Below are 71,619 nucleotides of genomic sequence, written 5' to 3'. Positions count from 1 at the left end.
GTGTTGACTGAGCCTTTTTTGTCTTGTTGTCGACTTGTCGTGCAACCTATTCACTAATTAAGTTACGGACAGAAGGAATGTGATGGGATTCTTGCCTAACATTAAACATACTACCATAAACCATGTTCAGGAGCTTCTTTGGTATATATCTATAATATATATATATATAACTTTTTAGTTGCGAAGCCATCTTCAGCAGGGTTGCTACTTTAACTGAAATGGTTAAATTTAACTATTTTGCTCTTTTCTCTTTTCCAACATAATAGCGAAAGTAAACTTTTTTATTTAATATTGAACAATGAATAGGCAGAGTTGCCTATTAATAATTTTTTTTTGGCTCTGTCCCTATTTATGGGTGCTATTTTAAATGCCATAAAATGCTTTAACTTTTCTCTCTTGACACCAAATATTATTTTTTAAATAAGATGGTCAAAGACCCGATTCAATAAGTATTTTATAAGTATTTGAAGAAACTTTACTTAATCATTTTAATTTGTCATCGTTTTTGTCATTACTCTCTTAAACTTTAAAAACTTTAAATTTAGTGTCTTTGTCTTTCAATTTTTTATTTTTTGTTTTTTGTTTTTTTTTTTCAATTTTACCCCACTATTATGATTTTTTTATCAACTCTTATCAAAATTTAAAAAATATATATATATATTTTTTTTTATTTTTCCAAATATTCAGACTTTTGTATTTTTGCATCCCTAAGTCGCTGTCCAATTAAGATCATCCCGGCCCTACCCAATATATTTTCGTATGAGTAAGCTGTGTCTAGTCGGTTAGGTGCTTTTGAAGTGGCAGCTGTGATTATTAAATGACCTGTCTCATCTTTGGCTTGAAGAACTTCCAGCCAGCTTCTCTATCGGGGAAGGCTGCCAATGTTACGTTGTTTATCAGAGATGAGAAGATGACGGTTTGACTGTCGTAGTATCAATAAATGATGAGTAGCTAGAGGTTGGAACAGTGGGTACGAATGGCTACCGGCAAGTCTTGAACACTATGTAGTGAAAATTGCTTGGAAATTACTGCGGCTTTGTTTGGTAATGGAAGGAAAATTGATAGATGTTATTTTTTAATTCAAGGCCGTAGGCTCCAAAGACTCCAAACCAAGAAGCACGTAAAAGTAGTTCAAAACGGAGACTTCGCTTTCGAGTAGTCAAATTAGAGAGGAACTGACACAGATTGGTTAGACCTATTCCTATTGCATTGAATTTGAGTGTGGAAAATTCCACTGCATTTAAACCTATTCCTTAATTTCCAAGCAATTTCCAATACAGATTGCTCTCCAAGAAACGTGTGGTTGGGCATAATCGACGGATCGGATTTAAGCATTTCAAATGAGTAATTTTATATGTTATATTTATGTTTTTTTTTATTATTATTTTAAAAATGATATGACTTTTAAAATTATAATTTAATCAATTATAAATTCAATGATAATTTTAATAATCACCTCAGTTTTAAAAAAATACATAAAAAATATGATAATAATATCTAAAATTACTCATTTCAAATAAACATGGAAAAGATTCTTTCAATTTAATTTAATATAAAAATGACGTGTCCTTTTTTAGTAGGATATAAAATGCATTTTTTTAAAAAAAATAAAATAAAATTCATTCCAACTTTATTATTGCTAAAAAAAAAAAAAAAGTGAAATTTTTTTTTACATGTTCAACGGATACGTATAAGTTTTTATAGACAGGATCAGTTGATCCTCTTAACGCTCCCAGATATATTGGCAAACTTGTTTAATTTCTAAATTTATATATCTATCACCTCCACTTTATCAAAGGTATAGAGGTACGCGTGTATGTAGGCAAATTTCTTCTTATGCTCCATTTGTTTCGACGTAAAATGATTTCGACGAAATCATTTTCAGAAAAAATGATTTTCTCGAAAATATTTTTCGGTATTTGGTTCGTACGAAAAAATTACGAAATGCAAAAATAAGAGTTTGATAATTGTCGCCGGAATTCGGCAACGTTCGGTCGCCGCTGCCGGATTTCGGCGAGAAAGTTTGACTGAATCCGGCCAAAATGGCCGGATTCAGGCTGGAATCTTCCGGATCCGGCCAGATCTTGGCCTTTTTGGCCAGATCCGGCCGGATCAATGGCCGGATCCGTCCAGATCCGGCTGGATCCCGGCCGTTTTGGCCAGATCCGACCTGCTTGGCCGGAATCCGGCGATATCCTGGCCGGAATTTGGTCTGCCGGTGCCGAATTTCGGTAACGGCGGAATTCCGGCCGCCTGATTCCTGCACCGGCAGAATTCCGGTGGCCTGATTCCGGCGCCGGCAGGTTTCCGGCGACTGGTTGTTGTCGGACTCCGGCGCTGACTGGATCCCGATGACCGACAATTGCTAAATTTTAACGATTGGATATCAAACATGTGTGTAAGGACGAAGAGCTTAATTTCGGAAAACGATTTACGGTTTTAAAAATCGTAAATCGTTTTCCGAAAATTAAAGAAGCTTTTACGGTCAAACCGAAAATGATTTTCGTTGACTATTATTTTTGCTCCAACTAAATATCGAAAAATGTCGAAATCATTTTCTAAAAATTATTTTACACCGAAATAAACGGAGCATTAATTCTAATTATCCATCTTCTTGTACGTTCACGTAAAAGCTCACATGCATCATTTCAAGACTTGAAAGCAATGGTCGTCGTCTGGACTCGGATAGTGGGGACACTCTTTTCATGACGCCTGTGATTTATGCCGTGAATCCACGAGAAATAATTATGGCCCATCACACTTAGCGGTATAGAGGTACGTGTCTACGAAGGCAAATTTCTTGTCAATTCCCATTATCCATCTTCCTGCACGTTGACGTAAAAGCTCACATCATTTCAAGACTTGAAAGCAATGGTCGTCTTCGGGACATTTGATTGGTTAATGGCTCCTTTGAGTGTATGATTTTCTTTACGGAAAAGATATTGTTGGCAAGTCTTGAATAATCCAAGCGCAGAAGCCCTCATTTTCTGGAGAGCAGTGTGTGTATAGGAAATAGCTTCAAAATTTCAACTACTTTTGGTTTCCTTTTCTTTTTCTTTCTTTTTAAACTTCAAATTATCACCCAAGACCCCAAATCAAGAAGCACGTAAAAGCTTTAGCCAAAACTAGTATATTTAAATGTCCAGGTGGGGGAAGCACTACTTTAACTAGTAATATTTAAGTAGTTCACATATATATATATATATATTAAGTCTCCGTTTTGTCCGAACCAAGAAGCACGTAAAGTAGACCAAAAGTATTGAGTTATAATGCCTACACAAATTCTTTTAAATAGGCTTTTGTATGATGGTAGAAACAATATTAGATTTTCTTTTCAAAGGACGTAGACCATGCGTTCTCGATTTCAAAGGGAGTTGGGTACAGTTCACTTTTATATTATGTAATGGTCATATTTTTTTGGAAACTTCTCTCCTCCTCCCTAAACCCTAATTTTCTATGAAAAAACCTACCGTCCATACACCCACTAGCCACTACAACAACAATAACAATAAAAAAAAATCTCCAATATCGCAAATTAGCACGTCACTAAATTAATAACGTGTCAAAAAATGGCATGTCAAGAATTAGTGACATTCCAACGAGTAATGATTCAACATCACCCAAACATACAACTTTTCACCACTTTGTCTATATGGCAAGGCGGCCCCCAACTACTTTTTGAGTTTTTTATTTTATTTTTTAAAAATAAATTAAGGTGAAGGACCACATTACCACATAGGTAAGGTGGTGAAAAGTTGTATGTTTGGGAGGCGTTGAATAATTACTCCATTCCAATTTGGCACGTCACCAATTCTTGACGTGCCATTTTGACATGTATCATGTATGTATACATACATATGTATAGATATAAGATACATATATTAGTAATAATTAATATTGCAGCAATCAAAATTGTTACTTTCGGCTATTTCAAAAATTCTCAAAACTTAATTTAGATTCTTCTTTGTTTAAATTTTGAAATTAAATTTAACATATATTTATAAAATATTTTTTCAAGATAAACAATGCTATATTAATTAAACTAACATGTTCAAAATACTTATAGTCGAAATCCGCATCTCCTAGGCTATTAGGGCCAATTGATTTTGGTTGATCTGCTTCTTGCATGTTGGACGATGAAAAACGTATTATATTTAATATGATGTACAACCAAAAGATTTTTCAATCTTGTGCATGAAACACCAGAAATTTTAAATTTGTTCTTTGAAAACGAATTTTATGTTTTTCCATTTAAAGATAGAGCATTAGAGTAAATTCTATGTGTAATAACGAAAAAAAATAATTTGTAAATCAATAACATATATTGGATAAAAAATTAAGTGATAAGAGGGACACATTATTTTCGATTGTTAACGAAAATAGAAAAGTACGCAGTTTTCTTCGTGGCCTTTTTCTTTTTCTCCTAGGCCTAATCCTTTATGGTCCTTTTTTTTTTCATAAGTAATCCTTAGCTAATGAAAAAAAAAAAAAACACTTAGAATATATCACTTCAACCGATATAGATGTTATAAATGAATTTAAAGAAGAGCATCATTCGATCCTTTGTATGTGCAACCCATTTGATGGGGTTATCCCATTCCATAACTTGAACTTCAGGGTTTTGTTTTAGCTTGTTAGGGATGAAAATTATCTTATTTTTTGGGCAAATTCTAATCCCTTTTTAACTCCATCCTCTAACATTTGATTGTGTTTGATTTTTCAAAGTCTACGGGACAGAGCTCACAGAAAATTGCGTAGCTCTCATAATTTATTTGGATTGATATTTGTGGGCCATAATATGGTAGCAGTATATTTAATCTATTAAATGAGACAATGTAGTGACTGGGTGGGGAGACAATGTCAGTGTTTGGATGACTTTTTTTCCACTTTGTGTCGTTCCTATCTCTACGTGTTGTGGCTTGTTTGTCTTGTGCTTTTCTGTATTTGTAATGCAAGTGCAACCACGTTCTAAAGACGAAACTTGAAGTCTTTTTTCTGGTAGTTTCTTGGAAAGTTCCCTCTTGCTCGATCTGGTCCAATCTGCAAGGCCATGGAAGCATATGCTTTCTATTCAACTCTTTATTCTAACTTGTCATGTGCTTCTCTGGTCCAATCTCTATTCACGTTGTTATATTAAATGGAGGTGTTAAACTCGTGAGATAATTAGAATTCTAAATGTAGTACTAGGAGGGTATTGATATGGAAACTAAACGCATATAATTTTCAACATTTGAGAACACATTGTAATTAATCTTTGAGGTTAATATGTTTTGCAAGTGATTGTATAACCGGGTTTTAATTTAAGTATCAAAGTCAATTTCATATAATTGTGAGGAAAATGTTGGGGAATTCGAATGTTTTGGATCTTACAAAGCTGCTTTTTGAAGTTTGAAATTATGACCCAAGACTCCAAACCAAGAAGCACGTATGTGTCTATGAAATCTATATATCTATCACATCCAATTGATCAAAGCTATAGAGGCCAGTATGTGTCTATGAACGCAAGTTTCTTCTCAATTCCAATTATCCATCTTCCTGTACGTTGACGTAAAAGCTCACATCATTTCAAGAATTGAAAGCAATGGTCGTCTTCGGGACATTTGATTGGTTAATGGCTCCTTTGAGTGTATGATTTTCTTTACGGAAAAGATATTGTTGGCAAGTCTTGAATAATCCAAGCGAAGAAGCGCTCATTTTCTGGGGAGCAGTAGTTTGTATTGGAAATAGCTTCAAAATTACAACTACTTTTGGTTTCCTTTTCTTTTTCTTTCTTTTTAAACTTCAAATTATGATCCAAGACCCCAAATCAAGAAGCACGTAGAAGCTTTAGCCACAACTAGTATATTTAAATGCATAGGTAGGGAAAGTACTACTATACTAGTAATAATTAAGGTACGTTCGAATTTGTAATTTTAAAAAATACAATTTAAAATGTGTGATTTAAAAAAGTAATATTTAAAAATACAATTAAGCGTTTGGCAAAATCTCAGTTTAGCCTTTAAAATTACAAATTAACCTTTAAAATTTCGTATTTTCAAAAAAAATCATCTTACTTAGCGATTTGAAAAGACATTTTATGCATTTTAAAATCTCAATTTTTAAAAACTTAGTTACCAACCGATTTAGTTTTGCAATTTGGTTTAAAATCGCACTTATTGTCTCCGAAATCGCAATTATAAACGCACCCTTAGTATTGCAACAATCCAAATTGTTACTTTCGGCTATTTAAAAAAGGGAAAAATTATACCTAGGTTTTCACCTGATTTGGATTTAGTCATTAAGTTTCTAATTGCAATAATACAATCCTTAAGTTTTGCCAAAGTCTAAAATAGGTCATTCTGTCACTTTATTGTCAAAGTTAACGTGTCACACATATCTCATTTAACAAGCTAGCATCCATGTTAACCCTCAAATGCAATGCCATGTTAGCAAGTAGCAAGTTTCAAATCATTCATGAAAAAAAAAAATGTTACTGAGGGGTTGCTCTTTAGGTTATTAGATTTTGTGTTTTTTTTTTAAGTTTCACTATTAGATCGATTAGTTTTTGTGGGGTTTTTTTTATTTTTTTTTATATGAATGACAACTTTGTACTTGCTGATGTGGCATTGCATTGGAGGTGTTGATGTGTGGACAAACTATTAACTTTGACACTAAGAGCATCCTCATCAAGCTCTCCAAAATTTTCTCTAAATTTAACCTAAACAATCTACTTTTTTGATTTTATCTCTTACTTTTGAAACCCTTTTTACATCAAACTCTTTAAATATTTCTCTATTTTAATTATATATTATTTTTTATTACTTTTGACACCAACTAATTTAACTATATGAACATCAAATTTTCCTACCAAAAACAGCCCCTTTTACAATCATCTTCGCACATAACTACAATCTCAAAATTACACTGCACCACTAAACCGGCCTATTTACAAAAAAAAAAAAAAAAAAAAACACTAAACCGACCTCCAGCTGTAAAACACAAACTGCTCAGCTCCATCCAAAAGCCGCCACCTATACTGAAGATGACGCAATGACCTTATCTCCAAAACCTTCTCAAGACTTCCTGAACTTCTTCTCTTGCTTAGTCTTCATTTCAGTTTGTTTCTTCCCTTCACTCTAGTTTTAACTTCCTTCCACAATAACAGCATTCCTTGCCTTCTGAGGAATCAACCCGTGACAAGTTCTTTCTTCCTACTCATTCTCCAAGCAACAACGCCGTCTGCCACAGAGTCCTTTGTTTCAGCAACTGTCCTCCATGGAATTAAAAGACATCACGCCAGAGAGAGTTGATATTGCGGAAGCTTGAAGGCGCGGAGGAAAAGTGAAGACGCGCGGGAACCAATACCATGTCAGCACCACATCGAACCAATAAGATAGCGACACAAGTCCATTTGAATAAAAAAATATAAATTTCTTAAAAATAATAATAAAAAAAAACAGAAAAGGGAAGGGGTGGCTGGGCCACCCCAGTGGCCTGGGGGTGGCCTTCAAGCCACCCCTTCCTTTTTTGTTTTTGTTTTTGTTTTTTTTTTTCTTTTTTCCTTTTTTTTTTTTTAAAAAAAGTTTATTTATTTATTTTTTAATAATTTTTTTTTATTTTTTATTAAGATAGACACGTGTTGCCATCTTATTGGTTTGATGTGGTGCTGACTTGACATTTAACAGAATCTGTCAAAATTTTTAACAGAATTTGATTCCAGTGATCGATTTGTAATTATAGTTTAACATAAGGACCTCCCATGAACTTTTTAAATCATAGGGAGTGATTGGTAATTATGGCATACCTCAGGGACCAATAGTGAAATTATCTCAACCTTTAAATTCTTTGATTTTCAATATGTGTTTAAATTTTGAAATTAAATTATAATGAAGAATCTTGCTCATAATTCGGGTTATGAGCTAGTATATATAAATATGAACTACTTTTGGGTAAATTAATTAAGCTTAGGCGTGTTTCATGGTTTGAAAAAAAGAAGAAGGGGGACTTACTTAATTGCAAGTATTCAAATGAAAAAGGTGATACCATAAGCTTCCATTGGGTTCTACTGTCTACATTAACTTTAGTCAACTACACATAATTTGAGCATTTTTCTTCTTTTCTTTTTCTTTCTTTCTTGAAAATTGTAACTACATTTTAAACTTGAAATTATGCCTCAAGAACCAATTTCACAATTGGCAATTAAGCCCTTTTTTTTTTAACATGTCCACACCAGAGGAGAAGGAGAATTCGAACTAGTGACCTCCGCTACATGAGACGTGGTCCCTAACCGATTGATTTACTCCTTGGAGACAAAAGTCTCCATTATGTGCAAATCAAGAAGCACGTAAAACATTATTCAAAAGTAGTTTATATATATATATATATATGTCTAGGTTGGGGAAGCACTAACACTCACCAAAAATTCAATTAGAAAATTTGTCCAAACGTAGTTCATATCTAAATTGCATAGTCGTTTAATCCCTTTTCATGACTCCCGTGATTTATGTCGTGAATCCGGGAGAAGTACTGATGCTGATGTGTGACGAAAGAAATGGAGGAAGCCCACGGATTAAGATCCTCTCAAATCTTATTTGTGTAACGACTCTCCCCAACAACACAATATTGTTCGTTTTTTACTTTTCTGGACCAGACTTTTTAGGAGGTCACCCGTCTTGATATATATATATCGCAAAAGCACGCTTAACTGCAGAGTTTTAATGAATTCATGGCTATCATGACTTTAAAATATGTTGTGTCAAAAATGGTGCGAATATAAATATAAACTTTAAGTTATTCCTCAAGACCCAATTTGATAACTGGCAATCAAGTCTCTGTTTTGTCCAAACCAATAACTTAGTAAAGCATTATTCTAAAGTAGTTTATATATATATATATATTAAGTCTCCGTTTTGTCCAAACCAAGCAGCACGTAAAGTAGACCAGAAGTATGAGTTATAATGCTTTCACAAATTCTTTTAAATAGGCTTTTGTATGATAGTAGAAACAATTCATATTAGATTTTCTTTTCAAAGTACGTAGGGATGTAAATAAATCAGTCTGTTCGACAACCAGCCCGATACTCGCTCGATTTAGCTCAATTTGAACTCGAGCTCAATACTGTAGAAACTCGCTCGTTACTGTAGAAGCCCGCTCGATTAGTAAGTGAAACATATCCGATTCGCTCGACAAAACTCGATAAGGGCTCGCAAGCTCAGCTCGTTTAAAGCTCAATTAGATCGCTCGCTCGGCTCGTTAGTTCGTTCATATCTCTTATATATTACTAAAAATGAGTTATATAAATTTAAGTATGTATATTAGTAATTAAGTAATATATGTTATATTTGTTACTTAATATATATATATATATATATATATATATATATATATATATATATATATATATATATATATATATATATATATGTTTGTGTATATTAGTTAACATACTAAGTAATTAGTTCATAAACTAACATATTATCTAATTTATTAAAATATACTAAGTAAATGTAATTAACTATATGTTATTCGATATTTTATATATATATACATATATATATATAGAGAGAGAGAGAGACACACACACACACACACACACTAAATAAGCATATAGTACACTATCTAAGTAAATATTGTATTATATATTAAATATAATATTTTGATAATAGTATTTACTATGTTAAACTAACATATTGAGTTATTAATAGTTATTTGGAGATTGTTCACAAACTCGGGCTTGAACTCCGCTTTGATCACACATTAAAAAATTTAATAACCTATCTTGAGCTCTAGTTGAGCTAAGCTTGTCGAGTAACTTGGCTAGACTCGACTTGGCTCGAATATCATTCTCAACGAGCTCAAGCTCGAGCTGACCCGAGTTTTAAATGAGCCGAGCTTGAACATACATTTTATAGCTCGACTCATAAACGAGCTAGTCTTGAAATCTTCAAACTCGATTCAGCTCGGCTCGATTACATCCTTAAAAGCACGCACACCATGCGTTCTCGATTTTAAAGGAAGTTGGGTACAGTTCACTTTTATATTTTGTAATGGTTATATTTTTTGGAAACTTCTCTCCTCCTTCTCTCTAAACCATCACTTTATCTGGAAAAAACCTACCGTTCGTACACCCACTAAAATAAAAATAAAAATAAAATAAATAAAATAAAATAAAATTAGTGATAGAGTTTTAGTGACTTGTCTGGTGGTCTGGCACGTCACTAAATTTTAGTGACTTGTTACTAATCACCTCGTCACCAATGGGGATTTAGTGATGTGCCATTTTTGACACGTCAAAAACTTTATATTTTTTATATTTTTATTTTTTTAAAAAAAATGACTTACAAATTTAGCCAAAAAGAACTTAAAACCTGAAAATTGCACGAGATTAAGCATTTTAAATCCCCAATATCGTGAATTAGCACGTCACTAAATTAGTGATGTGCCATTCAAGAATTAGTGACATTCCAATTTGGCACGGCACTAATTCTTGACATGCTATTTTGACAATTAGTGACATGTTATTTTGACACATCAATAATTAGTAGCATATCAAATGACACGTCACTAATTAGTGACGTATTAAATTTTGTTTTATCACTAAAAATTTAAATTTAAATTTAAATTTAATATATATATATATATATATATATATAGACACACACACACACACACACACACACAAACATACATACACACACTTAAAATTTCGCAACATGTCAATCTTTGACACGTCACTATTTAGTAACAGGGCAAAAATTTGGGATACTATAGACACGTCACTAAATGCTTTTTTTTTTTTTTTTTTTTGGGTGGGGGGGGGGAGGGGATAGTGCACATCATTAATTAGTGACGTGTCAAAAAGTTGATTACTGTAGACACATCACTAAATGCAAATTTTTTTGTAGTGACCATGGGAGGGAGAAGCTTTATGCTTCCCTCCCCATCCTCTCCTTTTTCTCCTTCTCTCCCCCCCCTTGCTTCCTTTTTTTAACGCCTCGGCTGAGGCCTTTATCTTTTTAGAGCTTGCTCTAGCCCTATCCACCTCCTTCAAGGTATTTAATATGCTTTCCTTCCCATCAACACAGCTATCACCAAACATGCCCTTCCTCCACCGTGTCTACTGCGATTTTTGGCTCGATTCTTGGATCGAAATTTTTGGATTTAGATTTACGTTCCTCCGTCAATTTTTGCACGACACGTGCCTCTCCACTGGGTTCGCTGGTGTCTTCCGCTTCCACTAACACTCGCCGCATTTTCTCCCGACTTCCACTTATTATAGTGTGACATGCACGCGCTAAGGAGTTTGTCTCCCTTTCCGGGGCATGGTGGTTACACTTCTCCCTCCAACTTTCCCTCGGCCCTGTAGTCAGCGGTTCACGGCAGCCCCTTGTGATCACAGCTGGAGAGAGGTCTTCCAGTGATGGCGTGTCGTCTTCACACACCCCCATTGGTGACCCCAGCCCCTCCCTTCAATCGGATTTGTGGTGTTGTTTTTGCCGCTGTGGTTTTTTTTTTTTTTTTTTTTGTTACTTGGGTTATCTTTCCTTTATGAGAAGCTACTGTATTTGAAATTGTGTTGGTATCTTTCTTTCCTGCAGTCCTATTTTCAAATTCTAACAGCATTTTTACTGTTCCAGCCATCTTTTGGTGGTTGTTGCAGGTCTCAAGTGGGGATACAGATAGGCTTGTCTTAATCTGTTTTCTTTTCACTTTTAAAACCATCTTGTGCGACCCTCTGAAAAGACTGGATCATTTGTTTGACCAATTTCCTAAAATTTTTTTAAATATTTTAGCGATATTTTAGTTTGGTTTGGGTCTACTACTGGGAGCTCACTCCTGTTTCATTAATAGGATCGTCCACTTCTTCTTCCTTTGGGATCAAATGTAGAAATGATTCACCATTATAATCCTTTCCTCATTCAATTAGAAAAAATAAAAAATGTAATGGTTATAAGTAGATGATCGGATTATGATGACATATGTGGTTAGATTTATTTATTTTTTTTCAAAAATAAAAATACATAACCCAAATTTTTGCTGCATAAACTCGTGTTTAAGATATATATAGTAGTAACATTCATCTCAACAAAAATAAAAATAAAAATTGGTAGTAACACTTTAAATTAATTGTTAATTAATTAACTTGAGGCATTAGGTCAGTCCTCTCAACTCATCCGTGGCATCATTACCTTGTAGCCTTTGATTCTTCATAAAAAAAAAGAAAAAAAGAAAAAAAAGGTCGATAATATTTCAGCTGTGGTTAGAGATCATAATGGAAAAGTGGTGCCTAGCAAAGCTTGAAAATCATGCTAATTAACTTGGTCTAAGGGGCAGAAGCATTAACGATTTGTTTTTCTACTAAACTCTTTGCGGTGCTAGTCAAGCAATCCTTGAAGAAGGCCATGAAACTAAATGCATTTAAAGCTTCCATTTGTTTCGACATAAAAAATGTGTTATTGGTTGGCTTGTACGAAAATTTGGTGACCGCAAAAAGTGGTTGGCAATTTTTAGCGAACACCATGCAAATTTCAGCAATCTCCGGTGGTGGCGATTGGCGACCGACGATGGATTCCGGTGGATGTCGGTAGCAAATTATGGCAAAATCCGGTGGCCATAGAGAATGAACTGCAAAAAATAGTACATGCAAGAATGAAAATTTCAAATTTGAGAAATTGTTTACTATCTTAAAAAAGAAAAACTATTTTAAGAAAAAAAAAATCCTATTCAACCAAAGAGGCGAAAATTAATCCATATCTTAAATTAAAGAAATGAGTATAGAAATAAAAAATAATAATAAAAAAAAAAAAACCAAAAATCATTTAAATTCATCATATCTTAGATCAACTTCTTAAAAATGAAGGAGGCGAATACTAATTGGGTGGCATTTCAATACGAAAAATTGCCCAAGTTTTGTTTCCTTCGGCAGAATCTGGAAGTCATGCAGTTGGGGGGAAGGCTGTTTCCTCAAAAGAGTGGAGGACCTAATGTATCTGATATATTCAAATGAAGTCCTTTCGGGGCTTGGTTTCTCAAAGGCCCGGGGAAAATGGGCCGGGTTTCAGCTGAGCCCATTATGCGGGACAGCCCAATTAGTGCAATCAAAGTGGTGCAGGTTAGCCCAGTGGCACAAGTCTGGCTCGGAGGGCCTGGTTGACATCCCGATCATACAGGATGTCAAATGCGCACGCGTCTGTGGCCTCCACACGACTTTCCAGAATCTACCTTTCTCGTTGGGATTCTCTCTGGTCGACTTTCGGGTAATTTTCTCTCGCACCAAACACCCCCAGTCTTCGTTTTCTATTCATTTTTCTCCCTTAAATTCCCTCATTTCCATCTTTAATTCCCTTTTCAAGAAATGTGTTTTCGAGTTTGCTGTTGATTTGATTCTTTACACTCCCAAAATTGCCGACTTTTGGGAATTGTTTCATAGTCTTTTTTCTTTTTGTCGTGGCATTATGTTGACGATGATTTTTTCATGTGAATTCTCTAAGATGCTTGATTTTTGCTTGAATTTGTATGAATTGGTTTATTATGTATCTGCATGAGCGTTTGATTTCCAACTTTGTCGTTCATTTTCTTTAGTTTTTTATCCTATTGATATTCGGTATCTCACAGTCACAGTCTAAATTGGTGTTGAGTTAATAATTCTTTCGATTTTTTTTTTTTTACATAATTCAGATTATTATTATATGCATGAAAATTTTCTCTTGGTCCTGAAAATCGCTTATTTCAAGCTTGTAATGATCGAGTTCTTACTATCAGTACTTCAGAGCCTTTCTGCTTTAGTAAATACTTGAGGATTTTGCATTCGTGGTGGTCTGTTTGCTGCAAAAGTTTTAGGTTGTATGGATATTGTGAATACTTAAGTGATTGGCACTCTTTCGTGCTAGACAGTTTTGCAAGCTTATGTTGTTTAACGTGAATACTTGATGATTAATTCATCCAAAATAAATTACAATTGATAAGTACAGCAATTTTATAAAAAAAGGCTGACGGACGCAGCCCAACTACAAAAAGTCTACAAGAGCAACTCAAATTAGGGTTAATCAAATTGTGACTTTAAAAGCCATGTCACATTTGGGAGGATAAGAGGGAGATAGGAGTCTTGCATATAGCATTACTCATATGTGTGTGTGTGTTTGAGTTTATCTAGGTTATAACCAAAATAATTATTTTGGCTGGCTGAGACTTTTTATTATTTTCAAGGATTAGGATGTAGTTTTTATTAGATTTTCGAGGCTAGAAGAGTGTGCTTTAATTGTTGTAGTTAATTATTACTCAGCTTTGATAATACTTATTTTCTTTCATTTCCACTTGTTGTATAGCCTAGAAGACCAGCCTGTTGGCGGTGATTTTGATCTGTATTACTCTCTCTTTGATCTTGAAATATCTCTAGCACAAACAGATCTATTTTCATGGGTTTCTCCTACATCACATCCACACACACCCCCTATTGAGTCTAGAACCCATGACCTCAGCGTTCACCTTATTCTTAGATGAAAAAGAGATGTTATTTGGTTTAAAGCTCATTGACATCAAAAAATATGTATGTTATTTTAAGTTGTACATCTACATGTTTTTGACAAATATATGGCTGTTTTTTTTTGTGTGTATACTGCACCCTGTTCTCTGTGTTGAAACATAAGTTGGCAATTGGCCAAATCATAGTAATTTATTGATGGAGGCATTGAGCTGTTTGATTAGTAAGTCATTGGATACAGGGCTTCAAGAAGTTTCTGAGATTGGGATAACCATAATGCTGACATTGTTGCCTTTTGGAAACTTTATGAAACAGTTATTCTTGTTATTATGAGTTTTGAGCTGTGTCCAGAATGATGCAAATAATCAGATTTTTGAAAGGGTTGATCCTTGTGGTTTTGTTTGGGTTTTTCCTTTTGTGGGCTGGCTTTGGTTGTTCGTGTGTATACTCCTAGTGTATTTATGGGTGTCTTACGCTTTTTAATACAATTTTCTTACTTATAAAAAAAAAAATCAGGTTTTTAAATTTTATTTTATTTATTTATTATTTTTTTTGCCCTTTTTATCTGGCTAGCAGAACTCAGGTGTTTGTTGCTCCCTGGTTTGCTGGTTTATGAATCTTTGTTACAAGAAGTTGCACTGGTTTGTGTCATTGACATACCATTTGGAAACCCATGAATTGGACAAAATTAATTAAATTGGAATTTGTTTAGCCCAATTCATGTGCTTGGAACAAGAAAAAAAGGGTGAATTCAAATTCAATTCAGACCCATGAATTGAATTGAATTAGAATTTTTGTGAACTGGTCAACAAAAGATCATATCAAATCTAATTTGAGAAGAATCAAACACTACTGCTTCCATATTTAGGATAGCAATTAGGCTTTAATGATATTTTTAACTTATATTATTTTTTCATGTGAGTGTAACCAGTAAGTCTTCTTCTGTTATTTATATAGCATAGAACTTAGTTTTGTCGATTTGTGCTTGACCTGCAAAGTTTTTGTTGTCTCAAAAGTAAATTTTCACTGGAACTATTGGTTTCACCCAGAAGTCCATTTTCGCTAACAACATTTACTATTCTTTTTGTCATATTTCATCTTCTTTGCAGGTAAATTGATTCGGAAGAGGAGTAGATGGATTTTTTTTTTAAGGGGATGGAAGAGGAGGCATCTGAATGCCCCTTTGATGCGAAGGACATTCAGAGATGTCCATTTTTGAGGAACATCAACAAACCCACTTGCTTTTCCTTCTCTTCAGCGAGTTTCCCCATTCCTGTAAGTTCTATTTGTTTTCTCCTTTATTTCAGTTTACCATTTGTTTAGTTTCTTATTAATCTTTATTAATAGATGATGATTTATCAATATGCTTTGATGTTGAGATTGATTGTGTTTTATTTTCTTCAGGTACGGGAAGCCAGAGGCCCAATATTTGAAGACGGTCCCAATTTTGACATGGCGTTTAGCCTCTTTCATGGGAAGGATGGGGTCGTTCCACTATCAGGGAGATCTAATGTTCATAGTAACATTCCAGAACCTGAGCCTTCACCTCAGTTCAACCCTTTAGCAGCAAAAGCAGCCACCATAAGTTTGTCAGCATTTGGACTGGGAGGGCCATTTGGCTTTGGTAACTTCTCTGAGAAGTGGAAGAAGCAGAAGAAGTCTGAGCCGTCCAGCAAGAGGGAACTCTCTTCTGAGGTAGATTTACATCCTTTTGCCTAGGCTAACATTTTATTCTGAAGGAAGTGATTTTGGGAAAAATTGCACAAGGGTTTGTTAACCAATGCATGGGTGCTGTGGGATAATAAAATCTGTTATGGGATTTCGAATATCCAGTTTAGGAAATTAATTCATAATTTCATCTTATACAAATAATTGTTTGAGAATGTTGCATTAGTGTCATTCTATAAATCTCACTTGAAAATTGTGATGAGCATCAATGTAGAGGAAATAATTTGACAGGCAACGGTCCAATCCAGCAATGCACCGAAGAATATTTAAAAATGCTTATTGAATCATGCCCTATGCTCTCAATTTCAAATTAATAATTAAGTACTTGTTGCAAACCTGACCGAGACTGCTTTTTGTTTCTGATCAACCATGCAGAAAGGAAATTCATCAAAACACGAGGCACTGGGAAATGATTGGTTAAAGACAGGAAACTGCCCAATTGCCAAGACCTACAGAGCAGTGAGCCATGTCCTCCCTCTTGTGGCAACAGCTCTTCAGCCACCACCTGGTATGAAGTTTAGATGCCCTCCAGCAGTAGTTGCTGCAAGGGCAGCCCTGGCCAGGACTGCCCTTGTTAAAAACTTACGCCCTCAGCCTCTACCTGAAAAAATGCTCGTAATAGCAGCCTTAGGCATGGCGGTTAACGTGCCCTTGGGCGTATGGAGGGAGCATACTCAGAAGTTTTCCCTATCATGGTTTACAGCGGTGCATGCGGCTGTGCCCTTCATAGCCATGCTTAGGAAGTCAGTCTTGATGCCGAAAACAGCTATGGCATTGACTATTGCTGCTTCTATCCTGGGGCAGGTTATTGGCTCACGAGCTGAGCGGCTCCGACTGAAAGGAGTGGCTGAGAGGGGAAGGACAGCAGATCAAATAGCAACTGCAAGTAACATTCTAGGTTTTGAGTCTTTTGACCCAAGCCAGGTCGATGGCATCAGAGGTGGTCATTGTGGTGCAGAAGGAATAAAGTTCAACCCACTTCCTATCAGAAGTGATGGGCCTAGTTCTTCGTCAGCGAATATATGTTTCTGATGTACCCTTAAGTAATACATGCATGCTATTTGACAGTTATTTGATGTGCTTAATTATGTGATATGATGAATGGTAATTCAGTTGTATGATCATACAAATATCTATGCAAAGAAGCAGTTTGACTTGCCAGAAATAAATATATGAGATGTTTATGAATTCTATTTGTCTTCTCCACATCAAAAGTGATCTGTAGCTTGTCTGTCCAAAATTCAGGGCCTGATAATCTGCTGTATTTTAGCTCTGCATAATGATCTGAGCCAGTTTGTGTCTTCGCTTGGCTTAGTTTTGGAGGAAGCTTTCAATAGTTTGGTTAATATTCAGTGTTAGGTTCAGTTTTCAGAACAGCTTTTCGATGGGTTATTTCGCACGGATAGTCTTATAAAATCTTTTGTTTACCATTGATAAATCTTTTAAGTGCATCATGGGTAATAATTTATTCCTTTGTCTTTGTAATCTAGAATCCAACCGGCCTTTCTTTGCCATTTCCTACCAAGAATAGTTTCCTATCCTCAGCAAGACAAGATTGCTAGTGATGGCAGTTTGCACAGGAACCTAGCATGAATGCCTTTGTACACATCTAAGTCTCCTCTTCTAAGCTTCGGCCACAGATAGAATCATGGATCTACCGCCACTCAAATAACGTTAAAGATTAACTTTGATGTGACTGTTAAGGTGTCTTTCTCAATGTTAGTAGTCATTTGTCAAGACTCAAACATGTTAGGTTTTTAGTATTAGCATATTTTGGAGATCAAAACAAGGGCCGTAAGTCTCAGAACATTAAAATCTTTTTGATGGTTGTAGTTTGAAGTTGAAATTGTGAAATTAATATTGGCATTAGCAAGCCATCCTGACGCGGTTGATCTAGTAGAACCACCGAGAGTCTCGTTAGCAAGTTGTCTTGACGCGATGTGTTCCAAAGAGTGTCATGAGTTAATTAGGTCGTCAATAAGGCATCCTGACGTCTTTGTTATTTGGTTGAAGATATTGTTAAAACCTTAAGAGGCATCTTGATGGAATCATTTATGCATCCTGACGCCGCTTAAGAATTTGCACGCGTTGGAAGGTTTTTCACATGCAGAAGTTAGGGGTTTTATCATCTTCTCTATATTCGGATGTCTTTGGTCAATTGGAGACCATAAGCATTCGGTGCAGTTGATATACATAGCTTAGCTTCACTCAATCTTGTGCAAAGAGATTATTTGTGTTAGTGCTTCCATTGGCTTAAATTTCTTGGAGTGTTAATCAAACCACAACCTTTCATTTATCAATCGTTTGAAGTCTACCTGTGGGTCAGTTAGGAAACCAAGGAGAAAGATTGTCCATTAAGGAGTTGGCGCTGCTGGGGCAAAAGGCAAGCAGATGTGTTTGTTTGCATAGAAAAGTTTAAATATTTACAAAGGATTCTAAGTTTACATGTTCTTGTGCTTTAATCTTTTTTAGTATATTGGTTTCCTGAGTTTGACTATCCCAAAGTGGTTTTACCTTTGATGTGTTACCTTAAGATCCCAATAGGCATAGCAAAGGCAACCCTTCTAACATCAAATAAGCCTTGGTCCTAAACCCTAAACCCTCTTTTTTTTTTTCTTTTTTTTCTTTTTTTTTTTAAAAAAAAAAAAAGAAAATGAAAGTGGGGGGAAAAAAAAATCATACCACTAGCCTTTGGTTGCACTTTAGGCAGCTCGCTAAGGGCTCATTATTCCCCAAACTACCTAAACTTTGCATGAGACAAATTCCTTTTAATTTGGGTGGGCATTGCTTTAATCAAAAGTTCGAGAACATTGAGGAGGATATTTGTATTTATTTTTTCAAAATAAAACCTAATTTTTTTTTTGAAATATCCAACAAATGGCAAATTCCAATCCTAGTTATCATTCCCATCAGCAAGTGATAATGGCTTTAACAGTGCACATTTTCCTTATTAATAGGAAGCATTATTCTAACTATTTTGTACTAATTCAATTCTTACATTTTATAGTTAGTTTTGAAATACTGTCTAATTATTAAACTTGAGCTTAAATGATGTATTAATGCAAGAAATTATATTTTGTATGAATTGGTTGAATGTGTAGCAACAAAAGTTGTTATAAAAGCAAATAAAAAAAGGAAAAACTTTACTTCATTACTTTTGCAATCATACCCTTAAATTTCATTACTTTTGCAATCATACCCTTAAATTTTAAAATATGTTAATTTAGTGTATTCATTTTTTAATTTTTTTCTTCAATTTCAATTGTCTATTAAATTTTTTCGTTAAATCTTAACGGAGAGGTGGAGGACATGTGTGGGACCTACAAAGAAAGGAAGGAAGAAGAAAAGAAAGAAGAGAAGAAATTAAAGGAGCCGAACTGCACTGCAGAAAAAAAGAAACAAAAAAACGGCGTGGAAAAATTCCTTTCTTCATAAAGAAGAAAGGTCGAAATTTTATGCCATATATTCTTCAGACGCAGCAGGCGGCAGGCAGGCAGTAGGGAATTTTTCATTTTTCTTCAGTTTCTCTCTCGCACGAAGAAGACACGGCAGAGGAGAAAAAGAGAGAGCAGATGGTTTTTATGCAGGGATTTGTTCTTAATATTCAATTTCTTTTACTTTTTTTTTTTTTTTTTTTTTTGTCTTTTTATTTATACTTTGTAATGAATTTTAATACTATGAGTTTAGGTAAATCCATGGAACCTTAGTGTTTTTCATTAATTTTCTCAAATCTCACTTTTATTAGCTTATTTTACTAATTTAATTTTAGTTCACCTTCAATTTTTTTTTTTTAATTTTTTTTTTATTTATCTTGGTAGTTTATTGCTTTTATAATTTATTTTGTTTAAACTAATTGCATATTTAATTTCATTTTTATTTCTGAACAACTATATTTTTATTAATCTAGATTAGGATTAATTTAGTTTTAGATTTCGCTAGTTCTCCTACTATACTTTGGTACGGTTTGTATGCTTGCGAGTACAACTAAAATTCACAAGAAGTTTTTAGAGCGGGGAAGACTATCAAGAAAACCAAAATGGTTCCATTTTTCCCAATGGTTTATGAGTTTCAAACAATTTCGAAGTACCGACCCAAGTCTGAATGTCCAAAATGCACACAATTCAATGAAATTTGGACAGCCAGAACTATAATACAATCAACTCCAAATAATTAAGCCATATTCTCAACCGCATTGGTAATAATAGTCATGACTGCTACTATTTTCAAAAGTCCAGAATCAAACATCACAGATTTGGCTGAAAGTTCCAGGTTTGTGGTCGAATTTTCTTCTTATTCGATTCGAGTTTGAGTTTGGAGGTCTTAACCAAATCCCAGAATGGCCGAAGTCCTACTCATGGCAACCTGGTCAAATTGGGAGAAGCTGTAGGTATTATTGCAGGTCAATCTATTGGAGAACATCGACACTCAGGCATGAACATGAACATGAAGACGAAACAGAAAGAAAGCAAATCTTTCACAACCGCAATAACTCAAAAGCAGAGATGAAGAGTCAAAGTAGTTATAAACCCACAGGAAATATATTACAGGAAAAAGAAAGATGCTTCCCATACCTTGCTCTCTAGGTTTCACTACCGACAGATACAACTCTAAAGCTGGAACCCATAACCATGCTTACAATGTGACCTCCAATGGACACCAAGACACTAACCATCGTCTCAGCTCTCCGCTGTACAGTAAAAACTCAGCAATCCAAACCCCAAGAGAGCGTCAAAATGCCAAGTCTGTTATTCAACATGAGGAAAACCTGCACCATGCTTTACAAACCATCTACTATCTCAATTTTCCAGGTGATTTCAAAAGCCACCAAGTTCTTGCTTTGGAACACTCCCATATCTCCCACTGCTTCCATAAGCCGGAGGAACAGAGCTCGACCCTGGACATTCTCTTGCCCAATGCCCAGTTTGATGGCATTTGAAGCATTCACCAGACGCTCCGCCAACACCCGGCCCGGAAGAAGCTCTGTTGGCATAGCCCTGTCCCAAGGACTGTCCTGGACCATTCATGATACTCGGGCAATTTGAGGAGCTATGACCAGTACCCCCACAACTGTTGCAGAGTAGATATGAACCAGGAGTGCCAGTTGCAGCAGCCATAGAACTATTATACTGGTTTCCATACTGACCAACGTGATGTGATGATGCACTAAATACATTGCCAGCACTGTTACTGTTCCCAGTGTAGTTCACCATCGGTGGTGTTGGTTGCCTATTTCCAATATTCCCAATGTAATTATTCCCAGCTATAGTATTATTCATTCCAGTGTTACTAGGCTCTGCTTTAGGGTAAGAAGGCACATTTGATGCAAAAGAACTGTAATCCCCTGCTTTGATCTTTTCCACCAAATCCAAAAGAAATCTGGATTCAGATGCAAAATTTACCTTATCTGCTTTGACCACTGTTGACTTTACACGCTGTTCATCACTAAATGTCTCCTCCTTTATTTTCAACTTGAATATATATTTAGTAAATAGAACCTTACGAATGATTTCTCCAAATTTATCATCATCTTGCTCTTCATACTTCAAAAAATACAAAGTTTTTGCAGGTACACCTATGATCTCCTCACCAGATTCCTGAAACACAGTTACCCATGTTAAGCCAGTGTGGTCCTGTATCTGGAGCTGAAGTATATACCTGTAGTCACATTCCTCAATGGACTGATCACACCTCTCACACCGCCATTTTCCATCCCCATTATTTGTAACCTTCTTGCTGCACTGCCGATCACCAATCATAATAGGGCATGCGGTGTAGCAGAAATTGTCAACCTTTATGAATGAAATGGTTGCACTGACAGTGATCCAATCTGGCTTCTCTGACGTCCCCAGCCTCTCATCTTTAATTTGAGATATAGTTTTTCGAATATCTGTCCTACCCACACTTGTTTCCCTGGAAATAGACACAGATGGGATGTTCCTTCCTTCCTTGTCAAACCATTCTTTCAGCCTGTGAGTCTCAGGAAAATTTGGCTCTATAAGTAATTGAGATGTAGAGATAGTCCCCACTGCCTTCCCGTTGAATTCATTGACTCTACCAGATTTCACCGCTAGAACAGGGAAAACTCCCGAATCACACATATTTTGAAGTCTCTGTCCTTCTGCATTGTAAAGGTTTCCCCAAATAGTTAATTCTACACTTCGGCCAGACATGTCCTTCAGGTGTAGGGTTCTCCTCTGAGTCTCAGTACCATCTTTTCTCATTATTGAAGCAGGTGGGCTAATAAAAGACACAATGCCAATTATATCCACAACACTGTTCTTCTCCATGCCTTCAATATCACTAATGGGTCGGAAGTGAAATTGCTGCTGTGGAATTGAGCTGTCATCATCAAAGCAAGGCTGTATTGTTGACGTGCTCTCTAAGAAAATTTCCTGATCATTTGGGAGGTGGTTGTAAGCTTTTTGAGCAGGTCTTAAACTTCCCTTGGAAATCAGATAAATCTTACCAGCTTCAATCTGGTTGTAGAATTGATCAGCCACAGCATTAAAACAAGTTGCCCGAATTTCTCCACCATCAGCATCAAGAAGATCAAAAGAGAATACTTTACCATCACCACGGGGATTATTGTAGTGCTTAAGTTCTCCTTTTGCTGTAACTCTAACCTTGATTGTCCACCTGCCTTGGTATGGATTCAGTGCAGCAATGGGAATTATCCTAGGGGGAGCCTCATTTCTAGCTACTGGTCCTCTGTTAGTATACATTGGAGGTGGTTGTTGATATGCAGGTTGAGGTTGACGGTAAGAGGCATTTAGAGGCGGCCGCAAAGCTTCTGGCCTAGGACTGCGGAAACTCATGTTCTGACCACTATATGACCCACTCGGAGACACTGATCCAGGAAACCCAGCACTAGGCTCTGCTTTAGGGTAAGGCATATTTGATGCAGCATATCCTCCTGCGCCGGAATTATTAGAATAAGCATTGCCATGTGATTGCATTATTCTAGGATGGTCCATAGATACACCGGACATGTTTGGTTTATTAACCACGCCATCGGCATGTGAACTTCCGGGAAAAGATTGGGGATTCCCAGTTCCTGTCCCTGGTTGACCAGTGGAGGGATGTACGGCCACAGTCCTTGGTGCTGATACAGGTTCTCCAATAAGATCACTTCTTTCAAGTATCAAATCCAAATCGACAATGATAATAATCCTGCTTGCAGTCAGAAGAATCAACATATCACCACCAAAACCATAATATAACGTAAAAATCAACTATAAGGACCAGACTAGATTAAGTAAGAAAAGAAAGAGAACCATATTTCATGTTACCAACAATAACCATATTATCCCTGAACAAGAAGTATCTAAATTTTGTCATATCCGTAGCTGCTACAGGCTAACAAATTCAACCATCTCCCACCAAAAATACACAATTCTCATGTGGCACTTCTGGTGGGACCCATTGTTCAATTGATGGATCCCTACATGAGATCTCCCTTCTCCTTAAAAAATAAGCAGTATTGACCAATGTATAGGAGCATTCTCTCACCAAATATGGTAATCATATGTTCTATAGAAGTACAAAATCCACGGTGTAAAAAAAATCAGAGATAAAAAAAAAATTCCATAATCTTACGACTGAAAGCTTCTTAATTTACTCAACCCAAATGAAGACAATTTTGGAAGATCAAGAGTGAAGACTAGTAAAATAAACTTTTTTTTTAATAAGTAATCGAAAATTTTATTAAAAGCGTATTGTACATAAGAAGTTTACAACATCAAACACATAACTAGAGCAACAACCCCACCCCCCCCCACCCCCCCCCCCCCCCCCAAAAAAAAAAAAAAAACCCAAAACCCAAACAGGAAACAACCAAAAGAAGACCCCCACAAACACGACTAACTTCTCCACTCCCACAAACAATTATTTATAAACAAAAAAAAAAAAAAAACAACAACAACAACAACAAATTGGGTCCTTCCAAATTTTCAAACATCATAAAGGCTACTTCTTTGACAAGTGAATCAATTTAACAAAAGCATCAGAAAGTGATTAGAGAAATGACAAGCTGTCTGTTCAAACATACAAATTCTTTTTCTCCAGAAAAAGCTCTCAAATCACCCATCAAGAAAATTTCAACCAATTTTCAAGAATATTCACTCTCCCTTTCCACATTTCTCCCAAGAAACACTGTCCCTCCAAACAAAGAAAACCTAAACACTGAGATCTTCCACAAAACCCAAACATTTAAGCCAAATACACCGAAACAAATGAAATAGAAGGAAAAGAAAAGGCTCACATGCGGTTCTGGACGACATTGCAGACGAACTGCGTTAACTGGACGACTGAGCCCTTCTGCAACCTGCCGTCCTTGACAAGAGCGTTCATCTGCGTTGCGAGCATCCCCTGCTGATGGTGCGAGCCGTCGGAAAGCAAAACCCTAAACCTCTCCGTGTTGCTGTGCTGCTGCGCCTGAGTGCTCACCTGCTTCACGTCGATCACCTGTACCACCGGCTTCACCTCCTCCGCCTTAAGCTCTCCCCGGCACATCATCATTATCGCACCCTCCGTCAGATTGATCGCCATTAGAGAAGCCCAATTCCGGCGTTTGAACGAAGAGAAAGTGTGGGAAATTTTGAGAGAGAGATTTTTGCTAACCCTAGGAAAGACGAAGGGCGGGCATTTTGGGAGGGAAAGCGCGATATCTAGCTTTTGGGGAATTCCGAACGTGTCCCTGTTTCCTTGGGACGTGCGTTACCTCTGTAGTGACTCTTCACGAACCGTCGCAGATCAAGTTCGGTACCCTTTTCTTTTGGGCCATAGAAGACTCAGAAGTGAGTTCTTGAACACGAGGCCCAATATCCTATGGATTGTGTCAAACCAGAGTTTGGTTTGGGCCTCCAAAGGGTCACAAGGAAACCAACCATCAAAACGTAGTATATATTTTATGGCCGACATTTTTTTACATTATTTATGAACTCAACACGAACTTAACACAAAATTAACATGTTATAATTGAAGGATTTGACTCATTTAATTAAATAGATTGGGTTAAAATTGACATATATAGTCTTATACTCCAGTCTCGATACAACCTGAATATGAATTACCACCCATATTAACATATACTTAACCTTGAAACCTACAGTTAGGTATAGCTTTAGGAAGATTGTTAGGGACAGAGTCAAGAGTTTTTGTTCCAAGGGGACAGCATTAAAATATAGAGGAAAAAGAGAATTGATTGAAAATATTAAACAATATAACTAACATAAATAAATAAATAATTCAACAAAAATTAATTGTAGTTTAAAATATAAAAATGTAACTTGCAATTTATTTTTCTCATTTATCGTCAATTTATTCAGCAATCTTCAATGTCTGGTATGAAGAAATAAAAAAATAAAGTAATACGTAACATCTTCTAAAATGTTATATTCCAATAAATTAGCATGTTCTTTAATAAGTTTAATTTAAAATGAAACAATGTTTTTTCAAATTGTCTTGATAAAAAATTTTAGTTAACTGATTGGCAATGATTTTTTTTTTTTTTTAGATATACTTTTTGAATTTGATCTCCTTCATTATGATGATAAATAGATTCTATTCTTCTTAAGCAATGATCTATTGGTATAATTTTGAACAAAATTAGTGGATTTGGGGGAGATTCTATTCTTCTTAAGCAATGATCTATTGGTATAATTTTGAACAAAATTAGTGGATTTGGGGGACATTACAAAGATAAATAGAATTTTTTCAAAGTTTTAAATTGTTTCCCGTGTTGGATATGCATCGAAGAAATCTTGATCTTGTGCCAACTGCCAAGTTCTATCGATAAGTTGAGGCATTTAAAATATTTTGGTCTTTATAAAAACAACAATATCAAAAAGTTGTCCAAACACACATCGTGTGTGTTTGTTTGGTTCGAATAATATTCTACTTTTTTCAAAAATAAATCATATTTTATTAAACTTTTTTAAATTTTTTCAAATTTTATCTCACAAAGTCAAATCTCGTAATTCACACAATTATTTCAAATAATATTCGGATTCAACACCAAAACGGACCATGGTCACTCAAAAAATTGTGGAGAAACAATAAAAAATTATTTAACCTTAGACATGTTGAGATAGATGAATATTAATAAATGAGAAGTGCACTTATAAATTATTATTATTTATTTATTTATTAAAAGTTGATTCCTAAATGATGTGTCAAACATGAATGAGATTTATTATTTTGAAAAATATGACACCATTTCAAGTAACACATTACTTAAAAACCAATTTTGAGTAAAATTTTTCAAAAAGTATAGCATTTTTCTTAATATATTATCATTTGACTCGTATGCCATGTGAATTGGGGGTAACTATTTAGTTTTGAGATGTTATTAAGATTTATGGTCCATATGACACTATAGGCTGAATTATTTTCTCTGTGGATGGCAAAGACCTCCTTAGAGTAATAGATCATCATAGACCGGACTAACTTTTGTATATTGCATAGTGTTCTCTTTTGTGATCCCTGGCGTTATGTTGTATTAACTTCATACTTCTAATTGTTTTAGAAATGTGTGGATGTTTTTAATATTTTTATTATGTTTTTATTTTTTATAACTCAATTTCACGTTCTCCTTATATCCCGTAATAAGGGCACAAGAGAGTTCGTAATTTTGGCCTATTTAAAAAAGCTACTTAAAACATGGCATTTCAAACATATATGTATATGTGTGTGTATATATGTTTGAAGAGTAAGCAGTACCTTTCAACTCCCACTTGGGTTCCACTCAAGTAGCAAATATCTTTCACGGCTTCACCCCTCTATTACCCACGCGGCGACAAACCAAAGAAGCCCGCAAAAAAAGGTCCCTTGCCCCTGTGGTCATAGAAACTCCGATCACCGGATGAATGGTCCGGTGGCCGGAACGTTGAGCTAAAAAACCCCATACACCCATTAAAATTACGTTAATAGCCTACCAGAATTCCTTCTTGGGTTGAATGGATCCCCAGGAGGACTCTACCTTGAAGCCCGAGAGGAGCGAAAAGAAGGGCCTCCCCTGTGTATTGTTGCGATGCAGTATGGCCCTTCTCTTCCCTATCATTTTCTTCTTTTCCATGTCGTTTCTGGGTGGCTTCGTTGCAGTTTTCGCCGCCAATTCATCAATTAGAAGCCCAATTTCCGTGGCCTCCCAATGCAAGATAGTCTCCAGCAGATGGGATGTAATTATGTACTATTTCATTTCCCTTAATTTTCTCGGGAACCAAACATAGCTTTAGCTGGTAGTGCTGAACAGCTGAAGGCCCATATATGTAAATATTACTTTTAAAAGTGTGCTGAATTATGAATAGGCTTGGCAATTCAAGTTGTCAACTCATTTTGTTGGCGTGTCAATCCAACGAGTTAGGATGTCAATCCATTTAACTAATTTGGTAAAAAAATGTGTAATTATCGCGCCATAAATATGTTATAAACGGGTTGATGGGTCATAAACATGTGATAAACAGGTTGGTAAATCATTAACGGGTCATAAACGTGTCAAAAAACGGGTTATAGCCTAAATTCAAACCCTATATATTCGTATCGGATTCGCGGGTTGTGTCAAAATTGTCAAGTTCTGATTATGAGAAGTATTAAACTCTGTTTTTACAAATGTCAGCAAAAGTTGAAACATCCGTGACCTTGTCAGATAATGAGAACTAGGGAAAGAGTTCAGTTACATGTTTTTGATACAAAGCATGATCCAGTTGCACTGCTGTTACCGAGATATAAAATTCTGTCGTGGTTTTGCTGAACCTTTTTCTGATGACTGAGAGGAGGTTCTCCCTGTGTCAAGTTGGGTTTTATGGGAAGGTTAACACGAGCCATCTATTTGCAATTTTATTCTAGGATGGCCCATAGATACACCAGCCAGTTCCTGCCCCTGGTTGAGCAGTGGAGGGATGTACGGCCACAGTCCTTGGTGCTGATACAGGTTCTCCAATAAGATCACTTCTTTCAAGTATCAAATCCAAATCGACAATGATAATAATCCTGCTTGCAGTCAGAAGAATCAACATATCATCACCAAAACCATAATACAACGTAAAAATCAACTGTAAGGACCAGACTAGATTATGTAAGAAATGAAAGAGAACCATATTTCATGCTACCAACAATAACCACAACAATTATTAAAAAAAAAAAAAAAAAAACACAAATTGGGTCCTTCCAAATTTTCAAACATCATAAAGGCTACTTCTTTGACAAGTAAATCAATTTAACAAAAGCATCAGAAAGTGATTAGAGAAATGACAAGCTGTCTGTTCAAACATACAACTTCTTTTTCTCCAGAAAAAGCTCTCAAATCACCCATCAAGAAAATTTCAACCAATTTTCAAGAATATTCACTCTCCCTTTCCACATTTCTCCCAAGAAACACTGTCCCTCCAAACAAAGAAAACCTAAACACTGAGATCTTCCACAAAACCCAAACATTTAAGCCAAATACACCGAAACAAATGAAATAGAAGGAAAAGAAAAGGCTCACATGCGGTTCTGGACAACATTGCAGACGAACTGCGTTAACTGGACGACTGAGCCCTTCTGCAACCTGCCGTCCTTGACAAGAGCGTTCATCTGCGTTGCGAGCATCCCCTGCTGATGGTGCGAGCCGTCGGAAAGCAAAACCCTATACCTCTCCGTGTTGCTGTGCTGCTGCGCCTGAGTGCTCACCTGCTTCACGTCGATCACCTGTACCACCGGCTTCACCTCCTCCGCCTTCAGCTCTCCCCGGCACATCATCATTATCGCACCCTCCGTCAGATTGATCGCCATTAGAGAAGCCCAATTCCGGCGTTTGAACGATATCTAGCTTTTGAGGAATTCCAAACGTGTCCCTGTTTCCTTGGGACGTGGGTTTCCTCTGTAGTGACTCTTCACGAACCGTCTCAGATCAAGTTCTGTACCCTTTTCTTTTGGGCCTTTTAAAGACACTCAGAAGTGAAAGTAAGTGGTAAGCCTTGGTTGGTCCTTTCCAGCGTGAAAGTAATGCTTTCTACGATCACAGATCAATAGAATGTAGACATTGTAATGAAAGGTGCCGATGAGTCTGCTTTTCCATTGATAGGCTAAAACAATAGTAAGAATATTTATCAAAAAAAAATAAAATTAGTTAACTGATTGGCAATGCTTTTTTTTTTTTTTTTTAGATATACTTTTTGAATTTGATCTCCTTCATTATGATGATAAATAGATTCTATTCTTCTTAAGCAACGATCTATTGGTATAATTTTGAACAAAATTAGTAGATCTGGGGGACATTGCAAAGGTAAATAGAATTTTTTCAAGTTTTAAATTGTTTCCCGTGTTGGGTATGCATCGAGAAACCTTGATCTTGAGCCAACTACCAAGTTATATCTAGGGTTGACAATTTTGACACGACCCAATAACTCAACATGAAATTAGCAAGTTTTTGTCTACTTTAGATGGGTTTGGGTCATAAACGAGTTGACTCGTTTACGACCCATTTAAATCAGTCTGGCGTGTCGGGTGGCGGGTCACCCGTGGGTGACCCGCCGAACACGATTAACTTTTTCTCTCTCTTTTCTTTTTTTTTTTTTTTAAAAAAAAAAAAGAAAAAAAAAAAAGAAGGGAGAATGGGATTATTTCTCATTTTCTGTTTTAGCCGAAAACACAAAACACAAAAGTTCAAGGTAATATTAGTTATTTGCATATTTAATTTATTTATTAACTTGTATTTTTTTTTATCTTACTTTAATAACATTAATTTCTTTTATCTTTTGATATAGAATAAACTTTAATAAAGGTAGATAACGAGGGAGATGATGTTTTGACATTGAATAGTAGCAGTTCAAATGAGATCCCCTGTTCTTTCTTTTGTTCTTATGTTATTGTTTATGTTTTAGCATGTGAGGCAGAATGACCAAACTTTGCTTGATGCTACATGCAACTGGTATACGGTTAAAAAGTTAAATTGTAGAAAGTGAATGCTGTTAGTAGACATCTTAAATTAATAAAAATGGTCGCTTTATGTCTCTGTACAGTGGATAAGGCATACTAAGACCAATTGATTTGTTTGTGTACATATATTATATAAGCCATGCTAACAGATAATGTTTGTCATGTATTCATATATTATATAAGCTAGATGTAACAACGAATAGCTGATTTGTTTGTGCACATACACATACTTGTTTCACTTGAATTGTTGCTTTGATTGAATTATATGCTTACTTTTACAAATAGCTAGAGGATTGTACTTCATGATCACATATTTAGGCTTGAACCGTGTTGAAAAAACAAACACTTGATATAAATTCTCCATATCTAATTATCATCATCTGTTTTTGAGCCATAGATAAAATCTTTAGAACTTTTTCACCTCCCAATATAATTACTCTGTTTTTTTTTCTTTAGGTATTGGAGCTAAATGACAAAGATGAGCATGTCAAACTAACCTGCGTTGGACCCAATCTGATGGACAATGAGCATATTTGTAGGTCATTTAATGAATCAAGAGTGAACAATTATGATGCAGTTGTTTGTATTTGTAAATTTGTGATGATGTAGTTTTTTTTTTTTTATTTAATTAGACAATTAAGCATATTAAGTGATTTGATGTTAGCCTTCTAGGACTAGGAGTTTAGAGATGAAAACTATTATTATTTCATTTAAATACCAAAAATACCAACAAAAAAAAAAAGCACTTTTAAGCTAAACGGGTTTTTACCGGGTCGTGTCGAGTGACCTGTGAAATTGTCGTGTCATGTCTGTAGCCCCAACCCGTTAACATAAACAAATTGTGTTTGGGTCTAGCTTAAACAGGCCGCGGGTCTTAATGGGTCGTGTCGTGTACCTGTTTTGCCAGTCCTGATTCTATCGATAAGTTGAGGCATTTAAAATATTTTGGTCTTTATAAAAGCAACAATATTAAAAAGTTGTCCAATTTTATAACCAAGATGCATAACTTGCAAACACCAAGACTTCTAAGTGTAGGTCACTCGAAAAATTGTGGAGAGACAGTAAAAAATTATTCAACCTTAGACATGTTGAGATAGATGAATATTAATAAATGAGAAGTGCACTTACAAATTATTATTTTTTAAAATGTTGTTTTTCTAAATGATCTGTCAAACATGAATGAGATATATTATTTTGGAAAATGTAGCACTATTTCAAGTAACACATTACTTGAAAATCAATTTTGAGGAAATTTTTTTGAGAAGTAGATCATTTTTCTTAATACATTATCGATTGAAACATATGCCATGTGATTTGGGGGCAACTATTTAGTTTTGAGATGTTATTAAGATTTATGGTCCACATGACACTATAGGCCGAATTATTTTCTCTGTGGATGGTAAAGACCTCCTTAGAGCAATAAATCATCATAAACCGAACTAACTTTTGTATATTGTACAATGTTCTCTTTTGTAATCCCTAGAGTTATGTTGTACTAACTTCATACTTCTAATATATATAATACATAAGTATGAAGTTAATTTTCCTACCTTGCTTTTTCTTTTGAAAATGTGTGGATGTTTTTATTTTTTATAACTCAAGTTTAAATTTTTCTTATATTTCGAAGGGAAAATGATAGATTTACAATAACACCACAATAAGTGCACAACACTCACTCACATGGGGGTAGAGCCCGAGATTTGATTCTTGTACAATACCAATACAACAACTGCACAACAACCCCTCACATGAGGGTGGACCCCAGTATGTGGGACCTACCCTCATGTGAGGGATTGTTGTACAGTTATTGTATTGGTGTTGTAAATCTAATATTTTTCGGTGGAGCCTAGTGTGTGGGACCCACCCCATGTGAGAGAGTGTTGTGTATTTATTGTGGTGGTGTTGTGTAGGAATCAAATCTCATTCTGAAATGTAAGAATGCGAGAATCGATAACTTCCGTTTTTTCCGTTAATTTGAAAAAATCACTTAAATTACGGCATGTTAATCAAATATACGTCAACCGGAATAAAATGGGCGTTTGAAGAGTAAAGAGTACCTTTCAACTCCCACTTGGGTTCCACTCAAAATATCTTTTACGGCTTCACCCCTTTATTACCCACGCGGCGACGATCCAAAGAAGCCCGCAAAAAAAGGTCCCTTGCCCCTCTGGTCATAGAAATTCCGATCACCGGATGAATGGTCCGGTGGCCGGAACGTTGAGCTAAAAAACCCCATACACCCATTAAAATTACGTTAATAGCCTACCAGAATTCCTTCTCGGGTTGAATGGATCCCCAGGAGGACTCTGCCTTGAAGACTGAGAGGAGCGAAAAGAAGGGCCTTCCCTTTTTATTGTTGCGATGCAGTACGGCCCTTCTCTTCCCTATCATTTTCTTCTTTTCCATGTCGTTTCTGGTTGGCTTCGTTGCAGTTTTCGCTGCCAATTCATCAATTAGCAGCCCAATTTCCGTGCCTTCCCAATGCAAGATAGTCTCCAGCAGTGAGTCTTCTATGTTTGTAAAAATGTACTTTTTTTTTTTTTTTTGTGGGGGGGGGGGGGGGGGGGGTGATTTGGATGCTTAGAAAATGCATGTCAGCAAAATAAAATGTAAATTTGTGACTGATTTTTTACATATGGTTCGATGGGATGTAATTGTGTACTATTTCATTTCCCTTAATTTTCTCGGGAACCAAACATAGCTTAAGCTGGTAGTGCTGAACAGCTGAAGGCCCATATATGGAAATATTACTTTTAATAGTGTGCTGAATTATGAGAACTATTAAACTCTGTTTTTGAAAATGTCAGCAAAAGTTGAAACATCGGTGAACTTGTCAAATAATGAGAACTAGGGAAAGAGTTCAGTTACATGTTTTTGATACAAAGCATGATCCAGTTGCACTGCTGTTACAGTGATATAAAGTTCTGTCGTGGTTTTGTTGAACCTTTTTCTGATGACTGAGAGGAGGTTCTCCCTGTGTCAAGTTGGATTGTATGGGAAGGTTAACACGAGCCATCTATTTGGAATTAGCTATGAAAACTATGCCAACTTGTTAATCTTGAAAAATAACTATAGTTTTTTATTTTATTTTATTTTATTAGTAATTTCATATCATTAATAAAAGAGGCGCAACCCTAGTACACACGAATACAAGAAAACCCCTAATAGGAAGAAATAGAGGGACATAAATTCAAAAAATGTGCAAAAGTAGAAACGAGTAATAACTATAGTTGTAGGACGTTTGTTGCCCCTCCTTGTTGTTTCTTATGCAACTCATAAAGTTTCTGCAGACTTTTGATGTGGTGGTCATGTGCTGTCTTATGAAGTTAAGTGTAGCAGATGAACTTTATGTCTTTTGTATGTTTTCTGTTATTGTTATTGACTCTCTTTAAACCATTCTTGTGTTTGTGACTACCTCATTCCTTCTTCTTGATCATTGATGCACTTGCTCCATCTCCTCAAACCACTGATGCTGTGCAACTAATTTTATTGGAGATTTCACATGTCATGGGTTACCTTAAGCTGATTTTTGAGCATCTGGATCTAAGATTAGATCTTAGGATTGAACATGGAAACTGCGACACTGCACATTTGAACTTTACGGCACTACTTTTGATTCCATTGTGACATTGTCTCCACCCCGTAGATCTAAGATTAGATCTTAGCATTGGACCTGGAAACTGTGACACTATACATATGAACTTTTTGATACATGCAGCACTACTTTTGATTAATGAGAGATCATTTATTTTTCACCTTGTTGAAGAGGATCAGAGATAATATTGAAAAACAGAATTTCAGTTAATGCATTTAAATTTACCATAATCAATCAGCAGAAACTGAAAATATGAACTCTGGTTAGGTAAACTCGTGATATAGTTTATGTGCATTTTGTTTCATTTTATTGTTTTGGGGATGTTATTACTTGTTACACTTTTGCTCTGTGTAAGTTTCATTTGATCAAATATTTCATCTCATTTCAAAATTCTAAGCATCACTTGAGCTGTAATAAAGTATATTCTGCTTGAAGGTGTGGATCTTAGGTCCGCTAAGGTCTGTGAACTTGGACTGTTCAATTATAAAGCCAAGCATGTGTTTTACCCCCTTGAAAGAAGTAAGTTTCGGTGCCGTTATGACTACTATTGGGCTTCAATATTCAAGGTAATAGTAACACATCCCCAAAGTGCCATTTTTATGTAATATTCTTTTTTGTTTTAAGCATCAGTTTACCTAGTAGTAGCACTGAAAGTAGCAACTATGAATTCATTTTTTTTATATGGGTAATAAACGAAATAGCATTAAAAAAGTGTAAAGGCGCCCCTAAGTATACAGGAGTTTACAAAAAGGACACCAAAACAAAAGAAAAACAGAAAACAAAAAATGAAACCCGAAAAAACCCAAGAAATGCTACATTAAACCCCCAATCTCTTGCCTCTAACCCTACTAGAACCCACACCCCTAGCATCAAAATTGATCGAGCATTCTAGATTCTTGACCTCTCTATTCCATTTTTTCTTAGGAGTAGCAACTATGAATTCATGTTCATATTACTACTATTTACTTGAACTGGTTCTATATTTGCCGTGCCTTGGACATTTTAGCTGAGTACCAATAGTGAGGCATTCTTAAAGCCAACATATATTTCTTAAGTAACGGCTCTCGAGTTGTTTTCACCTAGTAGTGTCCCATTGTTTTGTGTTGAGACCAAAAAATCTATACTAACGTCTGAGGTTCTCAAATAATGTTAAATTTGGTAAGGGATGGTATAATAGTTTGTCTTCGGCATGATGTGCAATGCAGGAGGTGGCTTTGAAGAAGTTATCTCTTGATACGTTTTTCTTGGCTGAGATTAGGATGTTTCTATTGCCTCATATTTATGTATTTTGGGACAAGGGGGCAAATATTGGAATCTATGCGTTGTTGGAGCTTTTCAGTATTGGGAGTTAGAGGCCCCGTTTAATAACCCCCTCCCCTCTCCCTTCTCCTTATTTTCACATCTCTCAAAAAACATCAACTCAAAACATTCTTAACCTTTTTTACTTTTTATATCACATAATAATTTGTTAATATTATTTAAATAAAAAAACTCACTACAATACAAATTTTTTTCACTTTTCCATATAAATTCTTTCTAATTTATATCACATCAATCACTTTTAACTTTTACTCAACAAAAAATATTCTCCATAAGGGGAAGGGAGGGGGATTACTAAACGGGGCCAGAATCAATGGATTCTTTGTTGTGGTTGCTACATTCTAATTAGCCTTTTGGGTTGTGTGAGGGTAGATGGTGGAGGCTGATTGTCAATGGGAGGTTTGATGTATGTCTAACTATTGTTCTTTGGGAGGGTCTTCCATTGCTATGTCCTTGGAAGAGTGTATTGGGTGTTAAAATGCCTGAGATTGCATCCTATATTTTGAGAAGTTACAACAAGATTTCTATGTGGTAAGTTTGGTAAAGAGTTCAAATATCACTTAGTGAGTTGGTCTAAGGTTTGTACCCCAATTTTAGAGAGAGGGCTAGGGTATCAAGAACTTGGTGATGTTAAACCGCGCTCTGTTAGGTAAATGGTTGTGGCAGTTTGGGATTGAGAGAGATGCTTGATGGAGAGTTGTGGTGGATTTCAAGTTTGGCCGTTTGTGGGGCGGGTGGTGCTCCCTTGAGCCTATAGGTACCTTTGGAGTGGGGTTGTGGAAGAATATCAAAAAAGGGTGAGAGAATTTCTTTGGTTTTGCTAGATTTGAGGTGGGGGATGGGGTTTGGACAAAATATTGACATGATTTGTGGTGTGGGGATACGGTTCCCTATTATCTATGGTATTGCTCGTGCGAAGGATACCTCAGTTGCAGATAATATGGAGATTTTGGGCGGTTCTACTCAGTGGAACGTGAGCTTTGTTAGAGAGGGACATGATTGAGAAGTGGATGTCTTTGCTTCCTTCTTCTAGGTGTTGCACTCAGTCATTGTGAGTAGAGGTCGTGTTGATAGGCTTTAGTGGGTCTCTTCCAAGAGAGGCCCGTTCAAGGTCAAGTCCTTATTTAACTCATTGGCTTGCTCTAAAGGTAGTCGCTTCCCTTGAAAAAGGGTGTGGCCAACTCGGGCTCCTTCGATGACGGCTTTTTTTGCGTGGTCGGCGACCTTAGGTAAGATCCTTACAGTGGATAATCTCAGGAAGATGCATGTTATCAAAGTGGATAGATGGTGCTTGTGCAAGAGAAATGGGAATTAGCGGACCACCTTCTTCTTCACTGCGATATGGCTTCCGCCTTGTGGAATACTCTCTTTACTTGGTTTGGTATGTCTTGGGTTATGCCTAGAAGAGTTATCGACTTGTTTGCCTGTTGGTGGAATTCTGGAAGGTCGAGGAGTGCTGTGATTTGGAAGATGGTGCCAATATGCATTTTTTGGTGTGTTTGAAAGGAAATAAATTTTAGGTGTTTCGAGGATTTGGAGAGTTCCATAGAGGATATTTTAACTTCGTTTTTTTTTTCATACTCTATATCTTTGGACGATAGCTTTTTTGTCTCATATGTCGCTTTGTTTTGTCGATTTCCTTGTTCGTTTCTCTCTTCCTAGTTAGGTGTTTCCTTTTATATACTTCTGGTATACTTAGGGATGCGTTACGCTTTCAATAAGACTAGATTTTCTTAAAAAAAAAAAAGAAGAGAGTTGCATTCTCTATTTGGCAACAACCCAAGGTAAGGTTTGGATAGTAGATTGAGAAGGGCAAAGTTTTGATAGTAGATTGAGGAAGAGAGGGAAGAATATCCCCTAGACACTACTGAAGGGAGAAGGGTGGGGGCATGGTCCTCCCAAAATTCTTGGAAACAACAAAGTGTTAAAGACTTTTAGTTCAAAGCCTAAACACTCTAGTGGTTGGCCTCAAAAAAATTCACCAAAAAAAAAAAAAAATCTTTATGGTGAATTTTTAGCTGACAAATAATTCTCCAATGTTTCTAATATTTTTGTTTTCAATTGGGTGGTTTTCTTCACATGTATAGCTTCTTTAGGAAAAATTCTCAGTATGAATAATTTCCACAAGCGGCACATCATAGCAATAGATTGGTATTGTATGTGCAAAAAAAGTGAGGAAACTCCCGATCATCTCCTTCATTGTGATATTGTGAGATATTTGGAATTTGGTTTTTAAGATGTTTGGAGTAGAGTGGATTATGTCGAGGCGGGTGGTGGAGCTCTTGCGTGTTGGAAAAGAAGGTTTATTGGAATTATCTTAATGTTGTTTGGAATATAATTCCTTCTTGTTTAATGTAGTGCATTTGGAGAGAAAGGAATGCTCGAAGTTTTAAAGATTGCGAGAAGACGAGCTCGGATCTACACCTATGTTTCCTTAAATCCCTCTTTGAATGGATCTCTATTAATGCCCTTTTGGATGCATCTAAATTTGTAGATTTTTGTGCTCTTTTTCTTTCTTCTTGATCTTGTTGGGTGTTCTCTCTTGTATACTTCTTATGTACTTGGGTTGCGACATTTGCAGTTTCAATAAATCTACTTTACTCACAAAAAAACAAAAAATTGCTTTTAGTTTGTATGATTCCATTGTCCATGTTTGATGTTTCCCATGTATTTTATATATTTATTTATTTATTAATTTTTACTATTCAGTTTCAAGTTTTAAGATGTTTAATTTTGCGTATTGAAGAAAAAGTTTATGTTTTTATGGAGGAAGTCATGTGAGAATTAAATATATCTAGAAGAACTGTAGAAGACAATACCAAATGATATATATATAGAGTTTTGATATTTAGTTGAATTGGCTTTTGATGAAAGTTAAAAAGCACATATTTGAAACTGGTGCTTAGTGAATGGATTGTTTGAAATGCAATCAATTGTCACAATGTGGCTGCTATGTTAACTCTTTTCGGTTTGAACAACTACTATAGAGCAAGCATTTTTTTTTGCCATGAATATCGTTAAAATAAGACTTCGTAAAAAGATGGTGGATGATTTTCTTGCAAATTATTTAGTTATCTATATTAAGAAAGAAATCATTGGAAATTTAGCACTTAATATTAATAGATGATGTTTATGCTCTAAAACATTGTCGGGTCCTATTGTTATAGGAAATTTGTGAATTTTTTTGGGTTCTTTTTTGCATATATCTATGTCCAAGTTGATTAGATATACTTCCATATACTCCTCTTTAGTTCTAAGTCAATATCAATATATAAAGAATCTTGTTACGCTTTGGAGAGGTCCTCCTCCTGTCCGCTGGGTATAGACCTTGCAGTAAACTTCGACGCTATGGAGAGATCCTCTTCCGGTCCTTTGGGTAAGGACCTTCTAGCGTGTTCCAAGAAACGGGTTGTTGTCGTTGATGCAGAGGTTGCAGGTGACATTGCAGTGCAGGAGATGGGGGTATTCAGGAAGCTTTTTGATTTATTTGAAGAATGGCTTCTTTGGGCTTGTGCGCATAAGTCTCATTTGGGCTGGGTCTCCTCTATTGGGCTGAAGCGGAGATTGGGCAGGACTAACTATTCCTTTTCCTAGGAATGACTATTCACTTTCCCAATGGAATACTCATTCCGCAAACTAAACGAGGCCTAAGTGTTGCCTTGGGTTGGGTCGGATGCGTTTAAGGGTTGGGTCCAGTAGGGTGGGCTGTAGGCTTGATTCCAAAAAGACCTCCAAGTTGGGTCTTAGAAGTGGGGGTTACTTCATGAAGGCTAAGAAGTGTGGGTTAGCTCCGATTCATGGACTCGATGCGGAAATGGGTTCTGATCTTTCAAGCTTGGGTGCCCCGGCGCCGGAAGCATTGTTAGCTTCTTTTCCAAAGTTCAAAGATCGTTCCTCTCTGGTGATTTTTGCCCCGGAGATGCTCATGGAAAAACCCTCTATGTCGTCCAGCTTAGAAGCTTCTCTCGTGTCATCGATAGACGCTTCTTCTGTTTCCGAAGGCTTTGGTGCCCATTCATGGGCAGTTGCACTAGGTGAACGACCGATTGTTCTCGCCTTGGTGAGGCCAGCTCTGGGTTGGGTTCCTCCTTTGTCACCATCGTCTAAGGTCTACTCTGGATTGCTGGATATGGGTGTAGATCAGTATGTCTTGCCGGAGATGGCTCCTTCTCCAGCTCCAGTTGGGATGGGTCCAGCTCCGGGTGACTACTCTTCAGGCGCAGACGCTCTAGATGAAAGGTTGCGTTATTCTCTCCTTGTGATGTCGAAGTCAAGTGCGCCTATTTTCCCGTCGGAATCCAAGTCGGTGCTTAAAGACTCTTAGAAGAACAAGATTGGCAAATTAGATAAGCATCTGCTTGCGGAGACTTTTGAGACTTTCAGTGTTCTCAAAGATCCTTCTGGGCCGTTATGTTGGGTTGCTACCAAGCCCTTGTCTGCTCCAGCTAAGCATGAGATAGTGTCTATGCCTGCTCAAGACGAGGGTTGTCAGCCACTTCTTCGGTGTGGCTTCCTTCTCCCTAGCAGTGCGGCTCTTCCTTTGTCAAAAGTGGGTGAGGTCCGCTCTCTTTGGTCCAGTCTGTGCTTGGGTGCCCGCCTTTATTGATTGTCTTAGAGGTGGGTGAATCTTTGCGGGGAGGAGGTTTTGAAGAGTTTGGTGGCCCTCCCGAGGCAGCGATTGATCTTAGCTTCTATTTTCAAACTTTGGGGGTCTCCCATGAGGGAAATGTGAAGGACTTTTTAGACTTCATGACTCTAATTGATGAAGAGTATCGTCGAGAGGCTCCAGTCTCCACTTCTAAGTTTAAAGGGAGTCGTGAAGTGAAGAACCTTGAGTGCTCGATCAATTGTGATGCCAAGGGTTTTGGTTTTAGCCGGGGCAAGGCAAAACGGCCTAACGTGATGTATTAGTCTCTGGGTGTTGTGGGCTGGTTTTGTAGGGGTTTCTGGGTTTTCTCATGTTTTTGGGTTTTTTCGGGTGCTTTTTCTCCTTCCCCCTCCTTCCTGTTTTGGTGTCTTTTTTGTATACTTCTTGTATGCTTAAGGGCGCCTTTACACTTTAATAAAATTCTCTACTTATCAAAAAAATATATTAAGAATCTCATTTGGGTTATTGGCCCGGTTTATATCTGGATCCATTTCATACGCAAATATCTATATTTTCTTGTCACTTGTCAAAAAATCTATAAAGAATCTCATTTGAAACCTTTTCTTTTATATAATGTTTGAACTTTATTTCTATTAGTATTATTTCATTAGTCTGGTTCTCCCAAGAGAAAAATGCCGGCTCTGCCACTGCTCCTAGATTGGTTTTGTGTGTGTAGTGGAGAGCTAATGTATTATTTATTGCTTCACTACGCACCCACAAGGGAGTTATGGACTTTGGCTATCTTCTCTTTTGGGGTCATTGGATGATGCCTAGAACGGTCGTGGAGATACTTGGGTGCTGGAAAGGGAAGTTTGGAAGTCGTCCTACAAGAGGAAGAATTTGAAGTGTGGTTCCTTTGTGCATTTTTTGGATATTATGAAGATGGTGGAACAATTGTACTTTCAATAGTGTTGAACTCCCTTTCACTCAAATCCATATTCTTAAGGTCCTTTTGTGACTGGATGCTTGTCTTAGGCAATATCCAGTGCTCTTAACTACTTGATTTTATTGATCTCCTTAACATTTGATTGTAACAATGGGAGATTGTCTTGTATACCTATTTGTACTGCTTTTCTCTTCAATGAATTTATTAGTAGCAAAACAAAGCTATACTGATGCAGATTGCTTAAAAAGAAAGTTATAAATTAGTGCTATGTGAGGTCAGCATCAAGGATATATATAAAGATGCATCCTGAAAATAAAAATGCTGCTAATGAGTTTGAGTCATCAGTAAGTTTGCTGGTGCTACATTCATCACTTCGGTTCTTAAATGATGCAACTGTGCAACCCCACCAAGGTCAAATGAGGTTACTCGTTGATGTTAGCCGGACTCGACGAGTTTGTTTACAAGTTTGCTTTCAGCTGTCTTGATTATTTTTATGCATGTTCGACTAAACCACTAAATGTCACTAGTTTTTTTTTTTTTTTTAATTATTATTATTATGAAACCTTACTAGTTCACCTGAGGAACACTAATATCCATGGTTATGATGTTTTCAGATTGTGTAGGATTGCCCTTCCATATCTGCTTTCCTGCATGTTGTTATTCTTTTTGTATCACATGCTATCTTGATTGCTGCATTAATATTTTTGAGTCCATGTTTATATTGGTACATACATACGTTGGACTGGACGTATGCATAAATGGCTATGTTTATGAACATAATAGGTAAACTACATTGGTCTAATGTCATATTTTTTTTTTATAACATTGCAGGTAGAATACAAAGATCATTTGTCTGGTCAGATACAACTTGCTTTGGCAGAAGCTCCGAATGAAGCACTTCCTCTTAATTGCAGGCCTAATTTTGGTGCTGCATGGTTGACCAAAGATAAATTCAAGGTAGTGGTTGCAAAGCTTCTAGTCTCAGTCATGATGTGGTACAGGCTTGAACTTTAATATTAATGAGTTGCTAGATTTAGCAGGATGTTAGATATATCTATGTTTAAACCATTTTTCTTTTCCTCTTTTCCTTGAAGTACTTGATAATTTGTAAATTTGACATTGTGACCTTTTCTTTTAGGTGAATAAAACTTATGACTGCTGGTACGCATCTGGCATCTCTGAAGTGAGCTTATATCAGTATGGTTTTTCTGGTTGCCATGCAAAAGATCCATCTGCTATTGAGATGATTAGACGTTATTCTTTCCTGTAAGTAGATTCCGTCTTCAACTCTATTTTTTCCCCAGTAAAGTTTTATTCTGTTCATAGTTAGATTTGGATGGGGGATTTCTTTCATATTGCTGTTTTTTTTTTCCCCTTCGCATGTGAAAATTTCTGGATAGTTCGGAAAAATTGAACCCTATTGGCTTCTGCCTTCTCCTTTATCTATCTTCATCCTTCATCTTTTATTTATTTATTTATTTTTTGTCATTTTTCTTTCTTCTCCTCTGTAAGCTTCTTTTCTTCTGCCTTCCTCTCTTTTTCTTCTTTGGTCATTCCCTTTTTCCTTTCTTTTTCTTTGTTCTATTACTGCCTTTTGTCTTTGGCTGTCCAGAAAGTGCTAACATAATTCTGGGTATTAAGACCACATCCTGCAAACTTGGTGGGACCTTTCTTTCCGCTCTTCTTGGTTTGATAATTTGCTAAACCTTTTCAATGTTTTCTTTTACCCTGTCTTGCTTTGGTTTGTTTCTGGGGTTTTACAACTGTTTCCTACTGCTCTGCTACTGTTAAGGTTGTTATGATGGATTTATAACTCTGGTTAATTAGGTTCCGATAGATTTATATTTGCTGCCTGAACATTTTCTGCATAATAATTGGCTGAAATTGGTTGTTTTTTTCTGTTTTTTTTTTTTTTTTTTTTGGCTCGTAGTTGCTGGTTGCATGCTCTGTTGTGGTTGAGTTTTATGTGATGAGCAGGATTGACATTAGATTAGATCATCGAGTTATCAAATTACTTTGGGAAGGGAGTTTGAGATCAAAGATTAGCTGTAGTTTTTTGCTCCCTTGAAGGACATATGCCTGCAGGTTGTCACTTGCTAGGCTTGATGTAACATATGCAGTAGGAATGATCAGTTTTCTCAACCTGAGGCTGCTTATAGAAGTGATTTTGCACTGAAAATTGATATTAGAGTGGAAGCATTTATTAATGCTGACTAGGCTGATGCACCATCTCACAGGATATCTCCATTCAGGTGTTGTACCATGGTTGAATGGAATTTTGTTACAGACCAGGGAAAAATAGTGTGAGAGAGAGAGGAGTTTTTCACTTGGCACGGGTCCTTTCTCTTCAGAGTCGTCTCAACCCCTTCTAAAACCAAAAACTCAAGTAAATGGATAAATTCACCATTTCCTATCAACACATTTTTTAAGACAATTAGTGATTTAACATGGTATTAGAGTAGTATTTTGAGTTTGAATGCTGACTTGTAATTTACTTCACATTTCAATTTAATAGTCAACGTGTTGGGCCTCACTTGTAGATGGAGAATTTGAGTCCACATGTAAAGAAAAGTGTTAGAACATTAATTAGATGATTAAATTCGCCATTCCTATCACTTGAAGCTTTTGTGACAATTGGTGTGTTTTTATAGTGGGGAAAAACAGGAGAAAAGGATCATGTATGCATGTTTTCGTGTGTGTGTGTGTGTTGGGTTTTGAGTGATTCTTCCTCAGTTGTATAATCATTTGTGTTTCTTAAAATGTCAGGTCCACAAAATTATTACAGTCCTGGTTATCCAGCATGGGAAGAGCCAAGTATTGGAGGTTGTTGGAAGTTTTAGCTGGAGTTCTTTCCGGCTTTTTAATGTCCTTGATCTCCATCGGCTTTATTAGGCTTACACATCAAATGAAATCGTGGTTGCCTCACATCTGTGTACCAAGGGTGCTCCCGCAGGCCATCAGTATAGCTCGCTTGAGGCATGCTTGTTTTCTTGTTATATACTTGTGTATTATTGGTTGGTTGGCCATCCAGTATGGGAAAAAGCTTGGGCTCCCAGAGATTTTCACACTTCTGAAGTCATAGGCGGCACTTTTCTTTTTTCCTTTTTGTCAATCTGGAGAGAGCCGATATCTGCAATATTGGAATTGCAGCAAGGTGACATGACTAACATTCCTTCTGCAATGATGTACAATTGAGTGTTACACAATTTATTGTATCTCTTGTAGGATATAAATGTATGTAGAACAGCAACAACTTCATGTATAGGATTCTTTAAAATAATAAAAGCTGGATCTGATAATGGAGTGGAAAGTCTATATCTTGTTTCGTATAAGATAGCTGTCAACATGTTCTTAATGCAGTACAGGAGCTAGATAAGTTTTGGTAGATTTTAGGTTCAAATATGACTTCTTTTTAGTTCACTTTATTTCTAGCTGTGAAAGATGAGAAAGGTTAGAGGTATCAAATCTTTTACTAAGAGATGGGTTCTAAAATGATATGGAGTTTATTCATTGGTACTCGTAGGATTTCTCTTGATTAATTGTTTTGATTTTTTCCAATGAATAAGCTTTACATTATTTTGATACTCCTAGCATTTCTCGTGAAAGATTAAGGCTGCTTCAAAAAATTTTACATTCTGATGATGTGTTACTGAGGTCACACCAGTCACCAATGCTTGCTCACTTAAGTCAACAATGTGCTCTCGGTTGGACGAGGGCCATGCCTCATTAAACAAAGGTCACCGGTATGAATTTGCTTTTTGCCCTTTCTTTGGGCCAAAAGACTTACAATAAAAAAATAAATAAATTAAAAAAAAAAAATTATTTTCATTTAGTCAAAGACATGCTATGCTTTGTAACAGTAAAAAATTCTAAACGGAGAATGTAAACCTAAACATTCTCTGGAATGAGGGATGGCTATAACCCTAATTCGAGTATGCATGTCTTTATGTATCAAGTTTATGGCATTAAGATCAATGTATTTAGTTTCAGTGATGCCAATTAGAGATGCATGCCCCAAACCCTTGTAAAACTCGAAGGTCTTATTATCTACTAAACAAATTTTTATTTATTTTTTAATTGATGCGAAAACAAAAACAATACAGACCAATTAAAGAACGATATTCTTAACAACAATATAAGCAGATCCTTTCCACAATTATGGGGAATCCTTGAGATGGATGAAGCAAGTGAGAAAGCTGTCATCAAAACTGGTTGTAACGGCCCAAGGTATAGTATTGTGAGCGCATGCCAATGGCACTATGGAGCTTCTTAGTTTCAGACTAGCTTATGAAGGAGCTGGTGAGACCAAGAGAAGACAAAACAAGCTATAATGGAGACCTGGAGGAAGTATGGTTGAAGGGGAAGAGTTTGTGGCAGATACCTATTCCCCAAAACTGTTCTTGGAGTTGGAGGAAAATTTTGAAACTTAAGCCTATTGCTTGATCTCTTCTCAGTTTCAAGGTAGGAGATGGTAGCAAAATCTTTCTGTGGTATGATAATTGGCACCTTACTCGATGCCTTATAGATAGATAAGGGTACATGGCTATCTAGGATGCAGGTTATTTTATTGACCCTAAACTTTCATCTATTATAAGAAATGGAGAGTGGTATTGGAAGAGTGTTCGGTCAGACAATCTAGTGAAGATTCAAAGTAGATTGCTAGAAATTCCTATTGGGTCTAAAGATATTCCTGCCTGGAATTCCAGTAAGGGCATTTATTAATGCTCTGCTACTTGGGATTTTTTAAGGGTGAAGTATCCAGTTGTGGATTGGTTTAAAATTGTCTGGTTTCCCTTGCCCATCCCGAGGCATTCTTTCATTCTTTGGTTGGCTTTTAGAGATGCATTAACTACCCAGGATAAGATGTGCTTGTGCGGTTTTACAAGCTCTAGTGTTTGTTTGTTTTGTTGTGGATTCCAGGAAAGGAAGGAACACTTATTCTTCAGCTGCAGTTTTAGTATGAGGATATGGAGTGTTTAATGGCTACATGCTCTTGTATTGATCCACCAATGAAATGGGATGATGTTATTAGTTGGTTTAAAGAGGAGATGCGGGGAAAAAGTTTGAAATCATGTCTGCAAATTATGTTTTGAATCTGAATTTGCAAAATTCTTTGCGCCAAAAGGGTGCCAAAAGACCCACACAAAAATCTAAAAAAGCTAAAGGGGGAGGAAAAAGAGAAAAAAAAACATATGAAAGGTGGAGAGGGAGCTTGGGTTTTCGGGATGTTGTATGTGACGTCCCACGTCGCCTGGGAATGAGGATGTGCTTATATGTATAAATGTACCATTTATGACACAACGCGTTTTAAAGCCGTGATGATTATGAACCTATCAAAACTCCGCAGTTAAGCGTGATTCTGCCAGAGTAATCCCAGGATGGGTGACCTCATGAGAAATCTGGTTTGGGGAGCTAAAAGCGGACAATATTGTGTCATTGGGGGTGAGTCGTTACATTGTACCACTTTGGGTTGAATTCCAAACATTTCATCTTTGATAGGAAGAGAAATACTAGTAGATCAAAATGGCATACTTTTATTATTGGAGACAACTACTTTAGATGTATATTGAGCTTAATTTCTGTAACTCGTGTGTAAACTTTTTGATTAATAGGAGTACTTTCCTCTTTAACAAAAGCATATGAAAAAATAATTAAAATAAAAAAGATCGAGTCTTTTGCTTGGATTTATCATAGTGCAACAAGGTTTTCCCTTCCCCAAATCTTGTATCGGAATCACAAGGGTTTTATGGCACAAACGCAACAGAAAATGTGGTTTTAGACCTATCTTATGTATTGTCATCACTTTTGTAATTACTTCCCAAACTTAAAAAATTCTTAATTTAGTGTATTGAATTTTTAATTTTTTGCTATATCACCCATCTATTGGACTTTTCAGTTAAATCCTGTCAAACTTTCTAAAATACTCCAGTTTTTTTTTTTTTTTTTTTTAAAAAAAAATTTATAAATATTTTTTTTAAAAAAAGATTTAGGCATGAGTATTTTTATAAATTTTGTTAAATCCTAATCAATGCCAATCTTTGCTATTTTTTTTTTTCCTAAAAAAATTGGGGTATTTTGGACATTGACACCCCTCCATTAGGATTTAACGAAAAATCCTCAACGGAGAGGTCAAATTGAAAAAAATTGAAAGACGAATACACTAAATTGAGAGTTTTTTAAGTTTAGAAGGGTAATTGCAAATGCGATGGAAGTTCAGGAAAATCAAGTGAAGTTTCTCCAAAATAAAATAAAGACATGATATTCTACTACTTTGCTAAACAGGACCTTTTTGGGGGCACGAACCTGTTATATATTGATTGCAATGATAATGCTAAAAAATCTTCCTTTTGCAACTTATTCATGCAAAGAATTCTGAAGATCTTACTCATTTACTCGAATATAATACAATGAGATTACAATCACTTACAACATAACAGTTAAGAGTTTGGCTGTGTTATACTCTGTTAAAGCCAATGAAGATTGGTCTTCCCCAGTCCATGTATGTCCCCAGTTACAAAATCAGGATCACATTTGTGGTTAGAGTTTTCCTTGGGGTAAAACATCCAGAATTAAATGTACACAACATTTGCAACATATTCATACACAGATAGATTAGATAACAGTCTAAAGCTGACAAGAAATCGATGGTAGCAAAATAGAATTAAAACATCTTGCCACTTTCTGAAACGATCCTCTCTATCTCTTCTAGCATCCGCTCTTTTTCATCCGCCAACTCCTCATTCTGCTTCTGGAGCTCTTCTATCTGTTTGGTTTGCTCTGAATCCTTCCTGAAATTTTAAAGTAAACCACTTTGTTAAAGACTAGAGACTTCTGGCAAATGTTGATAACCTATATGGAAATTGAGACTGCTTAAACGACTAAAGCATAATGAAAGAGGATAAATAGGGAGTAAACTGTTGAGTAAAGATTTGAACTCATGATTTTTGCTTTGGTAAAGATGAATAAATAGAAACGAAAGTACAAGATAATATCCACACAATTAAACTGTGGAATTAGGATTTGAACTCATGATTTCTGCTTTGGTAAAGATGAATAAATAGGCATATATAGAAATGAAAGTACAGAAAAATTTGTGTCGGTCACAATTCGTATCAATCGACACAATTAATTGAATTCTTATGGAAGAGGTTTATAAATGGAGTTAAAAATTTGGATATGATATCCAAATCCATCCCTTGTGGGTTGAGAAAAAAATTCCTATGTTCCCAGAGAACAAAGACAATTCTGATCGGACAGAGGATTAAGAGAGAGAAAAGTAACTCAATAGTATAAAGTAGATAGTGCTAATGACATTATCAGGAAGAAAAGACGAAAAGTAGATTCACCTCAAGGCAGAGATATGCCTTTCGATGAGGTGGGGTGAAATAGAGGGTTGGAATAAGGGCCAAGTCTTAGAGCTTTATCTCTGCAGCTCTATGTCTCTCCCTTATCAACCTCTATTCTCAGCTCTAGGCTTCACATGATATGAAATGTTCCATCACTTCCTCTCAATAAAATGTGTCAGGTTAAAACCAAAATGTCTACTGTTATCTAAACAGAAAACTAAACATCCAAATGTTATATCGCCCATTTATACCAGTTGTGGGCTTCCAATTGATTGGTGAAATATGGCCTGACCTGTTAATTCCAACGTCACCCATCACAGATCAATAAGAGAAGCATGAATGTAAATATATGTTATTTTAAGCAAAATACATGAATGTTCATCTTTCGTTTCTCCTTCCACTGGGAATAATTTATTTTAAACCATCAAAAGGATTACATTACCAACTTGGGAGTATAAGGATTCTTAAACTAACCGAATCCTGGATAATACCTTATTTTTATATAAATCCTTAACATTTTCGATAGACAACATAAATTAAACTAAATAATGTGATGCGATTAACATAGATGGGGGTGTTATATATCTTATCTTCTTTCGGTAAATAAAAGAGTTCGTTGTTAATCTTATCTGAAGAAATGCACATCTCATTACATGTTCATCATGTAGCAACTTAGATCCACCAAGAAGCTCCTTAAAAAGAAACTAGATTAATCCGTTGACTAATGAAACATACCATCCTTTTATCCTCCCAAAGTTGATGTGACTTTTAAAATCACCACTGGATTTGGGATGAATCACTATTGAATTTTGATTCAATGGTTCTTTTAAAAGCCACATTAACTTTGGGAGGATAAAATGATGATATGTAACATTACTCTAATATGCATGTTGAGAAATCAGCCAAAAAGCTCACTCACTGGATCTCCCTATACACATGTTACGAATGGAAAGAATCAAATTTAGCAGCAGCCAGCTGATATGCTCCCCTAACTAAAGCTTTTATCTTCCATGATATATCCCTATGATTGCAGAAAACTCTCACGGCATTATCTATCTTATCTGTTAAAAGACCAGTCCCAAGCCTAGAGAATGAAAAAGAGTTGTACTTGAAACCTTTGTGGAAACTAAATAGATAAGGTTCAATCTTCTGTCCTAGTCAGGTCCCTCTGACTATATACTTTTGGCCTCTTTAACTGTTTGTCATGGATTAAAGCATTAAATGGAGGAATCACTGAATGTGTTTCACTTTCAGCACTTAATATGGTTAGCAAATAGGCCGTCAAACCAAAGTGAACACAAACTCAAAAGGTAAAGCCTCAGTAGTTGCAAGATAAGGCTTCTTCAAGTTACTCACTTGATTGATGTGCATAAGGTTTTTCTACAGGTGCCCATCCTAAAGATTGTATAAGATTTTCTTGCACCAAGCATGGAAGGTAATAAGGCACCAGTCATAATGATTACATTCATATCCAGCCTTTTCTATAGGTGAATGATATAACTTCCATCGTTTCCAGTTATAAAATGAAATGGGAATGCTTATTACGATATAAGCTATTTATTTTCTTTCCAGTTATGCTGCCAAATCCGTCAATACATATAATCTGATTTGATGAAAAGAATCTCCGTTTACTTCTGATCTGCCACCATTTACTCATGTATCTCGAGCAGGAGTTTTTTTTTTTGGAAGTGGAACCCTACAGAAACAGCCCTAAGATTTTCATTGAAGGTAGAAAAAATTAGAAAAGAGAAGTGTTATTTAAAAAGGGCTAAGCAGAGCTTCTAAACTTGTAAATTGTCTGTTTGACTTCATTTACTAGAATTCAAGTAAGACTTCAAGGTTTTAAACTTTATATGGTCAAAACGCGCGGTTTATAGGCACCATTGTCTCTTCAAGATTCTGATTCAACAGGTTAACTATTTTTTCCGTGAGACTCAGAGACTCCACTTAATCTAGGCAAGTACTAAAATAACCATTTGTAAGATAGCATTTAATCAAAATCACCAAAGTTTACAATGAGTAAAGACCAAATTTTCCTGTTCAAAAGAGATCTCTCTAGTCTTGGACATTAGATTATAACCATATGATATCTTGACTGTAAGAAAATAATTGTTGCTTTTTCTTGATACCTATTCATGAAGGACAAGTTAAGTTTGAGTGACCGCACTTCCTTCTCAAGGTTTTCACAACGCTTCAAGACGGATTGCATATCTGATGGAATTGCTGGTGTCAAATTCCTTTCCTTTGCCTCTGCCATTCTACAGAAATTCAAAATAAATCAGAGCTTGCAAGTTTTAACATCCTGTAGCACTAACAGACGATTTTATCCTTTCATGTTGCCTACACCAGAGTATTTCTTTGAATTGAATCAAAATTTCAGGAAAATGTCAAATCTTCTGCTTTTTACTAGATATAATTCTATGTCTCTTGCTTGTTTAAAATTAGGAAATGCTAAAAGAAATCAAGTAGTGATTGTTAAGAAACTCTCATGTTAGAGAATAAGTATTAGATGATAACTGATAGATGTGTGAAATGTCATTTCATCAACTGCACTGTATAACAGCATGTGGCATAAAGCTAGATGCAAATCAAGTTTTTCTTCATGCAATCACAAGAAGAAGAGGAAGAAGATTAGAGACCAAAGGAAGACCAGAAATTAAGATTATGGAGAGCATAACAGCAAGAGATGACACAGCTTCAAAATGATGTAAGATCCATTAGGACTGAGCTCCAACAAACAAAAATATCAAAGAATCCTGTAGCATGTTTCTGGACTCTCATGTTTAGCTAATGTTAAACGTGGCTTTCTGGAGGTGCTCCATGGAACCCAATTCTGATTAACATCAAAATTGTCTAAATCTTCTATTAATAAACAAAAGAATTATGTCAAAAAATGTTCCTAACTACCAGCCCCATGTATTGTAAGAATCTGGAACTGAAGCAGACCATGGCAAGGGAAGGGCTTCACTTCCAGAGGTCTGCAATTGATTGTGTCCTTCTTGGAGGAGCCTGGACTTCATTTCGACATTAGAAGGAAGCACGCGTAGGGATTCACATGATGTTGGACATAGATCATGCAACTTCAAGGGCCCTTCACGTCTCTTGGGATGAATGGGTGGTTTAGAAGACGCTTTCTGATAGGTCAAGAGATGAAAAATCTGGGAAACTTTGACTGTTTGGGTATATTGTAATTGAAGTGTTTTTAAAAACTGAAAATGAGTGTTTGGATATAGCTGAAAACCCATTGTTTTCCTTATGAAAAGGAAAAAAAAAAATCAGCGAATCCTTACAAACTTAAAATTATCTTTAAATAAAAAATTATAAAAAGTGAAAATTAAAATAATAAAACATAAAAAGAAGACGTTGGACGTTAGCCTCCATGAGATGGCAATCACCACCCCTTCACCGGAGGGGGGTGGACGTCTTCCAACCCCCCAAGGATAGACATCGGGGGAGGAAGACCCACCCATCATGCAGCCCCCCTCCTTGTGAAGGGGTGACAGCTGTCAGTCTGCCACCATGTGGAGACCACCTCCATTTATTACTGTGCATCACTGACAGAAGAAAAAAGTGATTATTTATTCCAATTTTAGTGTCTACAAATGACTGAAACGTGAAAATTGCACCACAGAGAGTGCCAGAGTTACAAATAAGCCCATAATGACAAGTCATAAAAAAGGTTTCTAGTTGGGAAACCTGAAAGGTATGCTCAAGACCACAGAATTGTCATCAATTATATGAGTAAACATGTGCATATACTTTCTTCCATGCTAAATGTTATTCATCAAAAGTAAATGAAAGAAACACTAATGCTTCAGACTTATAAACAAAATGAATAAAGGCTTAATGGATAAAATACATAATGGTAATTGAAGCTCTCACTCCACTGAAAAAAAAAGGGACAAGGATAAAAAAAAAGATTATGGAACTTTGAAATAAAATATAGTTAAAAAGGAATAAGACACTCTTCTTTAAATTGTAAAGCTAAGTTTACGTACTTTCGTGACCGCTCCACCCTACGCTTTTTTGTGGAATCCCCCTTGTCCACTGCACAACTTTAGTTCGTTAGAGATGATATGACTGCATAATTGTTGCATCTGTTGATGAAAATTCTCTATATGGTGGTAATATCAAAATATGCATACTGATGAAGAGACAAGGTTCGGCATTTGCAGATAAATGGATGTTACATACTTACATACATAGATACACACTCAGGTAAACATATAAATGTCTCGATTCAATTGTGCAGAAAACATGTTAAATATGTCAAACATGGATTCTAATTTTCCATCAAGAATACACATTAGCATTTTTGTTGCAAGCGTAGCAGTTCAGAAAAAAAAGAAAGTTAAATGTGACATGTGACATTGAATAAAAACAACCATTGTGTTTGGACCAGACAAAGAGTAGCAATTACATCAATTTTCTTGCATGCATAGTGTTATGTCTAGTTTTTCAACATATATGCTTTCAATTTATTTTTATCCTTTCATAAATATTTGAAAGGGACCGGAATCCAAGCCCACAACACACAAGCACAATATAAAACAAATTACTGCAATAAATAAAATATAAACAGAACACAAAGTAAAAACACCCAATAATCAACACAATGATTTTGGTGACGAATTAAAAACCCTTTGAGCACCTCAAAGGTAAAACAACTCTGGAGCAGCCAAACCCAGGTTGGCAGGAAGTCAATTACTAAAAAAAGATTCAGAGTAAAAACATAGTAAACTTACAAACCTCCTTGTAAAATACTAAGTCTCCATACACAGCCAAGCTCCCTACTTGCCTCCTCAGCAATTCTAGCACCTCACTGGCCTATCTTCTTTTCTTTATACGACTTCCTTACTGACCCTCCAGTAGACTTCAAACGGTTGAAGGTTTAAAATGGTGTGTGGTTTGAACAAACGAAGTCCAAGAGATGGAAAACAATGCAACCTCTCAAAAGGTTGTAAGGCTTAGACTTCGTAGCCTACACAATGATCATCCTATTTTATTTATAGGATGGGGAAAACTCTTGCTACAACGTGTAAAAAAGTTACCTTTTTATTGGAGGTTTTCGTGTGGAGTCAAGACAGGTCAAATACCGTCAGGACGGTCACTATGGTTTCATTACTAACTTCAGTGACAACTCAGCAGTGTCAAGACGGTCTTGTTGACGAAGTTCTTTGGAAGATATCTTCCACAAGCAACGTTAGAACGGTCTGCTGATGCTACATGTGTCGATGCTCTCAGGTAGGCACTGGAAGTCACCCTCTACCACCGGCGTCAGGACATCTAGGTGACGGTCCTACTGGCGTTAGAACGGTCTGCTAACGCTACATATGTCGATGCTCTCAGGTAGGCACTGGAAGTCACCCTCTACCACCAGCGTCAGGACATCTAGGTGACGGTCCTACTGGCGTTCCTCTTGGGTAGGCACTTTAAGTCTTGAATCACGAATCACGTTAGGACGGTTGGTGACAGTCTTGTTGACAGTAGTACAAAAACTTCAATTCTAAAGCCTTTTTTACACCAAAATACTTGAGTGTTAAAAAAGTTTACAACCCTAGTTTTGATCACTGAATTGTGCCAATTTCTAAAACCTAACAATATTCTTTCAATTTTATTTTTTATTTTTTTCTGTTAGATTCTAATTAACAACAAACTGCGATACAAGAGGAGAGAGAGCAAGATGCCCTAAGGACCACAAACAAAAATACACGACTACAAAACCCAACAACAAAAGACCACCACAAACAACAAAGAACACCAACAGTAGCATGAATCCAGCGGTAGCAGAGGCAGCTGAAAAAGAGCAAGTGGAAATCAGAGAGAGGCCCGATGAAAAAATCTTGACCTAAAAATCAAGATCAAAGGCCACTGTAGAAACCAGCAGTTGCAAGCACTTCCAGCAATGACGCCACAGAGGTAGACTCGCACATCATCAAGATACTGACAGAGTTCTAATGGAGAAGATCTGCAGCTGAAAAGCTTGGGGGAAGAAGAGGCCGATTTGAAACAAGCTGAACTTGGATCATTTGAAAAGAAGGAGAAGAGGTGGGGAGGAGGGGAATGAGAGGAGGGGGAGGAAAAGAAAGAAGAGGAGGAAGGCGGGGGTTCACCCTAGGAGCTGGAAAAGCATTACAAGGAGGCATAGAGGCATTGCATGAGAGAATGTGAAGAGGCTCACCAGAGGGAGTGGAGAAAAATTTAAATTACTTGTAGTTTGCACGAACTCAATGTAATATATTCAACATAGTTAGCAACAACTCGTGTGAAGAACAAAATGCCTTCAACTATGAAAGGGAAGCAGACAAAATTAGTTTCCATTTCTAAGCAGAAATTCAGGGTTTAGGTCAACAACAAACAAATCAAGTTCTAACCAATTGCACAATCCAATTTAAATTGCATCATTTGGATTTCATAAGCCCCCGATACTTTCTTTTTCTTTTTTCTTTTTCAATTGATAAGTTACAGCAAGCATACCGAGGGTCATGAAGCCATGACCTCCCACTCCACGCCATTTTCCATCATGGAATTCTGTTTCAGTTTATCATTTTGTGTATACAGACCAGTTACGTTGTCGATGATCATTTAAAACTACAGCACAATAAATTTTATGCTGCCCATTTTTAAATTCATCTATCCAAATCACCTCAGCACATTTAGCAGCACAAGAAAACAAAATTTAGAAGTATGCTTTAAAGAATAAAATTTTTCTGTCCTCGTTAAATTTACTCAGTGAAGCATATAACAGAAGACATAGTGTTCATGCTTGTGAAGTTTTAACCAACATTGATTACCTGAAACCGCTGATGTCACAGATCCATATCGGACTAGACTTCCCCTCTGTTCAAGATGCCAAAAAAAAAAAAAAAAAAATCAACCTGGGTAAGACATTTCCCCATACTTTTGAGCAAATACTTGACTCAATATCCAAGAGGAAGTATACCTTTCGATCTTCTTTCAAAGTGTCAATTATCCGCTCTCTGATTTCTGCAGTTCCACAAGAACACACACTTGAAATATCTGAATTTATAGTTCTTCCCATGGAAAAAAGAAAGAAACAAGAAAACAAAACAAAAGAATATTATGTGGTGTAGTTGGATGTCACGAAATATTTAAATGTCAGCTGTGTGCATTTACAATTCATGTTCATGGTGAAATCTTCATCATTGGTAACGCCTGAATAAAATGGAGAAGACTCTTTCATTCAAATGGACTGATTCAACTTGCTGGGGCGTCCCAATGCACCCAACAAGAAAATATGTTTTCTGCATAAGATAATGGAAAACAATGTCGAGAAGTGCATCAGCAATTCCTAAGTAGAGGTGGATTAGCTTCATGTGTTTATAATTTGATTTAGGAGTATTAAAAAAAAAAAAAATCATTTACTGTGGTGAATGGAACAAGTGCAGTGAAGTGCCTGATGCCATCATACTCTTAACGAATTTCTACAGCTGACAACATTGATGGTATGTATATGTGATTGAACTAATGCAATCCATCATTGGAATGAAAAACAAGTAGTTATCAGTCAGTACAACTCACAAGAGCAACTAAAAGCTCCAAAAACTAACAGAATGAAGAAAAAAAATGTTGTATTAAAACACAATACTCGTAAAATAAAGAGCAAAGAGTCAAGAAGGCTATGAAGGAAAAGAATGATGACAGAATGAAGATCATTGTTCAAATCAACTAATGCATATTCATCATCATGTGGACTCTATACCTTTGGCCCTAGTGCCATTTTCTGGACTCCTATTTCCAACTTGTTTCCTTGAGCTCTCACAAATGCTTAGAGTTTGACTTGAATTGCTGGGACCATCACATGCATCAAACCCTGATGAAACTACTGGTGCAGCAGCAGAAGATTCACTTTGGGAAGGTTCTTGAGAAGCTCTACTCAGCTGGACTGGTTTTGTGGCATTTACAAAACCTTCCAAGTCAAGATCTATGGATTCTTCAACTGTCTGTGAAATCCCATGATCATTAACTTGGACATGGGATGCTTCTTGAAAAGTTATTGGCATTTCATGTAAATGATTATTTTGCCCTTGATCAAAGCTACAGTTGACTACAAATTCATGACCATGATAAATCCCATTAGAGCCATCCACAACAGCTTCTTTTTCAATCTGGTTGCTAAGCTTCTTGCGTTCTAATGTACCCTTCAGCATGCTCACAACAGAAGAAACTTTATCTATATCAGTCATTTGTGGAGTATAGAGAGTAGATGAGGATGAATTTGAAGGAGACATGAATGTGTCCCATTGGTTTGGAATCTTAGACATAGAAAGTTCATTGAAGCAATTCGAATTCACAAATTCTTGTTTCATTGTATTGACGCCATTCCCAGAAGCATTTTGCATAACCTCCATATCTAGTGTTGTTTGAGCGCTCTGCATAGCAGTGTACCTTCTTCTGCAAAACAAAAAGAGCATATATTCAATTTTCATCGGTACAATTAAAATAAATTCCGTAGAAAAGAAAGGATGGATAATTTGAAATCCACATTATCCCATGCACAAGTGTTGGTATGCATGTGTTAGTGATTTCAGAAGCAAGTTTCTGTAGGCATGCAGTTAGTAATTTCAGAGAAGGAGAAAAATAGATGAAAAAAATACATTGAACAATCCATTGTTTGGTCTCTCAAGGGTCCAACAATGTATAAGATAAGACCGTCTCTAGGGCCTAATTCTTATTAGTAAAATAATGCATCATATATTAAAATTTTCATAAATATGATTTGACTGATGTATATACTACAATATCAATACCGCAACTCAGAGGATCGGCTTCTTGTCATGGGTTGAGAACTATGAAACCAAGCCTGCATAAATAGTGAGATGTCAGAAAAATATGAAGCTTTATTACACTGAAGTTTTTGAAAATAAAAAAAGAAGGAAAAACTCCACTTATAACCCCTGATCTTTATTCATCACTTTTGAAGTAAGGTATCCAAACTTTAAAAATTGTCAATTTAGGGTATCTATCTTTCATTTTTTTTTTCAATTTCAATCATCTGTTAGAATTTTTCGTTAAATCCTATCAAAATTCTCAAAATATTACTGTGTTTTGTTTTGAAAAAAAAAATTATAAATTTTTTTCAAACATTCAGGCATGAGTATTTTTGCAAATCCTGTTAAATTTTGACCAATACCTAAATCCTTGAATTTTTTTTTCTTTTTTTTTTTTTCCTAAAAAAAGGAGGGGAATTTTGATAAGATTTAATGAAAAATTCTAACAAAGGGTTGAAATTGAAAAAAATTGAAAGATGGATACTCTAAATTGACACTTTTTAAAGTTTGGGTACCTTGTTTCAAAAGTGATGAAAGATCAGGGGTTATAAGTGAAGTTCTTAAAAAAAAAAAAAACTTAACCTTGGCCAAATATAAATCTGTAGTCTGCAATCCTTTTTCAACAGAATTCCTGACAAAACTGAAACAAATTATATCACAGACCATAATAATCACTCTCTTGACAAAATATACCACTAACTGTTTTTGTAATAGAAGCAAATCATGATATATAATACTAAATGGAAGATTCATCCCAGAAATAATCATGGCTCCACTCAATAATGTAATGACTCTGGGGAACATGCAATATGACAAAATGGACATGTGTATTCATATCAGAGGGAAGCATTAAGCACCTGATTGATTGTTGATGGAGGTCTCCAAAGATATTATCAGCCACAGAATTATTTTGAGGATGTAAATTATCATTGCTTCTCTTCTTTTGTAGCATACCCGCATGTTGCTGACTAGACAAACTGGCAAGTTCAGTGGATAACCTGAATTATAAGAGTAGTTATGTGCCAATAATAAGTACACTAAGTACTTTCAATGATGAACTTAGCAATGAAAATAATATGATCACATACTTAAAGCAGAGATGATGTATGGAAGTTGTAAAAATAAATGAATTAATTAATATAGTTATAAAGTGAAACTTTATGGCAGCATGTACGATGTATAAAACAATTAGATGAAACTAATCAATATCTTACCATTTTGGTGACTTCTTTATGGCTTCAAATGTTATAGATCCATTATGATTACATTGATCGTTAATTTAGGACATCAGTCTAACTTGTTTCCTTTGTGATATGTTACTATGTAGAAACCTAGGGTTCACCTGTTTTCATTTGGTGTGTCTTAAACATAGTGTATTGATCAGAAATCATAAAAATTATGAAGTTGGAAGTAGCGCCAATGTAGGCATCAGTTAAGGTAGTGAGGAGAGACTTTAAGGATTATAGTCTATCAGAAATTATGACCCCATATAACTAAACCACAAATAGAAAATAATCAAGAAAAAAACTTTGATGAGTTGAAAAAGTTCCAAGTGATTAACTTAATTTTAACTGCCTAGAGAGAACTTGCTAATTGTATATCACGAATATATGAAGTGTAAATTCAAGTAGATCTACAGTAAAGATAAGTTAATATTTATTTCCCAAAATCACCACCTTCATTAGTATTTAGGTCGAGTAGAATGACAAAACCTTGTTCAAAACAAAATTTAAATAACATTAAACCACCTGTAGTGCATTCTCACCAATTGTTCTCATCTCCAAAAACATTCTTAGAAAGCATCCTTTATTTAAAGGATGCTTCATAGTCTCTTGTCTGATATAGACTCAGTCACATAAAGTTTGATCATTACAGAATGTGAGTTAATCGCAATTAGCTTTAAGGGCTACGAAGCTTGAATTATGCATTTTTCAACCACTTGAACCTACTTATGCTCTACTGCAGAGTAAATAATGATCATCATAAAGATGAAACGGAAGTATAGATTACAGCTACACGCAATTGAGGGAAAATAAGTTATCGTGTTGTTGCTGACCTTCCAATAGATAATGTTTAAAGGACAAAGAATTCCTCCAAACTGGGTTGGAGGAACTTCCTCTAACCCAGTCTATAAAAATGCCATGTGTCCATTTGCATATAAGATGCACATGCATTTTTAAATAACATGTGAGAAGTATATGTTTTTTAATAAATTTTCTTCCAACTTTGTCATTACTATTAAAAATGCATGTGCATCTCAAATGCAAATGTGACTAGGTTAGAGGAAGTTCCTCCAACCCAAATTGAAGGAAATCTTTGTCCTTTAAAATACTTCAATTTCTTTAATCAAAGTTCTGAAAAGATTTTTGTGGTTGTTGACACTGTTGTTTTATAATTATCACTCGTGTAAAATATACAGCAAGCTCTGATCTTTTAAAAAATATGTTTCCCTGCATTATCATCTGATAAAGAATCAGCAAAAATGGTCAAAAACAAGATCCAAAGGAATTCCTTTAGTAAGGTTGCCGGTGTCCATACATTATATAAGATGCACTTAGTCCAAGACTTTTCTAAGATAACCTACTCACCTCCTTGATACTTGTCGAGTGCGCTGTACTATGCTTGGTGAGTTGTTGGAATTGTTCTGGAAATAATATATCAATAGAAGAAAAAAGTAATCAGGAAAGGAAGAAGAAAAAAATGCCACATTCAAGCACAAAACTACAAAAATAACAATCTGGAGGTAGACTACTTTTTATCATTCGCAACTAACCTAAATGAAGTCTGTATTCAGTAATCCAATTTTATGATTTTCATTCATTGTTTTCAAATCAAATGCCACCAGATTGATTTTCTTTCACTATGGCCTGACAAAATCTTTAAGTTTCTATAAGCCTACAGTGATGAGATCAATCTATCTCCTTTTGCTTGGTCCCATCTTCATCGAAACATCTACAACTTTCCATGGTTCTCAAATCCTAAACTTAAAGATAAAGACAAATATCAGTAAGTAAATGTATCTGGCAATTCCAAAGGTTTGATTAACTTTTGGTTAAATCCTATTAAAAGATTAAAAATGCATAGTACCCTTTAGAGCCCCAGAGTCCACATTTTCCAAGTCTAAGGTAGATGACAGTTTTCCCGTGTATGAAACTAGTAAAAGCTTTAATTTCAATTGGATTACCAACTGGGAAATGGTCTTCATGTTTCACTTTCAAGGCAGGGCCATTCTCACAGCAAAAATTTCACGCTTACAAGGCTGTATGATAATCAGTCATGCTGTATAACCATCCATGAAATCAATATTGTATAGAGGTGTAAGACTAAGTTGCTAGTAGTCTTATTTGTAGGACTCACTTAACAGCATAAAAAGAAAAACAACGTTCAGAACATTGAGAAAATGCAAAATGATAAAAATAATAATAATAATAAATCAAGCGATGAGGATGACATTATTTACAAAGGAATTGATTAAATTTCTTTTTTCTTTTTCTCTATATTTCCCTCACAAGAGCTATAAATTATGTAGCTGAAGAAAGATAAGACTCAACAAGGCTTTTGAAAAGATCATAGTGAATGATCCAACTGGTTTCTTCGACACTCGATTCTTTAATGTTAAAAATCCAATTTGTACTCAAGGAACACAGTCAATTAATAAGGATAATAAAGCTCCCCTTGCCTCTCCATTTGTGAGCCAACTTCTGAAGAGCTCCTCACTATCTGCATGTCGAAAGTTGTGTGAAAGGTTCTTAAAACCCAACATCTCCATGCTTGGCGCTGGCATCCCATTTGAAGTCTCCATGAAATATTTTAGAAACATCTCCTCGCTGGAGTTCCTATACAGGTCATCCATCTCCAGAAAACTCTTTTCCCCTTCAATCCTCGGAACTGTCTGACCCTGATTAAAATTCCTCTGACTACTTTCCGGTTTTACAAAAGAATCATCCGTGAAGCTTCCCTGGTTTCCATTCCTGACCATATTACCTTTTTCTCGAAACAAGAAACTAAGATCTCTCCCAAAAGAGGACTGATTAACATTTACACCAGAAAGTGGACTCCACCCTCACCACCCCAACAACTAATTGAAATTTGTAAACCGAAAATATCATGAAAAACTTGAGTTATTCCGATGAGAACTGTAGTTAAGAAGAAAATCAAATTGGCTTTAGAACCAAAACTCGCAAACTCAAACTATGAAGCAACGTTTGCACCTGAAACACAAAAAACCTCTGCACCTTAGGAGAACAATGGGCCAGGCTTCAGCTCAAAATCAACCAAAAAAAAAAAAAAAAACCCTTTATCAGCGTTTGGCTGACAGTTGTAACTTGATTCAGTCCAGGCTACTCTTATGACTAACTGCGTATACACAAATTTAACTTAAGCCTGACAAGAATATGTTAGACAACAATACTAAGATTATACCAAGAGAATAGCTTTTTCTATTTGAACAATTCTACATACATACGGTGGGCATAATAGTAATGTATTCAAGCGGCGGCATCTAAGAATCGTGGATTCTCTTATTATTCCACAATGACATAGTTTGTCTTTTTGTTGGTTTTGAAACGTAGATTTGCGGCGGTAATTTTAATCTTCAATGGATGAAAAATAATGGGAAATGACCAATCAAAACCATGTGGAAATGTTCAATTCATACGGAATAACTTGCAAAAGAAAAATTAAGAAGAAATTGGGACATTACCTGAGGTAGAGCAGTAGGATGATGGAGGCCATGAAAAGGACTTGTTTTTGGGATTTAAATATTCTAGCCGTTGAGATGGCGCTTTCATAGTTTGGGGCGCTTGTTTCTAAGAACATCATAGCAATGACATGCATGGGTCCATTGATTTCTCATATGTCGACAAGTGGGAATGTTATATTAAAGGCAGGAAATTGTGTATGATGATGGTATGGTCTATGAAGGTCACCTCCCAAAGGAAGTACATGGTTTAACTCGAGGGTGACAACTTTTTGATATGGGTAGTTTATCATATTTTTTGATTGGGAAGTGTAGGGTTTGGATACCGACAATCCTGAGAGGGATTAGGATCATCTCAAATTAGTTGTTCGAATTTGAGAGAATTTAGACAGATAATTGTGAGAGACCATTTAAATGTGGACCCACCTGATTAAATAAGTGGTTTAACAACCCAATTTTTATTTGGTTAAGTCAATCCTATAAGTAGTCTCTCGCAATCACCAATCCAAATTCTATCAAATTTGAACAGATAATTTGAGAGGATTTATCCCCCTGAGAGGGCCCATCCATCATTAAGGGTCATCAATCACCCGACGGCCCACTGCCCAATTGACAATCAAGATCCGAGTGCATCTTCATAAACAAGATGTCACCAAGCAGCCAATTCTCCTCATTGGCTTAGCTAACTGAAAGTTTAAGCCATGCACGCTGCCACCCCCGATAGATTGAGGGAGGGAATATCCACATCAAGTGACAATTTCTTAGCGGGAGTCCTTCAAACCCCATATAATTTATAGCTAACTTAGGCATCAGAGTGGCTTCTGTAACGACACGATATTATCTATTTTTTGGCTCTCCTGAACCTTATTTTTCAAGAGGTCAAGCATCCTAATACTACTCTCGCAGAATCATGCTTAATTGTGGAGTTCTGATAGGTTCATGGCCACCAAAGCTTTAAAAGACGTTATGTCAAGAAATAGTGCGAATATACGTATAAGCACATCCTCATTCCCAAACTCAGGAGATATGGGACGTCATAGTGATATGAGATGTCATAGCTTTACCGTATCTCACCAGTGAACCCTTATAACCCTCTCCCTCTCTTGCATAACTCTTCCCTAAATATTGGTAGTATTGAGATCACTGTAAGCCTTTGCACCAACAGTAAGTTAGGTAATTTGTCATATTTTTGGATTAATTATTATATATAAGTGCAAAAGGAAGTACAAATGGTCTCCAATCTCTACCATTCCTAAAAAATATGTATATATTTATAATAATATTGTAAATAAACGAGTTGTTCATGAATAGCTCAAACTCAACATATACAAACTTGACTCGAGTTCGATTTGTTCGTTAAACGGACTAAGTTTCAATAAAAATTTCGAGTCATTTATTAAATAACAAAATTGTGAAAGCTTGTGACTGTTCATATAAACTCGTATAGCATAATTTTTATAGTTATGTTTTTAGATGAGGATTTTTTAAGCATTTAAAGTAACTAAAAAGATTTCTTTTCGTAATGTAATAGATAATGCTTTGAATAATTGTGATAATGGATATATATATATATATATATATATCTTCTCTTTATTAGTTTGCCTTATATTTTTCTTATCAGCAGCTTACCTTATTTGGTACACTTGACCTTATTTATCATATCTTAACTTCTCTATAAATACAACAGAATGGAATTCAATTTTCAACCCAATACAATAAAAGAAAGATGTAGCTCAAAAGTCAATTACCAGTGGTGGATGTAGGCATTTAAGGCCGAACCACCTCAAATCTCTTGTATTCTCTTTCTTTCTACTTCCTCGATCTTTTCATTAATTTCATATTTTATTTTAGTATTTTAACATGATATAAAAGCCACCACTTTCCTTGTGCTTCTAGTAGCCTCGTTTCACTGCTCATGCCAAGTTTTCTTAATGGGAAGTGATTCCCTTACAACCCCTCTCACACAACTCTTACACAATTTCTCTCACATTGTGTAGGACCCATGCATGTGGGTCCCATATGTAAGTCTCCCCAATATAAGAATGGGTTGTGTGGGAGTTGTGTAGAAATTATAAGGGAATCATTTTTTTTGTCTCAATTAAGTGTTTCCTAAGAGTTTCTTACTGCAAAATGAACACATCAAACGCTTCGTTGAGGTTAGCTTTGCACTTGATTAACGCAGGAGTCAAAAAAATAAAGATCTAGCTCTAAGGGCACTTACAAGTAGTGGACGTAGGCCTCTAAGGCTAAACCATTCCAAATCTTTTGTGTACTCTCTCTCTCTAATAATACATGTTATATTTATATAGACATGAGATTGAATTTTTTTTAAATATATAGATAATGTCAAAAGAAATAATAGGATAGTCTATCACAAGATGAAAAATTACCTATGATTTATCACTAATACAAAGTTATAAAATGAAGTCTCTTTTTTTTTTAATTCCATAAATAAAAATTTAGTTTTCTGATTAACTCAAAAGCACAGTCTTAATAATAATTAAAATGAATTTTTGAAAGGTATAAAAACGATAATATTTATATTATATATGGGGGATGAATAAATAATAATGTTATCTAGTATACTACTGTACGAATGTTATATAACAATTAAGATGATCTTATAGTGAAAATAATAGAGAATAATTATCATAACATAGAAATATATCATGGGGTCATAGTGTGACAATAGAATGAACCGAATTCAATTATATATATATAAAGTAAAAAAGAAAAAGAAAAAGAATGAACCTAATATGCCACTACGTCTTTATACATACATACATACACACACACAAACATATATATATATATATATATATATATATATATATATATATAGAGAGAGAGAGAGAGAGAGAGAGAGAGAGGAGTTCTTAAAAATAAAACGACATTTGCAGCTGAATGAAGTATTGATTAGGTCATGGTTACTCCACTTTTTGATATATTGATTATTTATTTGGAGTTCTTGAAAATAAAACGACATTTGCAGCTGAATGAAGTACTGATTAGGTCATGGTTACTCCACTTTGATATATTGATTATTTATTTAGTGGCTCAACAATGAACTTAAAGAATGCAACATTATACCTAATAAGCAATTAAGTAATCACACAATAATTTAATCGACATCGAATATGCTTCCTTGACTCACAATCCGTCTCTAACAAAACATCAGCCATAAAGAGAATGATGGAGCGTTAGTGATTGAAAATATATATAGAATTTTGAGGTTTGGTTATAATTACTGAAAGAATGGTTTTCCTTTTTGTCAAAACCATAAATTATTTTTCAAGTTTAAACTTTTCATTCTCAAATCATCGAAGTTTGCTGGACCACCGACAGAGTTGATCAACGTCGACAACTATTGTTGGAAGCTGTCGGTGTTCATTGGACCATTGTTGGAAGCTGCCAGATCTCCACCGTAGTTTGCCGGACCATCACTAGAGTTCGTCGGACCACTATTGGAGTTCGCTGGACCACCACCAGTTGCCAGAGTTCACCGAAATCTGCCATCGGCTGCCGAAATCCGTCATGGTGTTTGTCGTAGGTTTCTAAAAGTCGCTGAGCGTTTTTCGCCGTCGCTCATTTTTTGTACGAAACAAATACTGAAAAATATATTAATTAGCTGGTGTTTCACTTCAATGCCAGACATTTAAAGAAGTCATGCAAATAAATATATAAAATCTGGATCCACATATGGACAAACATGAATAAGTGCCACAACATAAAGTCGAGAATAATTTTAGAGTCAAACAATGAAATGGCATAATTGAAGGGAATAATCAGAAGATCATTCATAAATCTGACTTCAACTCTTTGATTATTTTGAATTCTAATGATCCTGTTTTAAGAAGCCGGCATATATATAGTTTTACTTTAAACTTGGGACAAATGCTGTCCAACCACAGAGGCCACTTCAAATATTGTGACGTCTCTAATCTCACTCATAGTCATATACCACAACTATTGCTTTCCAGCTTAGAAAAAAAAAAAAAAAAACCCATTTCTTAGCTTCAGTCCATATTTTCTTTCATAAGCCATATATTCTGGTGTCACTATTCAAGAGAAATGTTTGATTTCATTTTCCTAACCCCTTTTTTTTTTTTTTTTTTTTTTTTTTTAAAGATTCAATAGTAGATTTGCATATCTTTTATATAAAAGTAGACAAAAAAAAAAAAAAAAAAATGCAGAAAAATGAAACCAAACATTTATCTTACCTCAATATATATAGTGCATGTTAATCTGCTAGCCATACCTTTGCATCTTATGCAACATGCCAATGCCCTCCCACAGAAGCTCCAGCAGCAATTAATTCAATAGAATCAAAGAAGTTGTTGATATATGTTAAAAGATAAATGCTACTTTGCATTCTGTTGTTTTTCTTCCATCTTTTTCCGTTGAAGTAACATCGTCAATTCACCATTAGATTTTTTTTTTTTCAAAAAAAAAAGAAAAAAGATTGATTTAAAGGTAGATTGATAATGCCACGTCAACAAATAAAGATAGGATAAGAATCCATCATTCCATGCTAAAGTGGCATTGTCAATTTATAATTAGATTTTTCTTTTTTCTTTTTAATTAAAATTGATCTAAAATTGAATTGACAATGCTACGCCAATAAAGAAGGATAAGAGAAAGATTTGATATTGATGTACAACACATCTCATGTTAGAATATGAAATTTTTTTATATTCCAATTGATTTGCATGTTTTCCTTATTAAACTTTACGCCATTTAGGTTTGATTGTAATGAAATAATTCAGATTTGATTACCTTATTTGTATTCACTTCACCTACTACATTTCTCTGGTAAATAGGAGTAATGTATATTGTAAACAATGTAAAGATTATCAAATAAATAATATCACAATGTAACCCTTAAAGCAATTTTTAGTGGTGTGAACGTAAGTACATGTTTAACATTGAACCACTCCAAAATTTTCTTCTCTTATTTTTTTTTTATTGCTTTGGCTATTTTTCTACTTATATTTTATTTTTAAATCTTCATAATACAGAAAAAAGAAAAAGGAATATAACCTTTTGAATAAGTTCAAGATACATGGTGGAATGGATTAAGAAATAAGCCCCGATCTTCTCTCTGATTGGACAACAGGCCCCCTCTTAGCAGTTATCTTCTCTTTAGAATGAGTCTGCCTTAAAGATTCTACATGTGCAAATTACTGTACACGCCAACTTACTAAATAAATATTTCTCGTCTCGTGTTGGGAAGCATTCTCACACTGTCTCGTATCCGTTCCTCCATTAGAATTAATTAGAAGCTGCAAGAACCCGTTTGTAGAACAAAAACAAAAACAAAACAAACAAACAAAAATAAAAAAGCAAGGAAAGAACAGAAACAAAGGGACGTTCATGTCAATCATGTGCATCCAATGCCGGAACAAGGCATCTTTTCTGCCTGGCTTTGAATCAAACCCACAAGCTAAACAATTTCATCATCATTATATATATATATATATATATATATATATATATATATATATATATATATATATATATATATATATATATATATATAAATCCAATTACGCAATGACAGAAGTCTATGAAGTGTTTGGGTCTTTTATATTCGTCCTTTCTTTTTGGTCAAACTTGTTTCTAGTCTGATCGGGCCAAAAAGTCAGAACTCTGCCACTCTTTCGCCATCATCAAAAAGTGAATGACAATGATTAAATATAAAATAAAATAAATTTGTGGAGACCAAAGATGGATGTTCACCCAATCTTGGCTGCATCTAACTTAAAATATGTCTCCCTATATAAACTCCAACGGCATGATTTTAACTTTAACCCAATAAACAAGACAAAAACTGACCACGTACAAAAAAGACTGCACTTTGAACGTGATGATACCAAAGAGGAGCAATAATATAGCAGCATATGTTATTTATTTATTTTTTGTTTCATCTTAATTTGGACTTACATTGATTGTCGGTTTTTAATTTGCTAAAACGAGTTGAACATGAAGCCTATAATGATAGGCTCAAATATTATTGAGTGATCGTTTTGTTATTGGGTTTTATACACCTTAGTTGAGTAAGAATTGAAGTAGATTTCTGCAGGATATGTGGTAAACAATACATGGGTTTGTAACCTTATTAGAGTTAGGAGTCTGTGATGAGTCGACTCCATTCAGTAATTTCTTCTATATATAGGTTAGGCCTAATCCGCTTCTCTCCACAAGTTTTTGGACTTTGGCTTCTTAAACTACCAAAATGTTTTAAAAAGGCTTATTTTATTGAAATATACCTATAATACTCCTGCCGCGTGTCATTTTTCAATTAAAAAATAATAATAAAATTTTAAAAACAAAACAAAAAACTAAAAAAATTAAAAAACTAATTTTTTTTTTTTATATAAAAAAAAGAAAAAAGAAAAAGGGAGTTTGGAGGTGACACTACGGCCACCTCCCAAACACCCTTTTTTTTGTTTTTTGTTTTTTGTTTTTTTTAATTTTTTAATTGAAAAATGACACGTGGCAGGGGTAATATAAGCATATTTCGACAAAAATGGGCATTTTTAAAACGTTTTGGTAGTTTGGGGAGATAAAATTCAAGCGTTGGCAGTTCGTGAGACTACTTGCAAAACGGGTGACAGTTTAGAGAGCTAAATTGTAATTTTTTCAAAGAATTTTCTTTGCAAATATTTTGAATTCCACAAATTACTAAAATAGGGCATGTTTGGCGAACTCCTCTCGGGCCTCCCCCTACCCCAACCCCTAATTTTATTTTAAAAAGTCAACTTCAAAACATTTCAAATTTTTTCACTTTTTATATTACATGCATTAATAACTTTTTATTACTATTCAAACAAAAAAACATATTACAAAACAATTTTATTTTTTTTTTTTCACTTTTTCCGTACAGAAAATTCAAAAATTTCTTTCTACTTTATATCACATTAATCACTTCTTATTATTATTAAAAAAAATCTCTCAAAAACTTTTACAAAACACACCCATGTCTTCTAGTTCTTAGCATGCTTTATAATTAAGTTTTTACACCATGTGTAGTGCCCATGAAAAGTATAAACTATAAGAAAATAGAAAATTAGAGAAATATAGAATGAGCATAAACAGACGCCGTGTGTAACTAGAGATGTTCTAATGAAACATAGGGTAACCAGTCAGAAACTAGAAGTTGGGATGAAAAGAGACTCAAGAAAAGATAAAGATGAATCATGAATAGAGGAAGAAGAAACTCTAGCCGCCCCTAAAATAAATAAGCATTTCCAGAGAATGGTAGAGAATAACTTATAAAGGGGTTTTAGAAGCGAAAGCAATGGATGTTAAGGTAAAAAGTGAGCTCATGCACCCAGCATAGCCTGTAACCACAATGTGCGCACAGAAAAGAACTTTTCAAATTGGGGTCATATGTACGATTTTAATACCCATAGCAAGAATTTATGACCAAATTAGTGTCACATGCCCAAACTTAGAAAATTTGGACTTAAGGGAAATTCGTTCAAACAAAGATAGTTCGATTGAACGAATTAAGCCGTCAACGTGTCAGAGGAAAAAGAAATATTCGACATAATCATTCGACACATAGTCTCTCTATGTGTGTATGCACACGCATTTATGTAAAATAAAAACAGACAGTCTTAAATTTATTTTCATACTAAGTCATATCTATATACAAAAGTTATATGTCTATCAAAATCATCTTAAAATATATATTTCATTTCGAATATAAAAGTTTTCCAGTTTGTCATAAACATGTTTAAAAAAAAAAAAATACATGTTTAAATTTTATTATTATTTTTTTTAAAAAAAAAAAAAAAATTGACATAAGAATAGACCTGTTATATGAAAGGTGAAAAGTTAAACATTTAACGGGCCACAGTAGAAAAAAATGATACCTAAATAAAAATAAAATAAAATAAAAAATCTTATAAGAGACATGTTAAAAGTAGGGAAATATAAAGAACAAAATTGCTATTAAAATAGGTATGTCCAACTCATGACGGAATTGAAGCTCAAACCCTTCCTGGATAAAGAAAAAAAAAAGTATTCATTTGATTTTTGAAAGGAAAAAGGGGAAAGAAAAGAAAAAAGTATTATCAAGATATATGTTTCTAACACAAGACAGAACCTTAGACCTTCTCGATCTGACATTTTTTTCTTTCAATATACATAATTAACTTAGAATATTTTTTTAAAATATAATTAAATTAGACTAGATAATCAAATTAGATTATTTATTGCTTGATCAACATCATTTCATCTCAGATATACGTTAATAGAATATATCATCATGTAATATTAGGGGATATTTAAGGGATGGCAGAGACTTAACTTATTCTCTAGTCCTTTGAGGGCTTCAATGGGCAACCAATTTTAATATATATATATATATATATATTGTTTAAAAAAAATAAAAAATTGAAAATAAGTACAAATTATTTAACATAAAAGTCAGGCATTTACAAATTACAATGCAATTCTTTTGTTCAAACACGTTATAATCATTCCACTGTTTTACATTGCATCTGTGTGTGTGTGAATGCACGAGCAATACATCATACAATAATTTTATTTAATATTCATCCAATAATGCGGATGTAGCACAGATGTAAAAAAATTTTGACTTTAAGGTAGGAGTGTACAAGCGGGTGGTTATTAATTGCTTAATAACCGTTAATAACTGCTAACTGTATAACCGCATAATTGCTTTTGTAAACGGTTGGAATAAACTGCTAATAGCCCCGAGTTTCGGGGCAGTTAGTGGTTTTAAAGGTAGGCAAAGGCGATTAATAACTGCTAACCGCCTATGTAACGATCCAAGGAAAAACGCTAGCTACATCTGCACTATCACCCTAAAAGGATTAGTCCATTTGAAGCTTTCATAGAATTCATTATAAAGCCCAGTCTTACCTAATAACTAGACAATGTGGAACTTAGCACTCATGACTATCTTTATAAATCACCCACTCTATGTGGGCTACTTATCTTCCCAATATGGGATCGGAGTGTTACAAACTCCCCCTCTTAAACTCCTGCCACGTCATGTAGCGCTCTAGTACCACATAGCCTGACGTTACTAAGTGGCTTTAATACCATTTGTAACGATCTAGGGAAAAGCGCTAGGCACATCTGCTCTATCACCCCAAAATGACTAGTCAATTTGAAACTTTCGTAGAATCCATTATAGAGCCCAGTCTCACCTAATAACTAGGCAATGTGGGACTTAGCACTCATGACTATCTTTATAAATCACACACTCTATGTGAGCTGCTCATCTTCCCAATATGGGACCAGGGTGTTACAGCCTACCTTTATATATATTATATAAATAATAATTGGGAAAACTTCAATTTACCCCCATGAAGTTGTCACCAATTTGCAATTCTAACACCAATGTTTCAATTTTGTTAATTGCATCCCATTAAGTTTCAGAAATTTTCAATTTAAGGAATCCGTCCAAATCAACCGTCTAACTTAACGAAATTTTCCTCACGTGTCATGCAGGTGCGTTTTTTGTCCCCAAAAAGACAAAAATGCCCTTGTTCCCAATTTTTTTTTTTTTTTGGTGTTTTAAAGAAACGGTGCCGTTTTAAATGAGGGCAATTTTGTAAGTTCTGAACCAAAAAAGTCACATGTTGCGCACGTGGTCTCCATTCCGTCACTTCAGACGGCAAAAATTGACGGATTCCCTAAATTGAAAATTTCTGAAACTTAATGGGGTGCAATTAACAAAATTGAAACATTGGTATTAGAATTGCAAATCGGTGACAACTTCATGGGGGTAAATTGAAGTTTTCCCATAATAATTATATACAAAACAACATCATTTTGGTGCCGTTTGATATAGGGTTTTCATATTGAATTTAATGAAATTGATTTTTATTCATAATAATAATAATAATAATAATAATAATAATAATAATATTCTTGACCTTTGTTATATTTTAAAGCCTTCTACTTATTTAAAAAATGCCCAAAACAAGGAAGGTCCAAAACATCAAAATAGGCCAATTTAAAAAAAAAAAAAAAGTTATGTGGTGCGATTATAAGTTTCTATAACATCTAACCAACAGTTATTTCAAAACTGCCTAAGGTGGTTGTGTTTGGAGGTTAGAGGTAACAATCGCTAACCCTAATTGCTTGTACACCCGTACATTAAGATAATGTATTCATAGAAATGATATACAACATTACTCATGTATTCAACTCTTTGAGCAATATAATCTATGAGAAATGCTACACAAA

General features: G+C 35.4%; 5 protein-coding genes across 9 annotated transcripts; 2 read left to right on the top strand and 3 right to left on the bottom strand.

Moving 5' to 3' along the window:
• The first annotated feature begins 13,116 nt into the window (after positions 1-13,116).
• Positions 13,117-17,377, top strand: LOC133854262 (uncharacterized). The gene is made up of 4 exons (XM_062290369.1): positions 13,117-13,235; positions 15,568-15,733; positions 15,863-16,153; positions 16,562-17,377. Exons 2-4 carry the CDS (start codon positions 15,593-15,595, stop codon positions 17,216-17,218), a joined length of 1,089 nt encoding a protein of 362 aa, XP_062146353.1. The 5' UTR covers positions 13,117-13,235; positions 15,568-15,592; the 3' UTR covers positions 17,219-17,377.
• Positions 17,378-20,252: 2,875 nt separating this feature from the next.
• Positions 20,253-24,878, bottom strand: LOC133854169 (replication protein A 70 kDa DNA-binding subunit A-like). Of its 2 annotated transcripts, XR_009896784.1 has the most exons (3): positions 24,447-24,878; positions 20,758-23,356; positions 20,253-20,548 (listed from the first exon to the last, which is right to left on the bottom strand). XR_009896784.1 is itself a non-coding variant. In XM_062290240.1 (2 exons), exons 1-2 carry the CDS (start codon positions 24,731-24,733, stop codon positions 21,001-21,003), a joined length of 2,643 nt encoding a protein of 880 aa, XP_062146224.1. In that variant the 5' UTR covers positions 24,734-24,878; the 3' UTR covers positions 20,686-21,000. The 2 variants fall into 2 exon arrangements, 1 of the variants encoding a protein (XP_062146224.1); XM_062290240.1 differs by lacking the exon at positions 20,253-20,548 and having other exon boundaries at positions 20,686-23,356.
• Positions 24,879-27,802: 2,924 nt separating this feature from the next.
• On the bottom strand, positions 27,803-29,161 carry LOC133854170 (replication protein A 70 kDa DNA-binding subunit E-like). The gene is made up of 2 exons (XM_062290241.1): positions 28,671-29,161; positions 27,803-28,174 (listed from the first exon to the last, which is right to left on the bottom strand). The coding sequence occupies exons 1-2, from the start codon at positions 28,955-28,957 to the stop codon at positions 28,027-28,029; spliced, it is 435 nt and encodes a 144-aa protein (XP_062146225.1). The 5' UTR covers positions 28,958-29,161; the 3' UTR covers positions 27,803-28,026.
• A 3,021-nt stretch (positions 29,162-32,182) lies between these two features.
• LOC133854330 (uncharacterized) lies at positions 32,183-43,884 on the top strand. The gene is made up of 5 exons (XM_062290475.1): positions 32,183-32,604; positions 34,134-34,264; positions 41,384-41,509; positions 41,691-41,818; positions 43,319-43,884. The coding sequence occupies exons 1-5, from the start codon at positions 32,391-32,393 to the stop codon at positions 43,632-43,634; spliced, it is 915 nt and encodes a 304-aa protein (XP_062146459.1). The 5' UTR covers positions 32,183-32,390; the 3' UTR covers positions 43,635-43,884.
• Positions 43,885-46,940: 3,056 nt separating this feature from the next.
• LOC133854286 (protein CYCLOPS-like) lies at positions 46,941-61,158 on the bottom strand. 4 transcript variants are annotated; one of them, XM_062290404.1, is made up of 12 exons: positions 60,370-61,156; positions 59,279-59,334; positions 57,548-57,688; positions 57,273-57,330; positions 56,670-56,722; positions 55,622-56,313; positions 54,842-54,885; positions 54,693-54,738; positions 51,897-51,945; positions 50,028-50,156; positions 48,150-48,190; positions 46,941-47,340 (listed from the first exon to the last, which is right to left on the bottom strand). In XM_062290404.1, the coding sequence occupies exons 1-12, from the start codon at positions 60,667-60,669 to the stop codon at positions 47,312-47,314; spliced, it is 1,638 nt and encodes a 545-aa protein (XP_062146388.1). In that variant the 5' UTR covers positions 60,670-61,156; the 3' UTR covers positions 46,941-47,311. The 4 variants fall into 4 exon arrangements, with proteins under 4 accessions (XP_062146388.1, XP_062146385.1, XP_062146386.1 ...); XM_062290401.1 differs by lacking the exon at positions 48,150-48,190 and having other exon boundaries at positions 60,370-61,147; XM_062290402.1 differs by lacking the exon at positions 48,150-48,190 and having other exon boundaries at positions 57,273-57,321; positions 60,370-61,147.
• Between the last annotated feature and the right edge of the window lie 10,461 nt (positions 61,159-71,619).

This window comes from Alnus glutinosa, chromosome 13 (assembly GCF_958979055.1).
Source record: "Alnus glutinosa chromosome 13, dhAlnGlut1.1, whole genome shotgun sequence".
Taxonomy (NCBI): domain Eukaryota; kingdom Viridiplantae; phylum Streptophyta; class Magnoliopsida; order Fagales; family Betulaceae; genus Alnus; species Alnus glutinosa.
This window is presented reverse-complemented; position numbering and strand designations above follow the sequence as displayed.

Bases quoted from the DNA above. Each gene is read 5' to 3' on its own strand.
- LOC133854262 (XM_062290369.1), top strand. From the start codon at position 15,593: ATGGATTTTTTTTTTAAGGGGATGGAAGAGGAGGCATCTGAATGCCCC. The intron at 15,734-15,862 runs GTAAGTTCTATT...TATTTTCTTCAG, and splicing joins CAGCGAGTTTCCCCATTCCT to GTACGGGAAGCCAGAGGCCC. The intron at 16,154-16,561 runs GTAGATTTACAT...TCAACCATGCAG, and splicing joins AGAGGGAACTCTCTTCTGAG to AAAGGAAATTCATCAAAACA.
- LOC133854169 (XM_062290240.1), bottom strand. From the start codon at position 24,733: ATGGCGATCAATCTGACGGAGGGTGCGATAATGATGATGTGCCGGGGA. The intron at 23,357-24,446 runs GTGAGCCTTTTC...GACTGCAAGCAG, and splicing joins AATGTCGTCCAGAACCGCAT to GATTATTATCATTGTCGATT.
- LOC133854170 (XM_062290241.1), bottom strand. From the start codon at position 28,957: ATGGCGATCAATCTGACGGAGGGTGCGATAATGATGATGTGCCGGGGA. The intron at 28,175-28,670 runs GTGAGCCTTTTC...GACTGCAAGCAG, and splicing joins AATGTTGTCCAGAACCGCAT to GATTATTATCATTGTCGATT.
- LOC133854330 (XM_062290475.1), top strand. From the start codon at position 32,391: ATGGATCCCCAGGAGGACTCTGCCTTGAAGACTGAGAGGAGCGAAAAG. The intron at 34,265-41,383 runs GTAATAGTAACA...ATAACATTGCAG, and splicing joins ATTGGGCTTCAATATTCAAG to GTAGAATACAAAGATCATTT. The intron at 41,819-43,318 runs GTAAGTAGATTC...TTAAAATGTCAG, and splicing joins ATTAGACGTTATTCTTTCCT to GTCCACAAAATTATTACAGT.
- LOC133854286 (XM_062290401.1), bottom strand. From the start codon at position 60,669: ATGGTCAGGAATGGAAACCAGGGAAGCTTCACGGATGATTCTTTTGTA. The intron at 57,689-59,278 runs GTGAGTAGGTTA...CTTATAATTCAG, and splicing joins ACTCGACAAGTATCAAGGAG to GTTATCCACTGAACTTGCCA. The intron at 54,886-55,621 runs GTATAGAGTCCA...GTGGAACTGCAG, and splicing joins AAATGGCACTAGGGCCAAAG to AAATCAGAGAGCGGATAATT.